Here is a 71,202-nt window from a genome sequence, read left to right as displayed (position 1 = left end):
TCAAATCACTGAAGTTCATGGAGATTATCAGGTGCGAGAATCTCTCGTCGTTTGGTGGGCTCGGCTCCCTTCGATCCCTTATTGTGCTGAAAATCAGCACCTGCAGTAAGCTCACAGAAGTTGGCTTGTCTCTAACTCCACACGCATCTGCTCCTTCTGCTGCTGATTCTGCTGCTGGTATAGAAGAGGTGAATCTGGTGGTGCCTGCCAGCTCCCTGCAGATCGACTACCTTGAAGTTGATCTCCCATACGTATTGAACATTGAGCCTCTCAAGAGCCTCTGCCACACCAAAGGATTGGTCATTAGAGATGGAATGCAGATGGAGAGCTTACCTGAACAATGGCTCCTGCAGAACCACAAAGAACTCCGATCACTGAAGGTGTTGAGTGCCAATTCCTTGGAGTCTCTGCCGCTAGGTATGCGAGACCTGAGCTCTCTCAACTTCTTGCTTCTATCAGGTGTTGAGAAACTCCGATCACTTCCGGACCTGCCCTCCTCCCTGCAGTGGCTTCATGTTATGGGCTGCTGTCCAGAGTTGGAGACACAGATTAGAGTAAAGGACATCCCTGAATGGAATAAGATCTCCCACATCCCCAAGGTGCACATAGCCGCTGTCAAGACTGTCCAGTCTCCTCACATTTTTCATGGTATATATGCATCTCTCTGATCCACATAAACAGTTGCTTTACACGTGAATGTTCAAATGTGCTATGAGGTTTTCAAATTACTTTATCCCTGTACTAACTTCAACTCAACAGTCTTGCTTCTTTTTAGTTTTGATTGTTTTCTATTCAAATTCTGCATAGTACTATCTTGTGCATGAGAGACTAAAAAGGCCTGAGATTTATCTTTTTTTTAAAGAAAATTATCTAAGCTTTGTTTCTCTTTCAGAAGAATAAAGCCGTATTCTTTGGAAGGTAATATTATCTGAAAACTTTGCATCTGTAATACTCTATAAAATAGAATTCCGAGAGGAAGTAGGTTTCTTTGTATTAAGAAGAAAGTAGGAAACAAATTTGAGTTAAAGAGAACTCGACCTAGATGGTGGGGTTGTACACACCCACCCTACCACCAACTGCTCCTCATAAGCTATTTCCTAGACTACAGTGTTTACCTTAAGTTCAAATATTTTAATTTTTCATTGATTATTTGTCAAATTTGTTCAACACTGTTACTATCTAATGACTGAATAGCACTCTATGTAGGTGGTTATTACTTCATGTACGGCAAAGAATGCAGCGAAGAGGCTATTTATGGACGAAGCCATCAATAATCATTGAAGCATAAGCATGTTTTACTCCATCTAATTCAAATCTTCTACTGTTTTGCTTGCCATTGTCTTCACTCGATTCTTCTTGTGCGATATCTCTAATAGCTTTAATTCTTCACTGTATTAGCCACGTATGGTGTCATGCCCCAGTTTTGGGGTGCTTTTGTGCGAATGTATTGGGTTGTTGCTTTTGGTGTTTTTTTAATTCCCCTGATATACTCGAGGAGGGGCGACGTAATTGCTAAACTCTATTCCGTTGATTTTTTTGAAAAAAAAAAACGAGCTACTGATTCATTTATGCTCCTGAGTCCTGACAGAACATTGACGACAGTGTTTGCCGTCTTCGCCAGCACTCAAAGATGAAGTCATAGCAGAATAGCTTGCTCACCCAGTGGTGCTCAGTGATTTTCTTTTTCAGCTATATTATTTTGTTTGAGCTATTGGGAGATTGATCGAAGTTTTGTTCAGCTTGAATCCACTCATAGTTACCCTTTTATTCACTAGAAAGCCCAAACGTTCCCACAGATCATAACATAACTTTCTTTTCTTTCGATTGTCTTGTGATCTGTGACTGTCCATGGTCTGGTGGTTGTATTCCTGTTGATGTATATTCATGTAAAAGTAGAGGGTTGTATATGCAATAGTGCTATAAACGGAAGAGATGAAGGCGTGATGTGTAAGCCACCAAGAACGAGGTTGCCATCGGGACATCGAGGTTGCGTGGCGCCACCAAGAACAAGGAGCCAGAGGCCACGACGGCCTCGAGCCGTGCCACCGCCGCCTCGAACCGCTCCACGAGCGCCGTCTCCATCGACTTGGGTCTCGATTTCTCTCTCTTCTCCTCTCTGTGCGTGCGCTTTCATCTATCTCCCTCGTCTATGCATGCACTTCCTTGTTTCCCAAAGCATGGCACCACGCAGAGGAGTGCGGGGCAGTGGTCACGCCTGTGGGTGGTGGTGCCCAAGCAACGACAAGTGGGATACGGGCTTCAGCGGTGCTAGGTGGGCGCCGGGCTGCGGTGGCGCTTAGAAGAGGCCGGAGGTAGCAAGGGCTATCGTACGAGGACGCAACCGAGGTTGCCGAGCTCTTTAGGTGGAAAGACGGGTCTTTGGCGGCGACAGCCATGGGGAGGTGGTTAAGTTGTTTGACTGCGGCTTGTTCTCCTTTGGGTGACTGCGGAGGCCTTTCGGGGAAGGAAGCCTAGTCCAGTGAAGATGGCGACTCTGGAGGAAATAGAAGCAAAGAGGAAGAAGAAAGAGGCTATAATTAGTGTTGATGATCCATTGATCACAAAAAGTGAGATGAGATGTATGATTCAGGAGCTCATGGGGATATGCATGATTGACCCTAGGACATTGTTGGGACAATCTGAACTGAAGCTAGAGCTTACGCCAAATGAGATGAAACTAGAGGTAAGCAAGAATTACTTGAGCTGGGCTAAAAGAGGGGGATTGTGTTGAGCTTGCTGACAAGCTTAGCAGTGAATGGAGGGTGTGGCACACTACAGATTCTGTCATAGTGGCATGGCTACTAGCATCTATGTTTCCATCTATTGGCAATATGGTGGAAGCAATGGGGAGTGTGGCAAAGGTAAGGAAGACACTGAGGAACATGTACTCAAGGACAGGGAATGTGATGATGTTGGTGGAAATTCAGGGCAAGGTGGATGAAGAAAAGCAGGAAGGGAGACCAGTTGGACAATATGCAAGTGAATTGCAGTACTTGTAGGGAGAGTTGGATCACTATGCTCCACTCCAGATGGAGACTCCGAACGATGCATAGACTGTATGGAAATGGGTAGAGGATAGAAGGGTCACTCATTTCTTGAAGAACCTTGACCCTCTGTTTGAGAGCAGGAGAGCTGCTTTCTATCATCAGAATAGTCTTCCTACAATGGAAGGTGCCATTTCAACCATGGTTTAGGAGGAAAGCAGATTTCATGTCATGAGTAATAACAATCATGTGAAATCAGCTTATACCACAACTGATGATAGGGAGTGTTATAACTGTGAAGAGAAAAGGCAGTTGAGCTACAACTGCCCTAAACCGAGGAACCATATTGATGGTAGGGCTAGGACTTGTGGAGACCGTGGTGGTAGCCGAGGAGGTCGGGGCGATATCCGTGGAGGTCGAGGTAGAGGTTGTGGTGGATCCAGTGCCAATGTGGTGTTACAGAGGATGCTCCATTAGTCACCTTGACAGGAGAGCAGACCATGCAATGTTTGCAATGGCAAAAGGGAAAAGCCTCTAAGAGCTCCACCAATACTTCCTCACAAGATTCTGTGGTAACTCCTGCCACTCACTTTGGTAACATTGCCAACTATACCCGTGCGGGCAAAGGTACTTAGGCACAAGCACTTGCATCATATCACCCTCATTTAAACTAGATCGTAGACTCAGGTGCATCTAGGCATGTGACAGGTTCATATGACACTCTCACGTCCTACACACCCTACACACATTTAGAAACTATTCAAACAACAGATGAAACCTCTCAACCCATTAAAGGTGTAGGATATGTAGAATGCTTATCCTCTATTCTTTATGTTCCATCATTTCTAGTCAATCTCCTTTATGTAAGCTCCATTATTGATCAATTCAAATGCACAGTCTTATTTGATGAGGACTCTTGTATCTTTCAGGAGAAGAGAACTGGGAAGAGGATTGGGATTAGAGTTAGGCATAATGGATTATGGTACATTGGCCGAGAAGATGCAGCTCTGGCAGTGGAAGAAGGAAAAGAGCAAGATATTTTGTTGCACTATCGTAGACTAGGATATCCATCTTTTGAGAGTTTGGGTAGGATGTATCCCGAAATGTTCAATAAGATAGATAGGAGGAAACTTGTGTGATGCTTGTGAGTTTGGCAAGCATGCACGGTCTACGTATGGAACTATTGGTCTAAGAAGTTGTGAACCCTTCATGCTAATACATTCTGATGTTTGGGATCTATGCCATGTTACTTCCGTTAATGGCTCAAGGTGATTTGTTATATATTGTCGATGATTGGTAAACCGCCGATCTTACGAATTTATAGAATAGATAGGAGATGACTCGAGTAGATGAATCAAAGGAACACATAGATAAGGTTTTTAGACAAGTTCGGGTCTCCTTTAGGATAATAACCCTATATCTTGTTTATCTTGTATTGATCTAAGACTGTTACAAGGGGGTGCGTGGCTAGTCTAGATAGATCCAACCTAGTCGAATGTCTTGTAATCTTCTAGCCTCTAATGACTTGTCCACCATAGGGTCCCCAATCTACGTATATATAGGCGGCATCGTATATCATCTAGAACCTTCCTTCTTGTTCTTAAAGATAAACTTCACTATTTATGAGATACCCTGGGTACCTACGGATAGCTTCCATTTATCTAAGGATCCCTTTTCCAGAGATATAGATATGCCCCGAGAATTATTGGAAACCTTAGGGTGTCCAGATATAGTAATTCTCCAGTAGTCATCGTCATATTTATTGACTGTTTTACACGCATGACTTGGATTTACATGATGAAACATAAGAGTGAAGTGATCAAATGCTTCCAAGATTTTCACAAGATGGTGACCACCCAGTTTAATGCAAATGTTCGAAATCGGTGGTCTGATAATGGGACGGAGTATGCCAATCATGAGTTTGAAACATACTTGCCCTGGGACTCCCTCATAGAATAGAGTTGCTGAAAGAAAGAATAGATATTTGTTGGAGGTAGCATGCTCTCTTATGTTTCAAGTGAATGTGCGAAGTATTTGTGGAGTGAGGCGGTGATGGCGGGACATACCTCATCAATTGTATGTCGTTAAGAGTTCTGGGTATGAAATCTCCAACTGAACTCCTATTAAGAAAGAGAGAGTTCAAACTTTCCCCAAAAGTGTTTGGATGTGTATGCTTTGTACAAGATCACCAGCCTCATGTTGGAAAATTGGACCCCCATGCAGTTAAGTGTGTGCTTGTAGGGTATGCATCTAGTCAGAAAGGCTATAAATGTTAGGATCTAATTGGAAAGAGGTTGTTTGTAAGTGTGAATGTAACTTTCTAGGAATGGGAGCCATACTACCAGCATCAAGACGATCTTGCCCAATTCTAAGAGGCATCTCCTGCCACTGAGAGTGACCGTTGAGAGGGTGAGAATGCAGAAGGGGTGATTGGAGGGACTATTCCATGTCCAATTGAGCCAGAAAGGGAAGAGTTAGAGGAGGAACAACCAATTGATGATGACAACAGTGCGACAAGGGAAGAAATAATTGTTGGCACTATCCCATATTGTATGAAGCAAGTTGAGTCCATGGGTCAGGTAGAGGGGAATGATAAAGGTGGTGACAAAGACAAAGAAATCAAGGTGTATCAGAGAAGGTGGTTTGGGAAACAGGGGAGAAATCAACCAATTAGGTTAAGGAAGGGATGGAGGACTCAATTCAGCTTGATATACAATCCCAACCCAATGTACCAGGTGCTCCAGTCCCAACTCTCTCCCCAGAACTCTCTCATCAAGCTCCTCTACAAGTGGTAATAATTCCCTTCCTCCCCTTGAACATGCAGATTTATCACTTGCTTTACAACGTGAACGTAGAACTTGTAGGACACCTGCTCATTATGGTTTCAAGCATAGTGGTATAGCCAATTTCATGTCATACTCTCATATCTCACCTACATACAAAGTATTCATTGCATCTCTACAGATAGTGCATGTTCCAAGTGATTGGTGGGTTGCAAAGTAGGATTCAAGGTGGAAGCAGGCAATGAAGGAGGAGCTTCTTGCACTTCAAAAAAAGACATGGGAGCTTGTCTCCCTGCCAGCAAGTAAGCGAGCAGTTGGGTGCAAGTGGTGTTTACTGTGAAACAAACTCCTGAAGGGAAGGTAGAGAGGTATAAGGCAAGATTGGTTGCTAAAAGTTTTAGTCAGACATATGGAATTGATTATGATGAAACCTTCGCACCAGTGGTAAAAATGAGCACAGTGAGGACACTAATTTCTTATGCAGCTAACTTTGGATGGCCTCTTCACCAAATGTCAAGAATGCTTTTCTCCACGGTGACTTGCATGAAAAAGCCTACATGGAGGTGCTTCCTGAGTTCATGAATAGATAAACACATGGGAAAGTATATAGACTCAAGAAGTCTCTGTATGGTTTGAAGCAGTTTCCACAGGCATGGATTGACAAGTTCAAACGCTCAATCTGTGAAGTGGGATATACACAGTGCAATGGTGACCACACTATTTTCTACAAACATAGGGTGATCACTAATCACCATATTAGCAGTTTATGTTGATGACATAGTGATTACTAGAGATGACACTAAAGAGATCAAGTGGTCGAAGGAAAGGCTTGGAAAATCATTTGAATTAAATGATCTTGGACATGTGAGGTACTTCCTTGGAATTGAAATTGCTAGGTCCTCGAAAGGTATAGTTCTCTCTCAGAGGAAATATGTTCTTGATTTGCTTGCTGAAACAGGAATGCTTGGATGTCGTCCTGCAGCTTCACCAGTTGATAAGAATCATAAATTATGTGCTAAGTCCAGTGATTCAGTTGATAAGGAGGCTTATCAAAGGTTAATTGGATGGCTTATCTACCTATGCCACACAAGACATGACACCTCTTATGCAGTGAGCATGGTGAGTCGCTACATGCATGATCCGAGAACCGGACACCTAGAAGCTGTATATCAGATTGTAAGATATTTGAAGAGTTGTCCTGGAAAAGGTCTCTAGTTCAAGCAGAACCAACACTTGATTGTGGAAAGATATTGTGACACTGATTGGGCAAGTAGCATAGATGACAGAAGATCTACCTCAGGGTACTGTATTCTTGTAGGAGGTAATCTTGTGTCATGGAGAAGCAAAATACAAGATGTGGTGGCTAGATCAACAGTAGAAGTTGAATATAGAGCAATAATGTTGAGCCTAAGTGAGATTATATGGATAAAGAGTCTATTATCTGAGCTCAAAGTGTTGAGGGACAAGACGGTTGTATTGCACCATGACAACAGGTCCGCTATCAACATTGCAAATAATCCCGTGCAACATGACCGTACCAAACATATTGAGATTGATAGGTTCTTTATCAAAGAGAAGCTAGATAATGGAATGCTAAGATTGAAGTATGTAAAATCTAGTAGCCAATTAGCTGACTGTCTTACCAAGAGTTTAGCCCTAGTGAGAGCAAGGATATGTGTAACAAGATGGGCATGATCTTATGCTCTTATTATACAGTTGGGTAAATTCCGTGGCCTTTGCTTGCATGGTCGGGCCTCGAGGAGAATCAAGCCTGACGCCGGGGCTGTAGCTGCAGGCAGTGCCATGGGCAGTACGGTCTGATACCGCAAGCTGCAGCAGAACTGCACAGGGGCCAACCAAATTCGGCCGGTGAGGTCCTCGTGTCGGCACGGTCGAGGAAGCACTCCTACAGTCAGGATTGCAGCTATGGCTATGGTCTCGGGGAATATTCTAACCAAGTCCGCTTACTTGATCCAGTTCCAGGGGCTGCTACGAAATTTACAACACAAGCCTCATTTGGGAAGCAATGGCATACAACAAGTGTATTTTTTTCCCTGGACCCTAGTGCAAAACATCGCGCTCACAATATGCTCACAAAAACGACTGCACGTGCCATGGCATACACTTGTTTTTTTGTTCCCCACTAGCCAAACGGGGTTGACAGCGCAAAAGCATCTTCCCCGCCTGCACTCTTCCGCAGATCCTCACGGACTTTTTTTTCAGGCTAAATGGCCTCAAGAATTTTTTTTCAGGGATTAGAAATTCGGATACAGATTGAAATAACTGAGAGCAAATTAGAAGTAAGTTGAAAGCAAGTCAACAACCATCCATGGGCAATGTAGAATTAATTGGATGGCAAATTAGGAACAATTTGGGTTTCAATCAGCCAAATAACAAAGCACATTAAGGGGATTCAAAAAAACAAATCAGGTATATTACTACAGAACTGGGCTTATATACCAGTCTATCACTGCTGGTTCCTCATGGACCGGTAGCGATGAGGCATTACTCCCGGTTTATAAGTTGCGTGTGAAGAATCAACCATCGTAGCTTATGAACCGGCAGTGATAAGGGTCATCACTGCCGGCTGATGGATTGAGCTGGCAGTGATACCCAGCACCCTCGTCACTGTCGACTTAATCTACTTACCGGCAGTGATATATGTACATCACTGCCGATGGATTATATGAGCTGGTAGTGATGTCCTCCTCTTCCCCACCTTCTTCTACCTCGAGCTAACAGAGCCATTTCAGAACTCTCTCACTCACAAAATCTTCTATGGGAACAACCACTTCATCCCTTCTCCCGCATTGATTCTCCCACCACTCAAGCTCAATTTTGGTCAAAAAAGAGGTCTAGATGAGCTCTCTCTAGCTATCCAAACAAAATCCCTTCTTTCCTCTCCATTTGCTCATTTGCCTTTTCTTTATTTTTTAGGACAAGTGAACTCTGGATTTTTCTCCAACAACAAGTAAGCTTCTAGCAGGAGCCTCTTGAGCTCAAGTAAGTTGAAATCCTAAAGGTTAATCCTTTATTTAGTATTTTAACTCAAAATGTTATCTGAAAAACCAAAGTTGATCTTATCCCTTTAGAGACCTAGGCAAATCTTCAAAGTTGATCCTAATGAACAATATGAATAAATTTAGAAGTCTACAATATAGAAACTTTAGGTATGAGTATATTTATTTTTGTTTTCTAATGAATTAGAAAAATTAGCCATGATATTTAGGTATGTAGCAAGATCCAGTTGTATTTTTTATATTTTATTTAATTAGCAACATCCAATATAGAAACTTTAGGTATTCGTGTATTTATTTTTCATTTTTTAGGGTTGAATAATAAAGAAAATTTCTAGGAATGGCACCAACAAGTACTCATCAGAAGCATACGCGAAAGCATACAAAAGGCGGCTCCTTCAACCCGGGCCAATTGCCGGTAAGAGATGGTGAGATAATTTATTTGTTGTTGATCGCAAAATCTTGTAGATATTTTGAATTTAGATTTACAATAATGATATAATTGTAGATGGACAGAAGATGGATGTACGATGCGAGCCGTGTGAGCGCAGAGTAAGAATGGCGTGGAGGGTTTCCTGGGAGCAGCCGCGGTGCACAAGTCAAATACATAGTCTCAATACATGTGTTGTCCGTGCGTTGATTGCGAGAACAAGAAGTAGTTCTCCACCACCTAGTAGATATATTCCCACTTGATGCCAAGGGGCTTTATACCTGGCTATACCCGTTGGACCGAGCATAGTGAAGCTAAGATCGTACAAGAATGGCAATACAGTGGAAGAGAAGATGAAGACATGTGCACCGATATGCCAGTCGTCGAATACATCAGTATGCCGCCTACCGAAGATACGTTGGCCGATGATGATCTAGAGGAGATGTTGGCCGACGCCGACGTTGATGATCTGGAGCAGATGTTGTGCGATGGGGAGGGGAACTTCACTAATGAAAGAGAGTTTCAAAAGTTCCAGCATATGGTAGAGGACTTTAAAACACCGTTGTTCCCAGGCTGCGAGAAGGAGCACACAAAGTTGCGTACCATGCTTTCACTACTCCAATTGAAGGCATGCAATGGGTGGTCTGATACAAGCTTCACAGAGTTGTTATTGTTCTTGAAGAAATTGCTTCCAAAGGAAAATGAGCTGCCAGAAAACACATACCAGACTAAGCAGGTTGTGTGCCCATTAGAGTTGTAAGTACAGAAAATACATGCATGTCCAAACGAGTTCATGTTGTATCGCGGAGATCATATAGACTTGCAAGCGTGTCTCGTCTGTGGTGTAGCACGTTACAAGCGTGACGGTGATGATATCGATGTACATAAGGTCCATGAGCGTAACGAATCACACCCTAAGTGATGGACATACCACATTGGAACTTGTCGATCAGTGTTGTGCTTCATGTAAGTTATAAGAGTAGCTTTAATAGTTTGTGTATCAGCAATTATCTGTGCACAGTTGCTCCACATTAGAAAGTCGTCATCTGCATTTCATGTTTACTAATAATCTCCTCAGGAAAAGAAATTGCAAGTTGCCAACTGCCAAAGGGGGGGAAAGAATTGCTTGGCCCTCTTTCATGTCATATTGTATAGTTTATTGCGTGGATATCTTCCTCTATAAGGACATTGCTTCTCCTCTTTCTCATCTATCCCAACTCAAAAAAACTTCCCACACCTTACCTGATAAGCTGGACCCACCCACAACATCTCAAGAACATTGCAAACATATCTCCTTCCATGCTTCTCCATCACACCCTGACACCCACACTCCTAGCAGGACATGACGGCTCCTGTTAACACACTTGCGTTTGCCGGGAAGGTGATCGAATCAAAAAACCTGATTTGGCCCTGATTCGCCTAACGGGTGCAAAAACGCCCTCGGTCCTGAACCCGACGGGGAATCGAAATCCACACGGGGACCCACGGGTGTGAGGGCGGGAGTCGAGGTGGTGCGCCAGCGTGAGTGATGGCGGGCGAGTGGCTGTCGGGAGGCGGACGCAGGGCGAGCGGCGGTGGGAGGCGGCGGATGCAGGGCGAGAGGCGGCGGGAGGTGACGAGTGCCACGGCGCAGGAGGCGGCAAGCATGGCCATTGGCGCGGGCTTTTCAGGCATCTACCGAGGCCCACAGGTGAGCATCTACCACAGGCCCGACCCTACCCGCAATCAGGACCCAACCTGTGACCTCCACAGGAGAAAATCTAACCTCGGCCCTGTCCCCACCGAGTGTGAAACCCGTGAGGACCTGACCGGTCCTGCCCCGTTGCCGACCCTAGTGGCAACTGCGGCCATTACAGCCTTGGTCAACAGGGCCTTCACCTATCTTGAAGAGTACTGCAAGGCTGAAGGTGTGGATGAGATGAGGGAAATAATATCGTGTGCCTTTCCCAGGATCCAGGCGGTGTTCGATGTTGTCAACCAGGAACACATCAAGGAGGAGAGCAGCGCACTGATTTCATGGCTGTTGCAACTCAGGGATGCCGTTGAGGAGGCTGACGATGTGCTTGATGAGATCGAGTACTATGAGCTCAAGGAGAAAGCCAAGGATCGAAAGGTTAGTGACTGGGGCTCCTCCTTCACTAAGGCTAAGCATAAGACTGTAAAATCTATTAAGCATGCTAGATTTGTGGGCTAGACTATCAAACGTTTGACTCATGCTGGAACTTTTAAGAGGCTGAAGAAAGCTATGAAGGATTTAGACAAGGTAGCAGCAGGTGTTGTGGATTTTTCTCAAACTTGCAGAGCACCTATCAAAAGTCAGGATGTACAAGGGATGAATAAGGATCGCGAGACAGGTTCCATGTTAACTCCAACTCAAGTGTTTGGCCGACACGAGAAGGAATTAGTCACTGGATGGCTGACCGAGACATCAGACCAAAATGCTGATTTTTTTTCTTCAAAAAGACGGCAAGAGCTTTGCCGATTTTATTAGACAAGGAATGAAACAGGAGCTTACAACAACAGTATAGACAAGAACGAGGGATGCTCACAACGGAGCAAGTCGCCCTGGCACAACAGAGGTTTCAGAACAACATCAACGAGAGAATCACAAAAACAACTGGAAGAAGGAAAGAGTAAGGGGGGTGAAGAAGGCCGTCCACCAACTATCTGAGTCCTGCAGCTATCAGATATTGATCAAAATCCTCTTTGATTTTAATGGCCACCTCCCGGGCCGAGCTGCTTGTGTTTTTGAAAATCCTAGCGTTTCTTTCCTTCCAAATGCTCCACCAAAGGGTGATGACAAGCCCATCGAACTAGCTTCTGTGATTTTTGTCCACCTTCCTTGCGGCCGCGCGCCACCAACCGGAAAGGGTGCGAAACTGGTCCATCCCCGGTAAGTGGTTAAGGTGCATCAAGGGAAGGAGGTGCGACCACACCTCTTTTATGAACACACAGTCTTTACAGAGATGAACTGGGGTCTCATTTTCTTGGTCGCAAAGGTTCCAGGCTTGATTATGTGGCCATCCTCTTTTACCCAAATTGTTTGCTGTCAGGATCTTTTTTTGCAGAAGAATCCATGCGAAAGTTTTACACTTTGGTTGAACTTTAGCTTTCCACAGCGCCTTCATGTTGTTTTTCATCATGGATCCATGAAATTGAGCCCTGTATGCACTCCGCGTCGTGTACAGATCACTAGACGTCCAGCGCCAAATGATTTGGTCCAGTACCTCTTGCACAAGGTTGAAATGTTGGATGTGTTCCCAGAGTTCCGTTAGCTGTAATAGCTCCTCTTGCGTGGTGATTTCCTCCAGATAGGATAACCATTGATGATTGTGGAGCCCTTTTTTAACACATAAATTCTTCCTACAAGATTTGGCGAAGATTAAAGGGGCTATATTTCTAGGCGCCCTCCCATTAATCCAACTGGAGTTCCAGAAGTAAGCTTTCTCTCCATTTCTCACTGAAACTATTGTAGATGCATGGCAAAGGGCATGGTCTGCCTGATCACATGGCAAAGAAAGCCCTTTCCAAGGTCGCTCTTCATCTTGCCATAGAAACCAGAGCCAACGAAGGCGCAAGGCCCTTGCAAATCTCTCTAGATCGACAATACCTAAACCTCCATTCTCTTTCGGTTTGGTTACAGTCGCCCAATTCACTAGGCAGTGGCCTCCGCAGACCTTGTCGGGTTCATCACCCTTCCATAAGAAACTCCGTCGAATGCGATCAATCTTCTTTTGGAGCCATTTTTGGAGAGGAAGAACAGTAAGATGATAAGTTGTTTGTGATGAGAGAACAGTTTTGACTAGAGTCTCCCTTCCTGTGATCGAGAAGAACCTCCCTTGCCAGCCCGGTAGCTTGCTTCTGACCTTATCGATAAGCGGTTGAACATCAACTTTTCGTAACCGTCTTGTATGAAGAGGGAGTCCCAGATACTTACAAGGGAAAGATCCGATTTTCCCTGGGAAATCAACTGTGATATCGACCATATTGATGTCGTCGCAACGGATTGGGAAAAATTCCGTTTTCGCAAGATTTGTTATGAGCCCTGAGCATTTGGCAAAAGTGTCCAAGATCATGCGGAGGGCATGGAGCTCCACTCTATCAGGGTTGGCAAGGATCGCAGCGTCGTCTGCATAAAGGGAGCAGCGTAGATGAGTTGCTCTCGGAAGGATAGGTTTGAGGATGTTGTTTCTAGCTGCCGTGGTGATTAGTCTGTGCAAGGGGTCAGTAGCCAGGATAAAAAGCATTGGCGACAAAGGATCACCTTGCCGAAGGACTCTGGGATGCCGAAAAGCAGGGCCTGGAATCCCATTTAGCAAAACCCGTGAGGAGGAAGTCGCCAGAATTGCCGAGACCCAGTTCCTCCACCTCTGACCGAAACCGAGCACTTGTAAGACTTCAAGCAGGAAAGGCCAGCTAAGGAAGTCAAAAGCTTTGGAAATATCCAGTTTGACGAAGAGCGCCGGCCGTTTCGCTTTGTGAAGCTCTTTGATCACATTCTGAACATACAGAAAGTTGTCATGTATGCAACGTCTCTTTATAAACGCACTTTGGCATTTGGGAACCAAATCATGGAGATGGGGCGCAAGTCTGTTTGCAAGCATCTTCGTGATGATTTTGGATATGCTGCTAATGAGACTTATTGGTCTGTAATCAGAAACCAATTGGGCTCCTTCTTTTTTGGGAAGCAACATGATATGCGCCTCGTTGATCAGGTTCAGTTTGTCCGGGCCCAATCGATGGAAGCTGTTTAAAGCTTGTACAAGGTCCTCCTTTATAATTTCCCAGTAGTTCTTGAAAAATAGCCCAATGAAACCATCGGGACCCGGTGCCTTTTCTGGGTGCAACTCATTGATGGTACTGTGAATTTCATCCTCGTTGAAAGGATCCTCCAAATCCGACAAATCATACGGTTCGTAGTTCAAAGCTTCCCAGTTGATGGCAAGTTCCCGTGGTATGTTTGTGCCTAGGTGGTCAGTGAAGTGTTTATGCAATAAAATCTCTTACACTGCTGGGTGGCCGCCATGACATCACTGGATGCTAAGGTTGAGATGAATTTCTTTCTCCTCCTCGCATGTGCCGAAATGTGGAAGAACTTTGTGTTGGCGTCCGACAATTTTATCCTCGTCAATCTTGCTCGCTGTCTCGCATAAGATTTTTGCAGGACAGCAAGGCCGGTCACCCTTTGTTTAAGCCACCTACGAAGGTCTCTTTCGTCCTGAGAAAGCAACAGGCCCTCTTGTGCAGTATCTAGTCTGAGGATTACCTCACGTGCTATTTGCAGACGTAAATTTAAATCCCCAACGTTCTGTTTCCTCCAGCACTTGAGCGCTTTCGCTATCCTGCTTAGTTTGACATGAATTTTGAGGATGTCATCAGAGACAAGGACCGGTTGTTGCCAGGCATTTTGGACAGCTTCCTGGAACCCAGGCATAGACACCCAGAATGATTCCATGCGGAAACCTATGTATTTGTGCACCAGAGCTTCTCCATTGAGGAACAGTGGACAATGGTCCGATCCATCTGAGGACAGTGCCGAGAGGTGTGCAGCAGGGAAGAGAAGGTCCCAATCGGTAGTGCAGAAGAAGCGATCGATTCTTGTCATGGTGGGCTACGCATGTTCATTGCTCCATGTATACTTACGCCCGTGGAGCTTCAATTCTTTGAGATTGAGGTCATCAATCGTTCTTTTGAAAAGTCTCATCATGTTGAGGCTGAGTCTATTGTTATTCTTATCCTGAGCCTGATAAATGAGGTTGAAGTCACCGTTAAGCAACCAATGGGACTTCATTAAAGGCCGAAGGGTGCTGATCTCCTTTAAGAATTGAGATTTTTGATCTTGCCCTTGAGGCCCATAAACGGTGGTTATGGACCAACTCTTATCTTCCGCTAGCAGATTGATGGTGGCCGACACAGTATGTTCTGTTGTGTGGGTCTCTGAAATTGTAAAGTAATTTTCATGACATGCCAATAAAATGCCTCCGCTCGCCCCTTCCGATGGCAATGCTGCAAAGGATTTGATGAAATTTGGGCCAAGAGTTTCTAGCACAAGAGCTTCTGTCCAAGACTGAATTTTGGTTTCTTGGAGACATATGATAGTTGCTTTGGTGGACGTCACCAAGTTTCACATGAGCAATTCGTCGACACCCACTTCAATCACAGCGTTTGTGACGCAACGATGCTCCCATTACGATGGATATTAGCATATCTTTGTATTTTATACTTTAGTATATATAATCCAGTGATATCTATCTTATCTCTAGGAGAGGCTTCTTGCCCTCCAAACCTTGTATTATATATAATCCGTCCTCAAGGCACAAGCAATACATCCATTACATTACACCAATTTCTCTCGTTTACGCTAAAGAAATGTATTAGGACAGTGAGAGCTAAACTGAAACTAGCAAATCACAAAGACTGGTTCTTTGATAGGATTGGTTTTGCAAGTTTTTTATGTTGTAGTTTTGCTAAGTGACTAGTTCTGATGAAGTCAGTGTATCTGTGATGGTTTACAAATTCTACAGTTTTGATTATTTCTTCAGGTAGGAGGATAGTTATAGCTAGACAATGTCTTTTCCTAACCTGTTCTTGTTGTGTTGCATTTTGTTTGGTTTGATGAGGTCATATTATCAGTTATTTAAAATTATTTTTAGAGTCGTAAGCATAGTCACCAAATCACTGAACTCCTCAAATCTGTTTATAATATGTGCATATCATGCATGATCGGATTGACCTAGCTCTAATCGGTGAACTAGTATATATGTTAGTTATTTTTTTAATGTTTTTCTTCTTGTCTTGTCACTTCTTTGATCCAGTATTGCAAAAAAAATTAAATAATACGGTTAATTCGCTGAATGAACCTTTCTGAAACATTCTTCCATTCTGGATTATTGTATCTTGTTTGAAAAAAAAAGCATTAAGGACAACAGCCATTTGGACTAACTTATGTCGAACCATTTGTAGGTGAAGGTTGACGTGCAGCTTACACTGGACTTGTTCTGCTCCGGGTGGTTGGTCATTGTTTTATTTTGATTATTATTTATTCTTCGAATTGTTTCTTAATGACACAGTAAGAAAACTTTCTCAAGAAGACTTAGTGTTGCTGACAGCTACATACATGTTTTGGGTGCTATGGATTTTGCCATAGCTGAAGTATGCTCTATGCTGCAACAGCCATGCATTGGCCTGGTCCAAATTTAATTAGGCATGTGTGACGCAATTTGTCTCATACTTAGGGTTAATTCGTGGTTGTTGCGTTGTATTATTTGGTTGACAAGTTAAATGAATCCTTATCAAATCTGGAAATATTTTGTTGTTATTGCTAAAAGAATCACTCTTCAAGGATACGTTATTGTTAGGGTTCAAAATCATGGTGGAAACAACTAACAAGTCAGTTACCGCCTTTTAGAAGAACACTGTGGATACCTATATTTGTAGTTTTGACTAGTTTTCGGTGACAGTTTAGTGTATTTCGAAATAATTCAACTCTATTTTTCAAGGTTGATTGAACATCAAGATTTGAGAAAACACAAGAGAAAAGAGAAGCGAAAGAGTACATTACTTGAAATCACCGGGGAACTACATGGCTGGTCCATTGTGGCCGCTTAGTGGATTCTGAGTCTTTTTTCGCAACGAGTAAAATGAAACTTTGGTTATTATACAAATATGGAAATTTAAATTTGCTATTAGAAGTTACTGCACTCACAAACAGAGCCTTAAACAGTGATGGAGATTGAAAACGACATGCATGGTAGAAGTCATTTAACAAAAGATAAGGCAAATGACTAAGTTGCAGGTAATTCAGGGTCTCCAAACAAGTGAGTTATTACTTGTTGCAGGTAGCTTTCCTTGTTCACGGTTGCACCACAAAGAAATTAAGATTTATTTAACAGTAACTGATTGAGTTGCACATATGAAAGGTACAGATGCATCACTGCATGGAAGCGTGGAACAGCTTGTCTTTTAAGTCGTATTTTGACCGGCCCAGTAAAGTCTGATGTTATATGCATGACCAATTAATGGAAAAAAATTGTACATAATAGCTGATACTATTACATGATAAGAACAAGACAGAATCTATAGTCATTGATTATGTACAAAAGAATATTAAGTAAATTTTATTGATTATCATTGTCCATTTATGACACCAACCGGCAGTGTTTCATCAATGCCGATTTTAGGAAACAACCGGCAGTGATAACAGAAGTATCATTGTTGGTCAATAACAGCACTGTCTGTTCGTAAAAAAAAAAAGGCAGTTTAGCACGTATCACTGCCGGTTCTTAACGGCTCAATAATTGATCGATTTTTGGAGCTTGTGAAACAATAGTGATATCTTATCGCTGACGGTTATTTTTAAATTGACGGTGAAAAGAAGGTACGGATGACCCTTTCTATAATAGTGTCGGTAAAGTTCGATGTTATAAAACCAATTAATGGGGAAAAAAATTGTACATAATAGCTGATACTATTAACATGATAAGAATAAGATAGAATCTATAGTCGTTGATTATGTACAGAACAATATTAAGTAAATTTCATAAAACCAGGCTGCATTTCAAAGAATCACACATTCATTTGTTTAACACTTCAAAAAACACACTTTTAAACATTTACGTCATAGCCACAAATGCATACAAATGAAATTAAGGGAAGTACATCCATTGAGCAGCATGAAGGGAAGTAACTAAATCCCGTGGTACAGGAGCATGCCAACGATAGAAAACAGACAGGCCACATCAGGACGGCACCTGGTAAAGAGCGAAAGTCACCAGCAGGTCAGGCAAGGTAGACAACCTCTTCTGCACGCCTGTCTACCGGCGGGGCGGGCGGGCGGGCGTCGTTGAAGAACGATTCTACCCTTGCTGCCATGCCATGCAGGCCGTACTTGTAATATTTTTCACACCTGTGCCACTTCGGCCGGTCCGGTACGAGTTTGGCTCGGCACGGCACGGCTCAACTACAGCACGATTCGAATAGCTCGGCTACTATAACGGATCATGCTATGTCGGTCTGCGTGTCTCCTCTCGACCCATGGTACAGCCCGTCGTCACCATACCGTGCCGGGCCGGTCCGTGCACGATTGCGATCCGATGGCATGGTCGACCCGACGGGCACGACAGGCACGGCGGGCACGGGTGGCCCAACGGCACACGGGCGGCCCGTCGGCACAGCCGACCCGATAAAATAAAAAATAGATAAAAATATAGAAAATAGATTAAAAAAAATAGCTACAAAATTAAAAAAAATATAGAAAATTAAAAAAATAGAAATAGAAAATAGTCGGATCCATACATACCGAGCCGGATCATGCCTAACTAGATCGTGCCCATACCGTCCCAGGCTAGGTCATGCCCGTACCGGCCTGACTCAACCAAAACGTGTCGGCCCAAGCATGGCTCGTGGCCTCCTGCCATGCCGATCTGACCCGTCTCAACTCAGACCGTACCGAGCCTGATTCGTACCTACAGTATCGTGTTTCGAACTGATCCAGTAGACACGACTTATTTAGATATTTTATAAGTAACAAAACTGAGGTTTTACTTCCTTCCGCCCTCCATACCATACCATGGATTTGTTTAATTACCGTTGATTTTATTTCACACCTGAATTGCTACAGATTTTTTGGGTACAACTATTTTTGGGTCGAGATTGCAGTTTTCAATGTGTTTGTTGTGTACGCTATTGTGCTATTGTCACGTAATTCCTAGATTTCATCTTCTCACAATGCTACCATCTCAAAAGATTACTGACTTTCGATCGTCGTCAGGAAATTTGAACCCCGAGCGCCCCGCACCTCTTTTAATTTAAAAGATGGGCGATTGTGGTTGTTTATAGGAGTATTAGTCGAGATTTTACAATTATTTGCTAGGGGACATGATTTCTTAAATTCGATTCTTTTTACCATGCTTCCAACCCCATTTGTTCAAGTCTCTTTTCATTTATTTGTTGCCAGGATCAATTTCTTCAAGTTGCAAACAAGAAACAAATAATTTACTTACTACTCGTTAGAAAGATCAACTTCCTCTTCTTTCACCACCGATTTTTTATTTTTCGATAATATAAACTTTATTGATCTTTATCATTATATCGAGCTGATACAATCGTATAAGAGTTCACTCCTGATCTCTATATAGCTCGATGCACATAGCTAAAAAGAAAAAATGAGACAGAAATACAGAAACAGACTTGAAACAGAGTAAAATAATCCGATGCAAGGACTATGGTAGAGGAAAATCGATTCCTTTCCAAAGTAGAACTCCATGACCATCACTCGAAATGCATGCACATCACTACTGCTCCTATCACTACAGTACAGATTACATACGAAACTAGTACATACAAGTATAAATAATCTTTAAAGAATTATTATTTTATTATTATTAAAGATAATAATATATCTGTACCGCTATAGCGACCAACAAAAAGTTGCCATCGCAATCGGTAATTTAGCTTTCCATTGTTTAAGACTACAAACCTAATCGATTTGTCATATTTTCACGGTGCTACTACAACAAAAACAATGAGTACAATATGCTGCGAACAAAACCACGTTTTAAATCGACTTGTCATATTTTTATGGTACTACTACAATAAAAACAATGAGTACAATATTGGTGTGAAAAAACCACGTTTTATATGTATCCCATAGACAAAAATCAAAAAGAAAGACATCACCTACTTTGACCGGTCAACCTGACGACCCCTTCCTCCCGCCTCCCCCGTCACCTTTATATCTAGAGCCAAACTCGTTGAAGCAAGCCATATCAAAGAAACCGTACCAAGTTCTCCTCCCGCCGCCGGTGCCGACGTCTCGGTTGACCGGCCGAAGATGCTTCAGTGCTCCGTCGTCGTCGCCTTCGCTCGCCTCGCGCACGTGCTCAGCAGGGCGCTCAAGTCCCTCTGCTCCCCGACGTCGGCCGCGATGACCACGGTGATCCCACCCGCCTGGCTGCCCCCGGGCAGGAGCAAGAAGGTGGACCCGGTCGCACTCGTCGACGACAAGCCGGGCAGAAAGGACCAGCTGCAGCTCCTGGCGCTGCCTCCTGCTCTTCCGGCGTTCAATGGGGAGAGTACAGCCGAGGAGAAGAAGACGGCGAAGGCGGCGAGGGGCAGGCCGCCCAGGCTGGTCATACCGCCGCAGCCGGCCTGCGCTGCTGCGGTCGACCCGTTCGGCGAGGCGGCCGGCCGGGAGACGGACGTGGCGACGGAGGTGGAGGTGCAGGGGGAGGGCTTCTGCCTGGCGAGCAGGAGAGGGGTCAGGCACGCCATGGAGGATGGGTACGAGGTGATAACTGACAACAACATTGGTGGAGGAGGCTCCCAACTGGTAATTAAACAAAAAAAATTATTTGTCTGCTCCACATTATGCACCTGTTTAAATCATGACAAATTTACATTATGCACCTGTTTAAATCATGACAAATTTAATTAGGAGATTTTTAGACGAATCAAACTTAGATGACTCTAAAGAGAATCGTTCTCCAAATGAAAATCGATGCAAATAATAGAGGAATGCTGATACTAAGAAAGAACAAAGGCAGTATGAATGCTACATTAATTTTTTTATGGTAAAAATGTTCTTGAGTAGTGTTTCTCCGATTTCGTAAGAACTAAACTGCATAAACCTTGAAATATCATTTTTACAAAGGAGTGGTGATTGTTTGCAAAATAAATTAAACTATATTAATGTGTATAAAAATGTTATCTTTCTGGCGAATTCAACCTGTGCACAAAAAAAAAAATCAATTTTCCAAAACGATATTTTCCGAAAGGATATTGCTACAAATAAAAATAAATGTTGAAAAAAGCATTTGAATTTAAAATTTTGTTAGATGACGTATTTTAAACTAATTAACTAGTTAGTGTGAAACAAAATGCATGGGGTTTTTCTGTCACAGACCACGAACATTTCTATTTCTTGCAGAACAGAACATACGAAGTATTAAGAATAACCAAGTAAAAATTCCATTATATTATCCTAGTTAAAAGTATGAAAAGATTAATTAGAAACAAAGTAAGTTTACACGCTACGTATATAACATAGAAAGGATCCTGGTAAAAGAAAAGTATTTTTTAATGAACCGACAGGAGAGTTTTGCCAATTATATTAGAAAATTAGGAAACCCGACAGATTATTTTAGAAAGGAAGAGAAGGAACAAAACAGCAGCCGTAGCCGGACAAGACAGGACTACTCTCTCCTAGGTAGGCAAATGTTGATCAAAATGTACGATACATACGTGACCTGGAAATGGCGTCGTCGACCCACATGCAACGCACCCCTGATTCTAACAAATTTGTACAAGAAGCAAACCCAGTCAATTGCTTAGCGAGGAATTAAATTTCCAAATGTAGAACATTTTTTTTTCATAAGAACAAAATAAGAACGTTTTGGTCCTAGTCAACAGCAGCATTAAGATATAGAGCGCACGCAAAATTTCGTCGGTTTATGCATGTAACTTGTATTCAAAACACAGGACACAAACAAACCATGCATTTCAACGTCGTTTGATTTGATTGTTTTATCGATCGCAGGCGTTCTATGGTGTGTACGACGGGCACGGCGGCCGGGCAGCCGTGGACTTGGTCGCCGACAAGCTCGGAAAGAACGTCATCGCCGCGCTCGCCGCCTCGAGCCGGCAACAATCGGAGCCGTCATCGTCGTCGTCGTCGTCGATGCAGCAGGGCGAGGAAGATGAGGAGGAGCAGCAGGTCAATGCGGTCATGGCGGCGATCAGATCGGCGTACCTGACCACGGACAGCGAGTTGTTGAGCCAGGTACGTACGTACACATCATCATCGTGCTCATCCGTAGCTTAGCTAGCTTCCAATGGAAAAAGAAACTACTCTTGTTTGACCAGGTCTTTGCATTGCATGCATGCATGGGGGCTTTGAACGATTCAAACCTTAAGCTTCCCTTTGGTTGCCGTTATTAGTTGGAAAAAGCAACGACGTTGATCATATCGATGGCGAGATAGCTATAGCTTTGGTAGCTACGTATCCATAGATAGATCGATGATCTTCTTTCTTCTTTCTAGTGGTGCTTCTTTCTTCTTTCTAGTGGTGCATGCATGTAATCTCGATTCGATGGTGACTGAATAATCGTGGTCTTCCCTTGCCGTGCTGCTTCTGGTGTGTACGTTTTATGGTCATGAAATAACACACAAATGAGCAAATTAAATCTTAGAAAGGCGCACGCATGCTAGCCCAATGTGTATGTTTTATGGTTAAAAATCAGCAGCCTGTAATTAAGCACACTTTAGAGCACGTCAGTCTTAAATTGGTACCACTGTTACGTTTAATTACCAACGTATATTAACTAATCATCCGCTTCTGCGCATGTACGTCGTATGTAGGGTATACGTGGTGGCGCATGTGCTGCGACGGCGCTGGTGAAGGACGGCGAGCTCTACGTCGCCAACGTGGGCGACTGCCGCGCCGTCCTCGGCAGCTGCCACGGCGGCGTCGCCACTGCCCTGACGACCGACCACACCGCCGGCCGTGAGGACGAGCGCCGCAGAATTGAGAGCTCGGTAAGTGATCATCAAGACGTAGCAAGAACTAATGCGCCGCTTGTGGTCCGTAAAAACTTGCTGCAGTCACGGGCCGCGCCATGACTATCGAGCTAGTAGTACTGATCGGTGTGCGTATATTTGCATGAGCAAGGGAGGGTACGTGAGCCGCGGCAGCAGCGGCGTGTGGCGCGTGCAGGACTGCCTGGCCGTGTCACGCGCGTTCGGCGACGTGTCCATGAAGCCCTGGGTCACCTGCGAGCCGGAGGTCTCGCGCCGCCGCCTCACGCCGGACTGCCGCTTCCTCCTCGTCGCGTCCGACGGCCTCTGGGACAAGGTGTCCAGCCAGGAGGCGGTCGACGTCATCTCCGCGGCCTGGACAGGCACGCCCGTGGGCTCGTGCAAGGACCTGGTCGCCATGGCCAAGAGCAGGGGGAGCCGAGACGACATCACCGTCATGGTCGTGGATCTGCAGCGATTCCTGCGATAGAGACGCGCAGCCAGACATCGATCGGTCGATCAATGAAAGTTTCGTCATCAAATGTTAGTTTATCTCTTTCAAATTTTTTCACTTTGATGATTTGAGTACTGTAAATGATCTTGAATAGAGATTGTACGATAGGGCTGCCTTCCGAAGAGATTAATTGGATTGGACTTATCGGAAAGTGCAGAAGATTAGCGCGACATGTAAAATAGTATTGATGAGCTTTTGATCAAACGAGCTACTCTCCCCGGTCACAAAACATACACAAAAACATTTTGGACAAGCTTCTAGTCAAACTTATGTAGCTTTGATTATCAATATCTTTCAAAATATACAAACTGGAAACATGGAAATTATGAGCAGATTTGACTTGAAATGCACTTTCATAATATAATAACTTCATTGGATTTGTTAAACGTATCCCAATAGAAAATAGTAGTTAAATGAATTATATTATGTACTTATTTCGCTTTTTATTTGAAGTACTAAAACAAGACGAATGATAGCTTTTGTGTTAGCTAGCGATGATACCTGGTGTAGCTTTTTGTAGATGTTGTCGTGAAAATTGCGATTTAAAATCTTTGTGAATAGAGTCAGTACTACTCTTTGTTTTGTATGACAGAATTATGAAGGGCTAGAAATGAGGATGTTGTACATTATATTGTCCGTAGGCAGTGGCGGATCCACTCTTCTATCATCCTGTCAAGAATACATGCTTCTTCTTCTAGAGGCTGTTGGAAGCAATATAATTCTAATGTATATACTTCTAACATAGTATCATTCGATCCCTGCTCAGCATTCATGTGTGCAACTTCTTCTAGTTCATGAGCATGCACGTCTAATTTGGTCTCATTAAAACCACCACAATGCCAAACTGATCAAACTTTGTATGATAAGTATGTAGCATATAAAGATCAATATTGTGTGGCAATTGGCCTACAAAAGTATACGGTCTTAATACTGAGCAGGGTTAGTATGTGTATCTTCTGAGGGGTAGAATAAAAGACAAATCACAGGTACAAGGACGAACATAGATCTTTGAACATGTCTCAGGAATCAGATTGTAAGCTGTCTTCACAGCAGAGATCGATCTTTCTTCAATGTTTTTCTTCATAACAGGATGAATCGACAGGTCCATACTGGAGGAGTATGCATTGGCCTCAAATCGATCTTTCTCATGTTTGATTCGCTATACAAAACCGAAGTAAGCATGCCAACAGACCACTATATATTTCAGAGGAACAACAATTTCTTTTCTACAACAGAACATACATATGGAGGGGAGAAAAAAAAAATACAAGATCGACTTTGTACAATGTAGGTTCACTCTTGGCGGGCAACGCTCTCATCTTTGGTCATTGTGGCCGTGCATGGCTCTGGAGAAACGTTGCTCGATTTACTCGGCACAGATGCTTGTCACAGCGTTCTTATTGCCTCCACCAAGATCTGTAGATCAATGTCCTGCAGGACGATGCCATGGCATGGGAAGGCCTCGCTGCAATGGATCTTGGGGACCTTGCCTTTTCCTGCAACTCCGCGATGCGCAAACCGTGTCTTTTGGGATGCCTCGGTGTTTTCGGCGTGCCCGTCGCCGGTGGCCCTGTAGCTGTCGAAGAAGCTTTCACAGGGGCAACCACTGACGCTGGATGCATTATCCCGTTGTCCGATCCGTCCGACAATAGAGTTGAATGCAGTCTCCATAGTGGTTCCAGCCTGGTTGGATGAAATTGCAGCGGGGTACTCAACTGACAGTGTTACTCAGACAATTCTAACCAAGCTGAGCATCATTGAATCGGCAATGAGAAATTTTCAACTGAAGGATGGTGTGCTGAGGTACCAAGGGCGTGTCTGGGTAGGAAATAACCCAACTGTGCAAAGGATGATCATGGCGGCCTTACACTCCAGGGCAATCGGCGTTCACTCAGGGTTTCAGGTAACTTATGCTCGAATTCGGAGATTGTTTGCTTGACCTGGGATGAAACAGTGTATTCAAGAATCTGTTGCCGCGTGCTCGGTTTGTCTTCAGTCCAAGGCCGAACATGTAAAATATCCGGGACTTTTGCAACCTTTACCGGTGCCAGAGGGAGCTTGGCAAGTTGTTTCTCTGGACTTCATCGAGGGTCTACCCCGCTCTTCAGGATTTGATTGCATTTTGGTTGTGATGGATAAGCTGACAAAATATGCCTATTTCTTGGCTTTGGCGCACCCAGTCTTGGCTTTTCTTTTTTCGAAAGGGCAGCAGGAGATCTGCTGATGTTTTCATAGACAGGAAACAGCAAAAAAGAACAGGACGCTGCACAACATCCCGCCTCCCCCACCTCTCGCCACCCTAAAAAAAACAAAACAAACCCGATACAAAAGAGAGGTGGCGAGCTACAGGGAGGCACTAAAAGCACAGGAGAGTAACAACAAAGCTACAAGAAGAAAACACACAGTCCCCCAATTACTCCACAGAAACTCCTTCCTGCTCCCTCCAAGCAATTCTCCTAGCTTCAATGGAGTCTCTGATCATGTTGGCCAGTGTCTGCGCAAGCAATGTCTGGTGTTGGACTTCTGTTTCTTTCCTTCCAAATGTGCCACCAAAAATAGATCACAATGCCATTGAAGTCTCTTTTTTGGTTGTGATCAATGAGGCTGTTGGAGCGGTGCCACCATGCGCGAATCGTGTGAAAGGAATCCAACTGAGGAAGATGATTCAGCGCAAACCAATTGCATAAGGGTTGCCAAATTTCTCTAGTGAAAGAGCACTCTTTACAAAGGTGAATTGCCGTCTCCTCTTGATCACATAGACGGCATATTGTAGAGTCCCCCCAACCACGTTTTGCCAAGTTATCACCCGTAAGAATTTTATTTTGGAGTAGAATCCATGAGAAGTTTTTGCACTTGGGCTCTGCATTTGCTTTCCAAAGATTTGTCATGTTGTATTTTTTGATCTTGCCTACAAACTGAATGATATATGCACTCTTCGAGCTGTATTCCCCATTCTCAGTCCATCTCCACCTGATTGAATCTTGAGTCCCTTCGTTGATGCTAAAGCCCTGCAAGTTCTCCCAAAGAAGGGTCAATTGATGTAACTCTGATTCCATTTCAACATGACCGATCCAATTAATCCAACTATGATTTGGAAGAGCTTTATACACCAACTGATTTTTCCTTCTTGATTTTTCAAAAATGCTCGGTGTAATGTTCTTCGATGCTTGCCCATTAATCCAGTTGGAATGCCAAAAAAGGGTTTTCTTGCCGTCTCCAATGGTTACGATGGTTGAAGCGTTGAAAAGTTCCTTATCTGCCTTCTCACAGGGAAACTTCAAATGGGACCAAGGTCTATCACTTTCTTTCCAACTGTACCAAAGCCAACGGAGCCGAAGAGCGCGAGCAAATTTTTGTAACTCAAGAGTGCCGAGCCTACCTAAGGATTTGGGCAAACATACTGTGTCCCAATTGACTGAACAGTGGCCACCAGAAACTTTCTCCGGTACCTCTCCTCTCCATAGAAAAGCTCTTCTAACGGGGAATACGGTGAGGAAATAAATTGGTTGAGACGACATTACTGTTTTCACAAGAGTTTCTCTGCCTGCCAAAGATAGGAATTTACCCTTCCATCCCGGAAGCCTACTTCCGATCTTGTCAATTATTGGTTGCATTTCTGTTCTTTTCAGCTTTCTAGTATGAAGAGGCAGACCCAAATATCGACAGGGGAAGGTGCTGATTTTGCCCGGGAAATTTTGAAGTAAGGAGCCAATATGATCACTCTCACAATGAATTGGGTAAATCTCTGTTTTCTGCATGTTTGTTGTCAACCCTGAGCATCTTTCGAACACTGAAAGGATGGTGCATAGCGCCGTGAGATCGGATAGGTCAGGGCGAGCAAAAATGGCCGCATCATCTTCATATAAGGAGCATCTCAAATTTGCTCCCCGTGGTAACACCAGCTTTATGATATTTTCCTATGCTGCCATCTCAATTAAACGTTGCAAAGGATCAATGGCTATAATGAAGAGCATCGGCGAAAGGGGATCTCCTTGGCGAAGGCCTCTAGCATGACGAAATTGCTAACCCAGCTGCCCATTTAGGAAAACTCGAGATGTGGAAGTCCTTAAGAGTTGTGCAATCCAATATCTCCATCTCTGTCCAAAGCCGACTGCTTGCATCACATCCAACAAGTAAGCCCAATTTATTGAGTCAAAAGCCTTCGAGATGTCGAGCTTAATGAACAATGCCGGTGTTTTTGATCTTTGAAGTTCCCGGGTTACGCTTCGGACATAAATGAAGTTGTCATGAATACATCTTTTTTTTATGAACGCACTTTGACTTGGAGAAACAATGTCTTTGAGCCTCTTTCCCAAACGGTTTGCTAAGAGTTTCGTTATGATTTTGGAGACGTTGTTGGTCAGGCTTATTGGACGATAATCTGTTACCCTCTCGGCGTCACCTTTCTTTGGCAACAACAGGATGAAAGCCTCGTTTGAGAGCGCGGGATCTTGTCCATTCAAATTGTAGAAACTCTGAATTGCTTCCACCACATCTTCTTTAATGATATTCTAGGCTGATTTATAGAAGATCCCCATAAATCCATCCGGCCCTGGTGATTTCTCATTTGGCATCTTCTTAATACCTTGTTCAATTTCTTCTTCCGTAAAAGGAAGTTCTAAATCCGAAAGCTCTGTTGGAAGATAACCAATCTGTTCCCAGTTGAGGCTCTTCTCTCTCGGCTTTATAGTACCCAACTGACCTTTGAAAAATCTTAACAGCTCAACTTTTTTGTCTTCGACACCTACCGCCACACCTTGCTCCGTTTGTAAACATTGTATGAATTGTTTTTTCCTCTGAGAATTTGCTTTGATTTGGAAAAACTTTGAGTTCGTGTCACCCTTCCAAAGCCACGTCAGTCTAGAGTGTTGGCTCAAACGAGAACGCTCAATTGATGCAAGGCCCAGAACTTTTTTCTTAAGGTGCCTTCTAAAATCCCTCTCTTCTAGGGTAAGCTCTCTCTGCTCCTGGGCCACGTCCAATCTGAAAATGACTTCTTTTGCAATGGCTAAGCGCAGTTTAGTATTGCCAATTGATCTTCGTGCTCAAATCTTGAGAGCCTTGGCTGTTCTGTTGAGCTTCACCCATAGTCGAAGCAGCGGGTTAATGATGTTGAGCAGTTGCTCCCAGGCGTTCTGGACCGTTTCCAAGTAATTTGGCATTTTGGTCCAGAAAGATTCAAAACGGAACCCTGAATACCTCTCAGAATTTTCTTCACCATGGATAAGTAAGGCACAGTGGTCCAAAACCATCGATGATACCGCATCAAGAAGTGCCCGAGGGAAAAGGAGGTCCCATTCTGGAGTGACAAAGCAGTGATCAATGTGGGTTAAAGTAGGGTTCTCTTGTTCATTGCTCCATGTGTAGCGCCTCCCATGGAGCGGCAGCTCTTTAACCTGCAAATCGTCTAAAGTACGTTTAAAACTTCCCATAAGACGCTGGTTCAGTCTACCGTTGTTCTTATCCTCGACTCTGTATATCAGATTAAAGTCGCCTAATAAGAGTCATTCAGCGTGCACCTGTTGTTTGATACCTTTCATATCCTCCAGGAACTCCAACTTTTGCTCTTCAGTTTGTGGCCCATACACAGTGGTGATCGACCAGGATACTTTCTCGTTGAGCATCGTAATGTCAGCCGAAATCGTGCACTCAGTTGTAAAGATATTGCTCATAGAGAAGAAGTTGGCAGAGCAAGCAAGGATGATACCGGCACTAGCACCAATCGATGGCCAGAAAGCAAAATGTTACGCAAACTCCGCACCCAGCGTTTCAACGACGTCTTGTTGAGACCAAACCTGCAACTTGGTTTCTTGTAAGCAAACAATCTTAGCTCCTGAGGATGCCACCATATTGTGCACCGCCGATCTTCTAGCAGGGCAATTCAAACCTCGGACGTTCCAACACAAGATGTTGCAATTAAATTGAGCCATAAGGATAACACAGCATACTACTTGGATTCTGAATGGAATAGCGAGCTGATACAAAACAAGACAAAGTTGACCGCTGACAGCAAGGCGCACTACTCTGTTGCGATCTTCGTCTCCGCTGGGACTCACCATTTGTCCACTTGAAGCCCTTGTGATTGACAGGAAGTCTTCTGTTGTCGGAAGCTACTGCAGCTCGGTTGAACATCAACCAGTTGGGGTAAATCCCCAGACACCAGACTGCTACACTAAGGAAAAGTTGAATTTGAACAATGCTAGGGCTCCCAAACAGAAGAGGAGGTACACCGATAACAACACATACCATCACTAACAGAAAGCTAGGACTACAATCTATTGCCTGATAGACGAGGCAACTTCTTCCTGACAGCACTTTCTTCATCAAACCGTGGTCTCTCCTGTAGGAGCCGCCTTCCTTGATTTCTTCTGCTTGAGATGATTCCACTTCTCGACCAGCAGGTTGACCACCTCCATCACCGATTTGGTGAGAGGTTGCTCGAAGCGCTGTAAATAGCGAACAGATAAGGATTTTTTAAACGAACTCGGAGGTGATAGCTCTGCTAGCTTCTTAGCTAGCACTTCTTGTGCAAGTTGTTCTGAGGTTTTACCCTTTGTGCATTTGTTGGCGACTCTCTTGCTACGTCGAGGGGACGGTGATGTGCCTTGTGAAGCTGTACAGCGAGGGGGACTGGAAACTGGGGGCACTAGACATAGGGGAGTAACAGGTGACCCAGCTACTGATTCAACGAAAACTTTCAAATTTGGTACCTCAATGTTGATGTTCGTAGCAGCAGTGTTGCTTCCTAACTCTGCGGCCTGACTTCCATCTTGGTTTGAGTTGTTTGTAGGTGCCGCCAAATCGGTGAAATTCTGGATTTCTTCCACGACCTCGGGAGTCAGCAGGTCCATCGCCTCCCGCTGCGAGGGGAGATCTTCATTCCATTGGTCTTCTTGCTGAGGTAGTCCCGCAGGTGTACCTGACTTGAACAGATTAGTCGATTGGTCCCAGGACATCCCGAAGTAGTCCGCCGCCGGCGTGGTGGAGTCTGATGGAGGTGCAGATATGGGCACCGGTCGCTGGGCTAAAGAGGCATGGGGACCTGCAAAAACTGAGGTAGCAGCCAATTCGTCGAACATAGGGTCACCAGCCTTGAGAAGAGGACAAGGAGGCAAACTGGAAGAAGTCAGAGCAGCCAACTAGTCACCTTCTTGATCGGGGAACCGCAGAGTCTTGCGTGAAGGTGTGCAAACAGTGGCTATAGGTGACGTGAATGAGACCCTCCTGCCCCATTGCTGCTTCTGAACGCCATGGTGACAAAAATGGATCGGGCTTCTCGGAGGGGATCTTGAGCGATGATGCACTGCGTTGTTGCCCTGACGCCTGTATCTTCCACGATGATCACCCCATTGAACTGCACTTCCCTCATCTCGACAAGGTCGTGAGAGCCGAGACCAGAGAGAGCAGCTCTGATGTCTGCTTGTGCTGCGCCGAATGGTGGATGTACGACCGGTCGAGGTGCAGATGAAGACAGCTCGTCTTCATCATCGTAGTAACCTGCGAAATATATTAGATATACTATGAAATATATTGAATACGGCAATTTAGTGTCGTCCATTACCTAAGAGGCATGCAAGCGGTGAGGGTGTCGGCACTAGGCATGGTCTAGATGGCAGCGTCGAGACATGTAGGTGCACCTAATATTTGTTTGAAATCAATGTATCAGTAACAAAAGAATATCTCTAACTGTCGTACGTATGAAATATGTGTACCTATTGTGTCCGGGCATATAGGGTGTGGTCCAGGTGGCCGTGTGGGTGTCGGTCCCAGTGGACGGTGTTGCACATCAGACCGCCTGGACGACTCTGCGTGGACCCTACTCGACCTAGCAGGAGCACCGGCGACGTCTGCGGTGAATCGGCAAGAGGTAAGCTTCAGGGCCCGCGTGGTCTTGTCGAAAACCCACTTGACAAACCCCGCTACATCCATCGCACTAAGCTGCACCCCTTGACTGAGGTGGTCCATGGTTCCAATCGTGTCCCTATAGATATCGTAAATGATATCGGCCTGTTAAAACAAATAAGAAATGAGAATTTCAGTTTATAGTCGTTCTTATGGGATTATATGATAAATAAATGAGATGTTAATTACACATACCGCTAATGCAGCATCCTCATCCCAATAGCCTGGGTAGGCCTCCGTAGTTGACACGACATGGTGCCGGACAGCCTCTGGGGTATAGGTGACCCGTGTACATGTATGCGAGATGTACCATTGTAGGTACTTCTCGAAGCTCGGCTCGGCGAAAGGACGAGGCTCCTCGACGGCATCCTCAAGGGCATGGGACCACGCTGAGACGTATGGCGTCAAGCGACCTGCCCAGAGGTTGCCACCTGGCTATCCCTTTTGTGTATACATGCAAGTCAACCACGTTAAATAGACTATCAATGAGAAGAATGATATGGATTATTTATTTGATTTTAGTTACCTATGGATGTGGCCTGGAACCGTGCGAAAGTTAGCGAGGGGGAAAGCCTGGAAGCATCAGAACTGCCTCATGATACGATGGGGTGAGTACTCCTCGACGTAGATGTCGAATACGAGCGGCTTCTTCATAAGCCAATACTCCTCGTCACGGCTACACAACAAAGACAGACCAAAAGGCGCACGAGCTTGGATGAACAAGTGGTTGTAGGCGGTCCAGACCACATCGTCTAGACGAAGACGATCGAACTGCGACCTAAAGAGCTCGTACACGCTATGAGTCTGCTCGTGTGCCTAGTGCAGCTATGGAGAAACATAGTAAGAAACCAGAACTAAAACATGTGACAAGTGAAACATTAATATATTTCGTATGTACCCGGCGTCGACACCACAGCGAGCCCATGGTGGGCCCGTCCTCCTCAAGCTCGTCGTACCATTCCTCAGAGTACGAGGACTGATCCACAATGGGCCGGCTATCGCGAACCGCTCATAAGACCACAGCTACACCAGTATTAGGCACCCAGCAAATGTGGCTAGTGGCTCCTTCATGCACACGTTACACAAGGCTCGATACGTCGCAGCAAGGACAGCAGAGGCCCAGCTCAACTAGGGGACATCATCAGGCTCTGCATCTGTGATCTACCTTGGGTACGGAACAAGAGTCATCGACATCAGGTGGCCTTGGCCACTAGTGAACATAACCCAGCCGAACAACCAAAATAGGTAGGTCTCCAAGTGCCTCGAGACCGAGTACAAGCTGACCTTCAGGTGCATAAATGCAGGCTACAAGTAATGCAAATGATGATGAGTAAAATATCTTAAAAATCGTAAAGTAATTGGAAAGGTAAATTGTAAGGTAAATTACAGATAAAAACAGTAGAACTTCACCGCGCTACCTCCCTTTTCTCTTCCTCTCCTCTTCCTTTCTTTTTTTTTCAGATTAAAATCAACCTTTTTAAAAAAAAATAGCCTTTATATAGAGATAGAGAGGAGAGGAGGACAGGGGCAACCCCTAACCACCCCCTACCCGCCTTCTGAGAGGACGGTTAGAACGATAAGCGCTGGGTAAACTCCACCCGTCCTCAGAGGGTGGTAAAGAGTGACAGTGCCATCGTAGCATCCTTACCGCCCTCTAAAAAGACTGCAACCCTTTCTGACAGTAGACGCCTATTTCTACCAATATTGCCATCAAAAATCTATTTATTTAAATATTTAATAAAAAAATATTAAAAAAAAACTCCGTCTAACGAGCCAGCCAGCTACGTCCCGTATCTGCTGGGCCTCTTAAGACCCAACTGAATCAACACTTAGATCCGATTAACAGTCAGTTATAGCAACATACGGTACATATATCCACATGACATTCTCCATAACACCAAAACTTTGCAAATCAGTTGATATTCCTTACCCACGGCAACATGCTACAGTAAGATTGAACACTTCACAAGATTGTAAAAATACATGCATTTGCGAGCGTAGGGGCAGTTAGTAATAAGAACTTCTCTGCTATTTTCTTTCCTCATTCAGCGGCTTCAGCAGCTGCTATCTCTGAATCCAAGTGAGAGATGAACTGCTGGCTTACATGCTTGGCGACAGATATCATATCAAATATGACGCTTGGATCCAGCCCTGTACCTCCCCTCTTGGTTACCCCACATATGTGACCGTGCCGATTAACCGATACTGACACCGCAGAACTCATCTGGGATTCTTCCTCTGAGGTAGCATCAACAATGTATTGCCGACCCACCTGGCATAAGAAACAAGCACTTCATAAATCAGAAACAATGAAAATTTTAACATGGGAGCAAATCATAGTATTGAAGCTACTCAATAGTTTAAATCATAGTCTGCAGATCTTTTTTATGTTTTTTGCGAGAAATGGTCAGCAGATAGACTATAAGGGGAAAAAATGGAATGATGCTGATTGGCAAAAAGAAAAAGAAAAAGAAATGAACCGCTGACTGGCAATGAAAGACAACTTTCCAAGCCATCCTTCCTAAGAAGTTATTTTACTGTGAAGCTAGAACATTTCTAAACGATTTAATATGATCATCATGCAATCAATAAAGCATATGTCTAGTCAACGCCAAAGAATAAAGAGTTCACAGAAGAAACGCATTACCTTGGTTAGTGTAACAATAACAGGCACACTGGAGGTGTCGAATTGCAGAAATTCCTCATCACTTACATCAACCTCAGGTTCCTCATTAGATGCAGCACTAAGAGAAACATTAACTTTTGGAATACCTGTATCACTCAAAGCAACCTGCAGGTACACAGAATGTTAGCACCCTATAAATGTACAAATTGTACTGTCTTTATTGTGTCAACTAATGCACTGGCTATTAGGCAGTATAACAAAGCCACCAAGCATAACAAGTAAATATGACAGTAATGTAAGAATACAAGAAAGTGCTAAAAAAATAACGAGTAGAAATTGTCTCAGCAACAACTCAAGTTTGGCCAAACAGGTGCCAGAATCACCCTGATGCGTCCAAGCTCTACAAATTAACTCCAATTTATGCCTGGTTTATTTATTCCAATCATGCTTTGCAATTTTCATTAAGAAAAGCACTTTATTTCAAGTAGTATCATCTGAAAATATGCCAAGGAATGTCCCTTGACCAGGCTCTTATTAGACATAAAAGTGGCTTTGCTTCCAGAATAAATCTGTCAGTAAATTTTTGGGGAGTAGTAATTTAATCATTCTATACGACTCATGGGTATTGTTCAGCTATGTTAGCATAGATTAAAAAAAAAGAATATTATTGTATAAAAAAGTAAAACAAAAAAGGATAGGAGAAAAGGTAGTTAAATCTAAGGAAATATTTGTATTACACCCCTCAACTCTCCTGGAAAGTCTAACTTTCACCCTTAACTAGAACCAGACATTGAACCCCTCTAACTTTCAAAGCTGTAAGAGATCAGAGAACCTATGTAAGAATCTAGAAATAACAAAATGGGAATTAATAAATTATGGTCTGTTTTATTACGCAGTTTTTTAGGCTTAGTCGTGACTTGATCCATGTCAGCAAACAAATAACCCTGCATTCGAGTCAGGAGATCATTTGTCATAGTTGAGGGTGAAAGTTGGACTTTTTGGATAGCTGAGGCCATAAGATAGAGAGATGGTGCATGCAGGATGCAGGTTGATTCCCTGTGAAGGAAAATATCAGCTTAACAGCTGCACAGCATTCAATACGCCTGCTGGCTATCTGTTCATAGTTTGTCCTGCACACTATATATATTCGACCAGGTTCGCTAATCAATATGGCTGACAGTAATCTTACTACCAGGTGGTCCTATTTTCCTATTTCTATTCAAGAACTAAATCGACAAATGGAAAAATACTATAGCTCGGTCCACAATGGCAGGTTAACATCAGAATGTATAAAAACAGTTTTCCTTCATTTGATTTGAGACAGTCTTTTAAGTTTGTCAGTTGTGGGATGAAATTATTTGAACCCATGGATAACATTTTTTTATTATGTTAGATTACAATTTTGTTTAAGTTCCTGGGTTTTTTGCAATATGTATATAGCAGGTTGTAAAGAATACCAGTGCATATTTATATTCGTCATTTATGGAAAAAAAAAATATAATAGCATCGAATATTTTGGTTTAACCTAAACTGTGCATGGATACCCATCAAAATTCCTAAAGCGACCATTGCTGTTGCGAACTTGCGATTAACAAAACCCCTCAACTCCAAATCGCCATGCCACTCCTAAACTCGTATACAGTAGGGTGCTGGCTATCTCCTTTTCCTCTGGCGATGCTGACATGGGCCAAATATTAAGACATGATATATGCACGCAAGATACCAGGCTAGTTCATCTCAGTTCGCATATAGTAGGCTGCATAGAATCTCGGTCATGACCTAGGGCTGCGAGATGAGAACCACAAGCTGTGACAGGATTTCAAATTACTTATTGTTCTATCGGTGCCTTTGGAACAATCAGTTAAAAAAATTACCATCAAGAGAATGGTACTCATACTTGAAGTAGGGATATATTCTAACCAATATGGCTCGTTGGATTGGACAGGATAGGTGGTTTATGGTAATTAATGTGTAACATGGAAGGACCTTTATTTAATGACACAGAGAGAGTATAAAGAAAATTATGGCATTAGTTCCTTTTTTGAACATTCTAAGCTGGAATATTTCAATCTCTGATGCAATGATAATTGTCTATGAGGAAACTGATGCCGCTTTTCCACCAATACATTTGCTGAGGGGAAACTCTAGGCTCCATTAAAACAGTTGCAAGAAAAGATGTAATTGAAAACTGCAAGAAATAAGCAATACAAATAAAAAATCACCTTTATTGCAGCAGCTAGTGTGTCGAGCAAATTACCGTCTGAACTGACAACAAGTCCATCAATGTACAGATCCCAGCAGACCTTTCCCTCAACAACAATTAGGGATGACAGATCAATTGCAGCGCCTGAAATATGATTTGATGCATTGTAGTCAATTAAACGGCAAAAAAATACTGTTGGCAAGAAATTGAACTGAAAGAAAACTATATACAAGCAAATAGGCACATAACATAATGAGAATCAATTTCTTATTAAAGATTTATTGACTATATGAAAGAATATGACCCAAGAAACAGAGCTGCAATTGGTGAACACACTAATCTCTAAATAAAATCTTCCAATAACCTGGAAATTTAAACAACAGTCACAGCTGTTGCAGGTCAGCAGCTACAACGCACTTAAATCACCTTTATATGAAATGTAGGATGACTGGCAGAAACAATGGCGTGCATTTATTTTTTGTCTACATCCTCCACAGCACTTATACAACATGAAGTACTACACCTCCAATCAAATAGGCACGATAATGACAATAGATGGTGATGATATGTGATGCCGTTTTGGTTGCTGTATGTAAGTAAGTTTGCTTAAGACTGGTACCGTACATCCAAATTCCAAAGTACAATTCAGTGATTCACTGGCTAGCAAAAGCTTAACCTAATGAAGTTACGACTAATTAATTGTACTTTCAATTGTAACGACATGAATAATGGTGCCCTCCATGTTCAGATAGTAGTTATAACAGCTGACAGAGAAGAAACAATGAAGATATTAGGAGTATAAACCTAAAGGAGATACGTGTGCACTGAGACCATGTCAAAAGCTTCTTCAAACACAGGGATTATAGGGAGAGCAATACAGTTATATGTTACCTGCACCACTTTTACCACCTAGCAAGCATCTTTGCAGGGCAACAGATAGCTCAGCAGACAATTCTTCAGATCCCCTACCCTAGAAAAATCCAAATGATGCAAATAAGATAATCATACAAAAGTAAAAACTACAGAACTTTCAAACAGAATGAAGTCTGAAAAGGAAAAAAAGTTATACAAAATGCAGGGTTTCAATAATGGTAATGAAATATATATTACTTTCTAGCAACGTTTTTTTAGCAAATGCTATTCAATGTACAAATCAAATTACTGTTGTAAAGGCCACTAATAATGAAATATCAAATAGCTTTATATATTATTGTCGGAAAAATAATTTCAGATATGCTTCCTCAAATTAGTCCCAGTGACCTCTTTCCTATTCATAGTTAACAAGTTTGTTGTTTCTTCGTATTCAATTTCACAGCATTAGCATTCAATCATAAAATTTCAGCAAAGCCTACATGCATATCTACTTAAAAGATTTAGAATTTTTTTAATTAAACTCCCTAACTACATTGCCATAGATTGGACACATAAAAATAATAATTTAACAGACTATTGGTTATTTTCAGTTTGATCCAATCACGACAAATCACCAACCTCAAACATAGGCTCAGCAGTTGGACTACAGTCAACAAAAATGGAAACTTTTCCTTTGTCAGGGTGAAGAATACTTGGTTTCCCCAATTCAGCCTGCAGGTGACAATTCATTGTAAACAAAGAAAGTCAAATAAACTGACACGGCGAAATAGGTACAATATACTGTCTAACAAGTTCTTTGTTTTTTTTTTTTTGGGGGGGGGGGGGGTCAAGTGTAAGCACTATTAGTATTAACAGATAGACCAACATATTACATACTCTAGCATAATGTTTATTGTCATTTGGAAGTACTTTACAGACCGGTTCAACAAAACTAGCAATGTGATTTTGGGGTTCATAACTTCACAATACAAGATTAACTTAGAAGTATTAACTTCGCAGCACAGGTATCTAATGCTTAATAATAATCAATAATTGATAACCTTAATTTCTTAGGAAAATAATAGTTGTTTTGGTAGGAATTTTAAAGCAAAATTTCAGTAGAAGATTTCTTACAAAGGATTGAACTTATCATGCGAAAATATTTGCCCCTTTCTGGCAAAAAAGTGCAAGAACTCGTACCTTGACACTAGCGATGATTTCAGTGGCCCCCAATCTGACACGCGCCGAACCATTCGCCTATAACAACCAACAATCCAAACTAACACGAGTCCACAGAGCATTCCAAAAAGAAAAGAAAAAAGCATGCGAATGCTACTAAACGAGAAGAAACCCTGAAACCTGTGGGATGACTCCGGTCTCGACGGAGAGGGCCCGGAACTGCAGCCGCCTACGGCCATCGGTACGAATGTCCTGCGCAATGCCGCCGCGGATGAAATGCTTCTCCCCTTCCGAGAGCCCTACCATCGTCCTGGGCACAGCAAAATAGAAACAAACACAACGGGCCTCAGAGGCATCTCGTCGAACACCTTGAGCGCGGCTACCAACACAAAACGGAGCAGAGAAAGAAAAGCTGATGTGCTGCGAGTAGGAGATGCGACCGTCGGGTAGCAGAAAACTCGCCATATATGCATTTCGAAACACTTGTAAAGCTGACATCGAAACACTTGTGCACGACACAGTACAACTGCAGAATACCTCTGTTTTCTAGCCCTGGACGGCGATGAGAAGGCGCGGCGGAGTCCTCGCCGGCGCGTTGAACGGCGGGCACCTGGACGGCGGCCGGGCGAGGTGGCTCCTAGACGGCGAGCCGGCGCTGGACAGGCGAGGTGGCGGCGGCGGCTGTGACTCAAGCTTGAGCTTTGAGCGAGCCTGCCTTTACAAATGTAGCGAAAGTTTTGGGCTGGGCTGCCTGCATGTGGGCGGCCTGCCCAAAATGTTAATGAGCCAGCTCTCGTTTCTGCGAACTTTTTTATTTATTTTTTTTAATCAAAAAATTTCAAATATATATACACCCGACCGAGTCTAGATTTGTAATTTCTCAAAATAAATGTATATTTTTACAATATTTTGATTTAAAAATAAAAAATCCATTTCTGCTTGACTAAAAAGGCACAGCCGTTTTTTTCTTTCTTTTCTTTGTTGCTTACTTTTTTTCCTTGCAGGTTGCTGATTCATCGGGAATCTTTGCTCAGGTTACATTAACACTTTTGACAACTATATGTACACGGTAATACGGCAATATTTGTAACATTATAGTATGCGAGACGGTATGTTACTCCATGATGCTTTCTATTATTAGGTAACGCTAAACCTATTTTATTTGTATAGCAGGAACTCTAACACTCACCGAAGGAGATAAGCACCTAATATTCGAGCCCGACCGTGGGGGATTATGGCAGTGAAAGGACAATGATATCGTTTAGAAGAGGTAAATAGACGTTTTAACAAAATTTTGACTCCTTTTACTATTTGATCTAAACTTGCAACGAAAATAAATTAATGAATTTTTCACAATTAAAAAATCTAAATATATTAAGCTCAACTAGTGCACAATCACCATAAATACGTGTTAAAATTACAATCCTATGGTATGATAAAAATTATTTAAATCTAGTAAGATATATGACAAAACTCTAATCGAAAGCTCTAAAATTACTGTTCATCCGAAATGTGTCCGAAATTACTGTTGAAGTTCCGGGTTCAACTTCCGAGTTCGGATAGAGAAATAGCTCAAAACTGAAATTAAAGTACTCCTAATGAGTACTATCTCAAACCAAATGAAGTCGTGTGTTCCAAAAGATGATTTTAAGTAGATCAACGGAGAACCTACAATCAATTTCATACGAATAAGTAGATCGAGCAATATGCACAAATAGTGAACAAGAACTCAAGAATAAGGAAACAAAAAAGCAGACATGCAATTTGTTTTCCGAAGTTCAGACACCTCCCCTAGAGGTTCCTACGTCAACGTTGAGAGGCTCGGTCACACTTGAGCCAGATCTCTCTCAACCATTTTCCTCTCTAAGTTCGGTCACACTTGAGCTTGCCTTTTCACTCTTGATTTCTGCTCTTGCGGAGACAAAATTAAAGCCTTCACAAACTTCCCGCGATATACCACAACCTTAGATACTCACTGGCGATGCCTAGCCGCCTAGTAGCTCTAAGCTCCAAGAGTAGCAAACGCGACAACAAACTTCTTGCTGACGACTTGAGTGCTCAAGAATAGAGTTTAGCTCACTTACACTCAAGCTTCCAATCTCTCAAACTAACTCACTTTTCTTCTTAAATCTCACACTGAATCAGAGTTGGAAGGAGTTCTTTTGGCTTTAGAAAGTTTTCCTTTTGTACCCCCAAATAGCAAATGAAGAGAGGGGTGAGAGAGTATTTATACCTAACCCCTAAAAACTAGCCATTATGCAACTTTTAGCTTAACTCAGAACTTCCGGGTTTAACGCAGAACTTACGGGTTACTCGAGTTAGACCCACCCGAGACCCCTGTTCGGATCAAGTTGGAAACCTCTTAACTGACCATAGAATCCGGAACTTCCAAGTTTAATCTGAAACTTCCAGATTGAAACTTCAAACCAAAACCGAGAACCCTAACCCGGATTTCATCCGAAACTTCCGGCAATCCAGAACTTCCAAATTTAACTTGAAACTTCTGAGTTCAGCACAGCAGACACTCTGAAAAAGACAATAACTTTTGATCCCGATATCCGATTTAGACGATTTTAGACTCTACGGAAAGCTTATTTAGAGGGCTACACATCTCTACTGAATTCATGATCTCAAACACATTGAATAAAAACTAAGAACACTCTGAAACTCGATTTGAACACTTCCACACTTTCCACACCGGACTCCTAAAGTGAACTCTCACTTTGGGTTGGTTAAAAACTCTTGAGCACTGAGATACGATAATTAGTTTGGCATACCTATACTCAAATTCAAATGTAAAACTCATTTGAACCAAATTGAGCATTTGAATACCTTCAAGTATCACTTCCTTCTTTCAAACTTAGAGGGTTAACAACTTTTATATCATCTTCACTCCATCTCTTCTTGATTCTTCATGTGATTGATATGAATCATCCATAGCTTCTCATGACCTCGCACGGTATTGGCGCAATACCTTCACTAGCTATTCACCACCGTTTTGTTTCTTCGACGTCAAGCCATTTGCTTACCCTTCACCACCAGATGATCCACCACAGCCGAATCTTGCTTGCTCTTCATCGTCTTGCCATAGAAAACTATTTTGTATCCGACATCTCCAATAAATTCACTTTTATCATATATGGAGTCCAATCTTATTCTTTATTCTTAGCATATATGATTTTAATTCAACTTATGCCTTCTTATAGATCCTAACCCTAACTCACTCTCAAGCACAAAGCACATGGGTTAGTTCATAAAACTTAATTGACAACATTATACCTTAAGTTACTTGATCTACACAGGTAATTTAGCCTTCATACTTCAAACTTCTTCTTCTTCTTATGAGCATCACTAAGATCTCAATGATTTTGGTGTAATTTTTTGAACTCATGACACTTCTGAACTAATTCATGCTTCATCATTTATACATCTCCTAGAAAATAACCTAATAACAATTCTCAACATCATTATTATTCTATATGTATTGTCATTGACTTACCCGAGTATCACTTAGAATTCATTCATCTTGATGCATTTTTCTTCTCCATACATCACCTATAGAACAACCTACTAACAATTCTCAACATAATTGTTAGTCTATATCTATTGTCATTAATTACCAAAACCACATATAAAGGCTAGATGCACTTTCAGGCGGCGGCTGATCTGTGCACGCCCGACGGCGGCGCTAGCGACACGGTGCAAACGGTTACAATCGACCTGAGTGGCAGAGGAGGAAGGAAGGGAGAAGAGTAGACGGGAAGAAAAAGATGACAAGTGGGGCCGAAGCGCAAGAGAGATTAAAATAATATATGAGGTCGACGCCACATCATCTGTCACATAACACGCGAAAGCCACCTCTGAAACCATCCCCGAGGGTGATTTGAATGGTATTGAATACTTTGGACTGAGAGGGGGCGAATACTACCTGGTTTTATATTTAATGGGGTTTAGTATATGAACCTTAATACTAAATTAAGTAGACCCGTTCCTTCAAATATTACTGAGTACCGCACAAGACTTAGATGTTGGCTGAAACAAATGATCTAGTTGGGGTAAACAAGTGAAATCCCAAACATACCCAAATATTCATCCTCTGTATTTCTGGCATTGTTCTCTCTTTCCTCATGCTATTTAAAACCTTCCGTTGCTAGCACCCATGGCTCGAGATCCTGGCGGATGCTTCCAAACCCTAACATCAGTTTTGTCTCTTCTTTTGCTTCCAATGTGACAATTGTTCACTCAGTGTAAAAGGGTATTTGATTCTGCAAAGGTACTCCACTAACTTCAGTCAAAAATACTTAATATTTTGGATATAACACGATTTTTTATACATATTTTTATCACTATTTTAAACTAAAATATACTTATATAATTCAATAAATTTATAATATTTTAAAAGTATTTTAAAGACAAATACACACATCAAATTTTCTTATTTTGAATCTAAATATTTTAAAAATTATTGATAATCAAAATTTTAAAAGTTAACCGAACCTTATCTAAAATATTATATATTTGTGACCGGAGCTTAACTAGTATCGATTCGGGGCATAGATACCCAAAGCCTTAGATTTTAATTAGACTTTAATGTATCTATGTACTTGCTACTTACTTTACCCTCCTGGCTATATAAAGGCAAAAAAACAATCGCTCTCAGATAAGAATACACAAGAACTGGACAGGCAACCAACATCCCTGCCATGTTGCTTCAAAAAAGGATCATCGCTGTCATGTGGCACCGCACGGAGGGCTACTTGAGAGCACGCCACACACTATCGGTGCTGTTCATCTGGGCCAATCAAGTAATTATTGACCAACCCTAACTTGGACCTGAGAGGAAAAAAAATCGGCATCTTGCAAGAGAGAGAATCTTCCCTGCCGCGTACTTGGAATATCTGCTCTGTCTTGAAAAAAAATATATCCCCATCCAATCGTGAGGAATGTAACTCATTAGTTATGCACATATATCTAATCTCATATGTATATTTCTCTCATGTGATATTTATCTATTAATTAATTTTTTTATCAATTCATAATTTTTTTACATATTCTTATAGCACAAGTCCTAACACAAATAAAGAGTAGTGACAAACCATATGTGTGCATCCACATATGAAAATTTTCCTCCCATTCAATCCTGGTCTTTTGATTGGTCGGCTTTATGATTTGAGCCTGCCAATCAGCAATTCGCTGCTTATCAAAATTATTTTCTCGTAAAAGAAGAAGAATTCAATGGCGGTAGATGTGTTTACGTTGTTCGCTATGTTCTTTCTCCCTAAAGAAACTAAAGTCCTTGTCACAAATGTTCCAATTGCGACTGGATAGACTTCTACCATGCCACGTTGTCATATCTCGATTTGGCGCACTGAAACCTGGAATGATGCCATAAAAAAACTGTAATTAAATTATCCATTGCATAACTTTTGGTTGAAATACTAGGAAGGCTTCTTTTTTCTTTAAGAATATAGGTGTGTGTGTGTGTATATATATATATATATATGTGTGTGTGTGTGTATGTATGTATGTATGTATGTATGTATGTATGTATGTATGTATATGGGGGTAGTGTTATTCTACAACTAGGACATAATCCACCCAACCGGAACCTCTCCACTCCAATCCGACCAAACCTCACCCGATAAAACCCAACATGTGTACCCACCTCCAACCCCCGCCACGCGAGCCCGAGCGTCGCCCTCGGCCACCTCGGGCCTGACCGTCGCGCCGCGCCCCTGGCCACCAGCGCCCCAACTATCGCACCCCACCCCCGGCCGCCACAGCCTCAGCCCTCCTCTATCTGCATCAGCTACTGACAACTACTGACACTACTGAACAAACAACTGACAACTACTGACAACTACTGACCAAAACTACTGAAAAAACTACTAACAACTACTAACACTACTAACACACTACTGAATAATTTACTATGAATTGAAGCTACTGACACTATTGAATAGCGACAACTACAAACACTACTAAATAGTTTTTCAATGATTTGAACTACTGACATACTGAAAAACTACTGAACATTACTTAGTGGGAACTACTAAACAAAACTACTGACATACTGAAGCATCCGAATTGTAAAAATTACTAAAGATTTACTGAACGACAACTACTACTTAAACACTACCGAATACTACTGAGCAGGAACTACTGAATACTACTGAGCACTGCGGCACACGACAAGCGACAAGTGAGGACACGCCAGGTGGTGCAAGGTGTGCGCACTGGGCTAAAAGTGCATTTAGGCCCCTAAGTGGGTTTTGGTGATAATGATAAAATAATTAAAGAACTAATGAGTTTTATAAAGTATGAACATATGTAATTCAATCAAGTGAGATTTTGACACATGGTGATCCCCCAAAAAGGAAAAAGGAAAGCGCCACATGGATCGTATAATTTTAAATTCATTTATATTTTGAGATTGAGTTTAGGATGCCGTACTACTAAGGGGATACAAAATTTACTTGTTATCCCAGTGCGCGCTTATTATCATAGGTGCTATGTATTGCGCTTTTACAAACTGCTTATGATAGTTAATCCTATAAGACACTTGTCATGCCTGTAATATCATCATCCAGAACACATATCACCCTAGGATTAACTGTTGTTATCTATATTAATGACAGACGACGCCTTGATATCTAGCATGCTTACGATTGAATACATCTCCTCGAAGATGTCGCTTTTAAAACACATCTCCTTGGAAATAAGATTTACTGTTACCAATGATAAATCATATATCATAAATCCTTGATAGTTGTGAATTCCGTGGAAGTTGTGAAATCCTTGATGGCGTGTGGGATATGGTGGATGGTGTGTAAAATTAGGGGAAAACTAATTTGGCGAGGGCAGGTGGAGTGGTACTCTGGATGAGTATGCTCCTGAGGGTTTGAGAGTTGCCTCTGTGGTATTCATTACCAGAAGATACCTGCCATGTCCGCTTAAAGACCGAGTCATTTCGCCACCATCCTTAAGCAACCCCCGTGCAACCATGAGTCTTAAATGGGTATGACTTGACTTTTCTTCACTGGATTGGGTTGGACATCATACTAGGAGGCTGGGAGCAGCGAGAGGCCAAGTATCCATCTGCCCCTCTGTTCAAATATTTCGAGATATGGCATAGCCAATCTAGTATTCGGTTCAAGGACTCTTGGACTTGGGGTGTATTGTAGAAAAGCCTAGCAGGAAAGGTGTTTAAAACGTCTCGGTATGATTCACTCCTCCACCTGCAACGGATGGAGGCAAAGAATATCGCATGGGTAAAGCTGTACAACCTCTGCAGAGTGTAAAACTATTTGAATAGCCGTGTCCACGGTCATAGACTTGCGATGGCAAAACCTTTTTGACTAAATTCTGAGTGTGTGTCTTGAGGAGTGAGTGTGTGGACTAAATATCCATGTGATGAAGTTGCTGGCTCAATCTGTCAGAATCTGTGTGATAATAGAGGTACACAAGATGTGACAAAAGTGACTACGGAGTATGGTGTAGCCCCTCCAAGGATCGAAAAACCCCCAGATATAGCTCGTTACCTAGTTTTAAACTATTTAAAATATTTTGAAGTCAATCATAGTTGATACAATTAGATGACTGCATAAACTGCTTTACGTTTAAATCTAAACTGTAAAAGCCTTATCCTTGAATAACCCCATTTATGCATCTGTCAACACCTTGAAGTAGTATAGGGCTTGTTGAGTACCTTTCGTACTCACTTTTACTATCATTCAGGTAAGGAAGCCGATGCCGACTTCACCGAAGGTGAAACCGATGATGAAGAATAATCTTATAAGTTGCGTTCGTACCCTAGTTGCTTGTGGCTTGTGCTTTTGCTTTTCGCTGTGTTTTGTTGGCTCTCGGTCAAGTTTGTAATATACAATATGGTTTGTAAACCTTTTATACTCGAAACCATAATATTTATGTACGAAGTTTGACTATGATACTACTACTGTTATGTTGTACGTATCAGCTACTTGATATAAGAACTGATACAGGAGATACATGAGATCCCAGGTTTGGGGTCTTACACTTATGTTGTAAAGATGTGCAAATGGAGTGTCCGTATTTTTTAGGATAGTCCGCACTTTTGCGAAGTTTGGGTTAACTAAGGGTGTGCGGAAGGTCTGTATTTTTGCGGAGTCTCCGCATTCTGACAGTTGTAACGACTAGTTTTTGGGAGTTAGATATAAATACTCATCATTTCTTCCTTTGGCTGACTGCTGCTTTACTCGAAAAGGTGAACAACTTTAGAGCCAAAAGCACTCTCTCCCACCTTGCTTTAGATTGAGATTTGCAAAGTTTTGAGAGTTGGATTGGGGGAGAGATCTAGTGCTAGAGAGAAAACTACAATATTTGAGCACTCGTTTTCTTCATCAAATCTGTGATTTCGTGTTTGTTACTCTTGCTGGTTCGTCCACCTAGACGGCTAGACGTTGCCCGTCGAGCTCCCAATCTTGTGGTGAGCCCCGGGACACTTGTTTTACCCCTACGAATTGAATAAGTAACCCTAACTTTTATCTTTGTAATCGATTGGGTGAGGAAATGGTTAGAAGAGACCCGGCTCTTTGTGAGTTCCTCAACGGGGACATAGGCACTTTTTTTAAGAGTGGTCGAACTTCGGTGAGTAAAGCATTATGTCTCACTTGTCAATCTCTTATGATTTGTTACATAATCTTGTATCCGTTGATTCTTAGGGCTTCGACCTGATTTATCTCTTTGTAAGGTTTGAGCTGCAGGTATATGAAGAAAAATGTTGGAACACATCCTCTGGTGCTTGGTAACTCTTGGACTTGATTCACGTTGTTGTTGCATAGGTACATTTTCGAGTTCTCCTAGAAATATTCGGAGTATCCGTATATTTCTGCGGAACCTCCGCATATTTGCGGAGAGTCCGCAAAAATCTACGGAGAATCTGTATTTTGCTGATCCATTGCGTTTTAGTTTGTAAAATTCTCAGGTTCCGCCTATTCACTCCCCTCTAGGCGATATCAGATTCTTTTCATGGGCGGATAGCGCACTGCTGGTGCGGGCATGTGCTCCCAAGGCCCGCGCAAGCTGGGCGCAACCACGTGCGTGGGGGGGGGGGGACACACGGATCGCGCGAGCACGCTTGCTACGGCTAGCGCAGTCTGGAGCGCAACTAGGCGAACACGCGTTTGGCGCAGCTGGGTGGGCTGGGCTGAGCCGGAATGTAGAATAGTATTCTACACCCAAATATATAATAGCATATATATATATATGTATGTATATACACATATACACATATATACTTACGGATTTTTTCTAAGAATTCAAGAGCTTTCATTTTTTATCGTAGACGCAAGGATTGCGGAAGTTTGTATAAATTCATAACTTTGTAACTTGGGATGTGCTTTCCCATGAAACGCATACGCATGTGCATTGCAAACAAATGAGATTCAAAGAATCTAACACGGATGCCAAGGAACAAATTAAGGTACGTAGAAAATCAATAATATTACGAATGAAACTCAACACATACACATGAATGAACTCTTTGCAGTTCAATAATGAACCATGCCATATCATTATTCATGCATTTGGCGGCCATTGCCTACATATATCTACATGCATAGTCCAATCACAGAAAGCAAATAGGATGCCGTGCATTTGTGAACTAATTATCTAAAAGAAGAAAGCGACTCCCTACAATCCCCAACTGCTAACATACACACACTGTATATGTGACAAATACATTCTCTTCAATGAATGATTAGTCCATTATGTAGCCATCAACTTTGAAAGCATTTTTTAAAAGAAGAAAAAAAAGGACATTTTTTAGTTGATTAGTCCAATTAGTTAAGCTCAACTGAAACATCATTTTATCACAAACCCAAACCAACAAGATTACAAGAATATGTACATCGATACATCCATCCATTTGCAAGCTACAAATGAAACCACAAGACTTGCAAAGTAAGCACAAGGAAGCAAACAAGTAAGCTAGGAAGCCAACAGGTCCTCCATGGCCGGCAGCAAGGCCACCTACCCGCTCCTCCTCCTACTGGCCACCGTCGCCGTGGTCGCCGCGGAGTCGTCGGTGGGCGGCAACGGCACGTCGTCGCCGACAGCGTACGAGATGCTGGAGCGGTACGACTTACCGCGGGGCATCCTGCCGGAGGGCGTGGAGGGGTACGTGCTCCGCCCGGACGGCACCTTCGAGGTGTACTTCCCGCGTGCCTGCGAGTTTCTGCTGTCGCACAAGTGGCTGGTCCGCTACGACGCGCGCGTCTCCGGCTCCGCCGCGGCGGGCTCGCTGACGGCGCTGGAGGGGATATCGGTGAAGGTGCTGTTCCTGTGGCTCTCCGTCGGCGAGGTCGACCGCGCCGGGGACCGGCTCAGCTTCTACATCGGCCCCGTCGCGACGTCGTTCCCGCTCGGCGACTTCGCCGAGAGCCCGCGCTGCCGCGGCTACGACCGCGCCGGCGTCGCGGCAGCGTCGTCGTGATGACGAGCTTCTTGCTGGTGATTGCTAGTAATCAGTAGGTGTGTTTCTTTGATGCTTTAGCTGGCTATACATGTGCATCGAGTACAAGCTGGTGATTAGATATTGCTGTTACGGGAAATTTGAGTAAATTATTTGGTAATCTCCTTGTCCTTGGTGCAGCTTCATCTTTTGAGCAATGATCTATGCGCGCCTTTTCTTGATTTCTGATCGTGTGATCAGTTAGCTACTGAGTAGTAGTTTGCAGTAATAGTATAGCTGTCTCTGGATTCTGATTGTTACTAAAAGACGGCCTCACCTATCTACTCCGGCGACCGACGGCGGAGGCCGACGATGAGCAAAGGTGGTGCTTGCCCTCATCGTCCCCCTCCACGTCCTATCCAACGCCTCAAAGCTCGAAGATAGAACACCATGGCGCGACGGCGGTAATCCAGTGCATACGTCGCCGACGTCAACGGCGGCGCCCTGTACCCGGTGGCCACTGAATAGTCTCCTAAAACAATATCCACGTCACCTTGAGCAGGATTGATGTACACCTTTGTGTGAAAGTAGTAGAATGTGTGCTGAATTAGACCCTCTTCTTTTATTTTGCGAGGTTTGTTTCTTGTCATGGATAACCTCCGGCGAAACAAATAATAATAATTTCCATGAATTTCTTCTGTCACAAAGATTCCCATGGAGGAGAGTAGTTGATGACTAGCCAAATCATACACATTTGTTTAGATAGCTCATGGTTTGTATAGAGAATATAAGGTTAGTTTAGATAATATGCATATTGTTAAAATAGGCTTCCTTTTAGCAATAAGATAGGATAGGGATTCAGCGCAGAAACAGAAGCAGTAGGTAGTATCTCCAACCAATTCACATCAACTACCATGTTTTCTTATCACAATTCACAGAAACAGAAGCAGTAGCTGTTACCGTATTTTCTTATCACAATTCACATCCCTGCGGAAGTTGCAGTTACATTTCCTGCTGAAAAGGGTCTCCATCTAAAACCACTGCATGCAAACCGAATCAGGCATTGAAGTCACGGTGACTTCAATCCCCCGCGAGCCGTTCAATCCCACATAGATGGATAAGATTTTGGAGCTACAGTGAAATCGCAACAGTAGATCTACAACTGTGTGAGCAGTACTCGGCTGCAAAATATTGTAGCCCTCTCATGTATTACTGTACACCTCTAACTTCACCCTTGCAAGCCACCAAAGAAAATTGTTTACAATGCCAAACGAGATCATTTATCATCACACAATCAAACGAACTAACCCGATACGGGACAAAATATGAACCCATCCACTAGAATTAAAAAAAAGTTTATCCATAAACAACAAACTCTACCGTGGTAAAACAATACCCCGAACAGCAGTCACAAAATAAAAACGTTCATCTTCGTAAAGAAAAGAGAGAGTATACGTTGCCTGACTTGGTTGTTGGAAACATAAATGAAATTTCTTGATATTTTGCCTATAGAAAACCCACCCACCTAATGGGTCTTCGGAGACTGTTATTCCAGCACGTGTGAAACCATGTGTCGTAGGAGAAAATACTGTTATCACATGTAGCATTGCAGTACTCACAACTTCAAACTGACACAAGTTACACTATGCCCAGAAAAAGGCAACCAAGTTTCATGCGAAAGGCTGGCAGGCCTGATGTGATGTACACAATGGCAAACTAATTGTGGGGGAAACAATAAGTGTCCTACTATCGTGCAACAAAGAAACACACCAAGATATAGACTACAAGAAAACAGATTGCAGCATTGTTTCGATTACACTGCAAATATAGAAGATTAGACTAAAACATGCATCTATTATTCATAGCCGTACAATGGACCTACAAACTGATCTAAACTTGCACCAACAATTAATAGCATGTTATCTGACTCTGCTCTTGGTATACTGCTTTTAGCCACTCTTTCAAGGCTTTGCATGTAAGGGCGCCACAGACTCTGCAAGAAAATGATTCACATAACATATCGGCTGATCTTGAACACCAGGAGTGGCCAGAGAACTACCCAGAACCAGAAAACTCCAAATATTTGATGTCGATACAATCAGTCTATCTGACAATTGGAATTTAAAACAATCAGGCCAATTCTATCACATCATATTACGACGACCCATAAAGTTCCAAAAACGGTTTCATAAAAAATTTAGGTACAGAACACTAAGGTATCCAAAGTCCTTGAGGCAATGATCGAGACCATGAGAATGAAGAAGTACAGAATTTGGATAAGGATGAAGTATTATACAGAAAAGGTAAGTAACAACATACAATTTCTTTTACTCCAATGATTTGAGCAGCCGGAATAAACCAGCTGCTTCCCTTATCCGTGAAAATTCAATACAGAATGCTTGTACCTCAATGAAAAGATCTTTAACTGCACGCAAAGAAACATGCACCAATTATCTGACTTGTCCCCTCGAAAAAAAAGGGGGAAAACTTGTGGCACAGCATTTAAACAAATTACAAGTATGCAATCAAACAAGAAAGGAAACAAATAGCTTTGCAAAATACAAATTGCAGCCAACCAGCAATCGACAGTCCATATATTGCTTCTTTCACTATGTGAAATCAAAAGCATATTTCATTCAAACACTTATTATTTTATGAATAACAATGCCTAAATGTAACTCTATTATCACGAAACTATATAATCAGTTTTACATTCATGGCTATTGTCACACGGCACCTCTGGACCCAAGAAACCCATATTGTTCAGAATTTCAGACCATTTGCAATATATCCACAATAAGGGAGCAACAAAAATCAAATCAAGTAAACCACTTAAGAAAAAGGCTAAAGAAGTATTAAAGTCGCATACGCATAGGTTTCCAAATCCGTGTAGACAGCTTGGGGTGTTCTAACCATGTACAGATCAACAAGTATCTTAAAGAACATTTGCATTTTCGAAATGCTGCTGGCAATGACAGGCTAGATCAGTCAAGTAGCCTACATAAGTGTGCGCACAAAAAATAGCACACAGGTGGTAAAGTACAAAAGTCAAGGTGTGCAATCAAATATGTACTGGAAGCAGAAAGCAGGGGTACAAAATCGTGATCTTCAACAGTCAATATTTTGGATCATGAGGTCAGAAATTGAAATATTTTAGCAACAGTATGCAGGCACAAAAAAATGTTTTTGTTAAGCACACAAGTGAATAACAATATACTCACCGTTTATAATCTTGTTTCGAATGAGAGACTGCAGGAAAACACAAACTAGTCTCACCAGTCTGTTTTGCATGTACTTATCCTGCACACAAAAAGGATCATTTCTGATAAAAATTCACCAAGCAACATGATGAGAAGTCCCAAATTAGCCGATAAGGAAAACGCAGAACGCAGTAATTAAATAAGCGAAACATAATATTTATAAAAAAGCTCAACCACAGGGAGAAGGCATCCCCTAGCTTTGTCTTAAGAGAGGGGAGTACCGAACCCTTTAGGAGGTACTCACACGACCTGCAAGCACCTGGGTTCGAGCTTCGGTGGGCAGTCTCTCAACTAAAGGCTCTACCAACCGAGCTATAATGTAAGCATAATGTTTATAAAAGCACCAGGAATTCTTTTGCAACAATGTAAAACATGTAACAGCGCAGCAATCACACATACATCACTAACAAGAGCTGCCCAGCTAACTATAAATGCATTACATTGTTCACAGAATAGTAGCAGTAACTCACTTATTCCCACGGGCATTGTAATCTAAACCTAATTGAACAAAAACACATAAAGTAGAGGTCTCGCATTCCCATGGGAAATGCAGTGAAGGTTAAGTTGCCTCCACTGGAACATCACAAAGTATTAAAATTCGAATTATTCAACCATCAACTTGAATTAAGATGTAATGTAAGCCAAAATGCTGGTCAATGCTCCTCTGTCATCAATTTCAATTTGGATGAATCAAAAGAACAACAAACCTTAATGTTTTGACATGAATGGATACAATTTGATATGTACTCATGGACAAAAACTTTTGGGAGATCGACAGCAGTAGTAAGCCTGTTTACAACTTCCATAGAATGCAGGCTCATTTCCATATGCACAAGAACATCAAAGTAACTACCAAGAAGAAACAAAAGGATCAGTAATCAAATAAAGGCAAGAAGTAGGCTGCCAATCATGATTAACAGAACATATAACAAAGAAAAGAGACATACCCAGAAATGTCAGGAGAGTGTATTAGCTTCGAAAGAACCTCAACAGCAATGAGTGGATTATGTTCAACAAGGTCCTGAAACCATGCATAAATTCTGACTTCTGAGACCAAAGACATGAAATATGTGAGAAACTCGACATTTGTAAATAGTATACGTACTGGAAGCTTCTGTGGAGTCATCCCGCAGTGATAAACTAATTTAGGATCCTTTGCCAATTCTATTATGACTTGCTGTGAGAAGCTGTGAACGAATTAGGCTTGTACGGTAGGAAAATATCTTATGCACAAATGAATATGTGAGAAAAGAAGGTGCCAAAAGCCTAGGTGCCATAAATTTATCCAGCACTGAAGCTAAAGAAATTATAGATTTCACAAGGAAGAAAGATAGGGAAAAAAATGGCATCTAATATACTAGATATGGTGCATATCAATTTACTGAAACACTCATTGTTATCTAGCAGAAATATTAGAATGTAGCAGTGAACCTCCTGTTGGGCAGGTGCAAGTGGACCTTTTAAGGCTCTTGCAATCAAATCTCGGATAGCAGCCCCTCGACTCGTGTCAGCACACATGCTATAATCCCATAATAGCTCGTGGTTATTGTCAGGGTTCAGCCATTGTAGCTGTATGTTCAGCACAACTGAAGTTACATTTAGAAACAAAACTGGTATGAAAATGCAACATTTGACTTGAGTATTTTACCTCCCCGTCAAGTACAGGAAGTCTTGGGGGTGTGGGCCGAATCCACTGAGGACCCAACCTTCCCATCGATTTTTCTTGGAGTAAACCAGCAAGAGCGGAATCTCTATCATCAGAAGCAGATTTTTGTTTGCTTCCAGGTGATGATATCGCAGACCTTGTAAGATTACAAAAAACAATAAGGAAAGGAGAAGAAGAAATAGGACAAATGAACTCCAAGCAACTACACAGTAACTCCAGGAGCGGGAGGGGAGGGGGCAGCTAAGCCCACATACTCTGATGAATTCGCACAACTTGTAGGTACATCTGGATCCGGTATGGCACATCTAACAGTAGCAGCTCTGAAACTACTAATCTGGGGCTGAGCCTGTACACTATTACTGCAGTATTGCTTCTCAAGTTGTTCCTGTGTCAATAAGACCTATACAAACAGATGAATCCCGAGTTAAGAGGCTGTATAAGAAAAACTGTATGAATATTGCATTCAATCAGTTCCATTACTTAATCAAAATTTAGCAGCCTTTTACTAATTAAACAGCCTACCTGAGATGCCGAAACAGACCCATTGATGTAATCTACAGCTGACTGTTTCAGGACCTGAGAAACAAAGACCACTGCCACATAAATATGAAACTTATGAAATTTGACAGAAGGGATACACAATCACCCTCCATCAGCAGATGTATGTCAGCATAGGAAATGATAATATAATGCCTACGAAATCTCCATCATGCGCCCCACCAAATTTTGCATTACTCAAGTTTATAAAGTCACAGAAATAGTAAAGACCTCGTTATTGTTTCCACTGGCTGAAGTCAACAAAAGTTGGGCAAATGCCCGTTCTGATTTCTCTGACGTTTCATCACCAGCTGCCTGTGGATAATCAAATCAAAACACATAAAACTAAGACTTCAGGCATGAAGTCCAATGTCCAAAAGATGCAGGAATAAATGGATCTCAGGAAGTATTGAATCGTGTTGTTCATCCTGTGTTGCGATCATGTGCCAAGAATAAGAACATCCATTGACTGATAGAACCATCGAGGCAAAGATCATTGCCATAGAAACTAGCGAAACAAGTTGCAATGCACAGCTTTCCAAAATGGCGCCAAGTGATGAAAGAAAGTACTCAATTATGTTTCTGTGCCGCAATAAAGAAAAGTTTAGCATATCTCAGTTGAAAGTGGCATAGAGGCAAGGATGCAGCTGCTGTAAAAAGTAATCAATCAAGCTGCAAACAATAGCTGTTCAGCAGGGTGCCAACAGATGAAAAGTAGTTGAGGAATATCTGATTGATACGATTAGAAACCTACACAAAATGTGTACACTAGGGAACCCTTATTCTTCAGTCTTTAAAACATAGTAGCACTGCTACAGAATTGCCGTACAGACAATATTGACTGAGCCGATTTATTTAAAGTGGTTAGATCTTATTAAAGCACGGGTTACATCTACTATTCACAGGCCAATAAGAGCTTGTTTCACAGCCCTTCAAGGTCCAGCTGACTGGATTTAGCTAAAGCTAGCAAACCAAATGAGACCCTGTGTAACTGAAAACTTTAACTTCCTTAGTTTACAATAACAGCATATTCCAGTGATAGAGACCAGCGTTAACATAAAATCCACATCTGTCATGTGGACTCTAGTTTGTCAAATGGGCAGCAGAAATTGCAAGGATACAGTTGTATTTGTGCTAGAATCTAAAGGAAGACCTTGACCGAATGGGAGCTGAAGATCTTGTCGATGAGAAACGGTGTACAATACAAAGCAGCATTTTTCAAGAAAGAGTTCTCCATCAGAATAACTTCAACCAAACTTAAACCTCTGATCCACATAACTATCTCCCAAAAGGAGAAAAACATCACATGCTAACTTCATTACTGGATCAGAAACTATAGCGAATACTGGTAGTCCAGCGATGTATTTTGGTACTAGTGACGTAGATGTGCGAATTGAGACAAAGTAAATTATCAATAATCCATGCTCTATAAATCATTAAGCATATGAAAATATATGGAAAATTTCACACATTTTGATGTTTAAGTATGCTAAATCAAAAAAAGAGGGATTCTTCTATGATTATCCAAATCACAAAAATTGAAAAAAGGTTTAGAGCTTACATTTAACAACATAGGAACATATGGATTTGCTAGCTGCGAGGAATAGCTCTGATGAAGAATTGCAAATGCAATTAAACGACCAGTAGGATGGAGCATCTTCTTGTCCTAGTCAAAGGACAGCATTATCAATGTCTAAGCATCAGTCCTGTAAAAAGCAAATCTATAGCTAGAATCTCAAAGAAGAAGCAGAGAGCCCCCCCCCCCCCCCAGGAAAGACTCGTAGATAAAGGTAGATGAATAATATATCCCTAAACATTTGCAACTGCAAGGTGCAAATAGGATAATAGGATGTTATTAAGGGGAATGCCTTAAAAAAGGCCAAGTACAATTGTCACAGCATATTTGGATCAGAAGTCTCGAGGCCATTGTTTCCTAACAGACAGCGTACCAGACATGGGGCCGTTGTCAATACATGAAAGTTTCTGCAGCACATCCCAAAACTTGCAGCACCGTAGCAACCCACTAAAGCTGCTGTAGCATGCACCACATGGTGGCACAACAATACAACTCTTATTGCAACATTCTACCATTTCACCCCCAAATAATTTTGTCACTACAATCAGCGCAGTACAGTTAGGGGAAATTTGGCATTGTTTTAAAGAAAATAATTGTTGCTCTCAAAACTAGTGAGTTTTGAACGGGTGAGAACAATAAAGTAACAATCCTGGATTTTCCCCCCGGGGGGGTGGGGGGGTGGGGGCTAAAGAACTGAAGAAGACTCATGCATCGCCTAAATAGGAGATGAAGTTGTTTAATGTAATGTTTCTTCAACGGTGTAAGGTCTTTTCACATCATACAATTGAAGATTTTCATGTCACATGAACCATTAGCAACACGTTCAATAGGGTGACCCATTTCATCAATAAGAAAGAGAAGTAGCTATGTGAAGTTAGCAGTGTAAGCTGATTTGATCCATACGGATCTAACTAAGAGCTAGCAATGTTCATCGTGCTACACGTACAAATAGTTGAGACCAAGTTCTGAATGAGTTTTGATCTGATGGCATCCCACAAATGACAGACTATGCAAACAGATCAGACAAAGAAGAATCAGTATTGGTGTTCGCCTGAGTTAACCATGAAGCCCAACCCTAAACCTCAGTGATTCAAGATCATCGAAGAGACTAAGCGGCTCAGCAACGAATTCAAGATCGAGTATGGAATCTGTATAAAATTTTAACAAGTACAAATCCATACAGAAACACAAAGAAACTTGAAGCCATACACAAAGAAACCTGATGAAGCTAACAACACGAAGCCATACAGAAACACAAAGAAACTTGAAGCCATACACAAAGAAACCTGGTGAAGCTAACAACACGAAGGCATACAGAAACACAAAGAAACTTGAAGCCCCTATCTAGAAAAAACCAAAGCAATGCCCCTAAATCTACAATATCCCCGGGACCCCATTCCAGATCAATGAATTCAAAATTCAGAAGGCATCCCCAACAAAACCAACGGACGACGAGCCAATGGCCACCAAAACCCACATATGTGAGCTCGATCAAACAATCCGCCAGTCCAAACCCCAATCAGCAAGCCAAATCGCAAGAATGCAGCAGCACAAGTCATCACGATTCACGACTGGACCCTGGACTAAAGCAACCTCCCAGCCACAGGGACAAGCCAAAACCCACCGAATCTAACTACCCAACACAAACCCTAACCCACCCAACCCAAAACACTCCCCGATCCGTTTCCCGCCGCTGAGGTCCCCGCCCAATCTGAAGAGACGAACCAAGCAAGCAAGCTCGCGAGCCCTCGCGGCGCGAAGGGCTGCAGGAGGTTTGGGAGGGGAGGGGGCGAGCGCGGCTTGCCTCGAGTAGGAAGCACAGCGTGGCGCCGACGCGGAGGCGGCGCTCGCGGGGGAACCGCGCGAGGAAGTCGGCGACGACGTCGGCGAGCGGGCGGGCCGCGGCGGCGAGCAGCGAGAGGAGGTCGGCCCGCTCCTCGGGCCGCAGCGTGAGGACGGGGGCGCACGACGACATGGCCAGCGTCGTCGTGGTGGGGGTCGCGGCGGGGGCAGTGGCCGTCGCCGAGCGAGACGGCGGCGAGATTTTCTTTTTCTTGGTGATTTTGGCTTCGGGTTTTGCCCTTCTCGCGAGGGAATCGGGGGGTCAGTGGGAGGGAGTAGGCGACTCGGGATGTGGATCGGACGGGAGTGGTTTGGCGCATTTCCTTTTCCGATGGTTCTGGACCTGCGGCTCGGTTCGGTTGGGCTATGGATGCAAGTTATATTAATTTTTTATTGGATCGATTCAAAATTTTAAAAAATAAAGTAAAGTTTTACTCTGTCTTAATTAAATTAAGAAAAAAATAAACTAAGAAGGGATATAGAATTACCCATTAGTTATTCACTTATATTCTTAATTGGTCTTGGTCTCGTCTATTTGGTTGCTTCGAGTCACCCATAAGATCATCTACAACTATATTCTTTTTATTTCGTTCCCTTTTCGATTTCTCACTACGTTCTCATTTCATTTATTTTCTCTCATTTCAACGGCTTCTCTTTAAAGGAATTTGTGAAGAGAAAGCAGAGAGAATCCCATCCTGAAGAGAATGACCTTGGGAATCCGTGGAAAAAAATCGTTGAAACGCTGAAGGAAAAGAAAATTCCTTTATGAAGAGATTCTGGATCATGATAGAGATCAGTTGGAGATGATCTAATGAGTTGCAATAAGTACTTGATTCATGAATCATAAAATTCAACATAATGATTGGTGCAAACTTCTTAAATTGGTAGATATGCAGATAGAACTGATTTCCTTTTGGGTTAAAGACTAGACTAGTAGGGAAGAGTCGAGTGTCATGACTTAGACCTGTACTATGTATTTGTCTCTATAAGATACCCGGTATGAGGTGTTTTACAAAACTGCAAGGTTAGGCATGGCCTTCTTTTCTTGAAACAAAATGTTGTATGCGTATTCAAGGACCATTCTCACGAATCTAATCTAAACGTTTGGTTCTTAATCGAACGAGCAGTAAAAGGTGATTGTGGGTTTGTAACCAAAGAAGGGTCACATATGATATGTTATCGAGATGTAATGAACGACTGGATATTTGTATAAGATCTCTTTTAGCTCAATGGGAGAGATTGATTCAATTGCAGGGAATCCACAAAATAGGGTGTGGTACACTTTGGTTGTACATATGCATGTGTGATGCAAATGAAAAGTGTATAGATCTCTTCCTCCAAAAAAATAAAGAAAAATGTCTAAGATGGAAAACTAAAGTGCCATTAGATCTGGCCGAACACTTGCCTAGCTTGGATTGTTCTAATCTATATATAAATCTCATCAAACTCAAGTGGTTCGTAAGATACCTATGTAAAGGTTTAAACTTGGAAGAAGAGCAAAATCAGTCATCAGGTAGCCTGGTGGTGATAGTCGCTAAGCTTAACTGTTATACCAAATTCTCCTACATCCATGTTGAAATGTATTTATATATTGGTGTACGTCCCTTACTTATTTCAGTTTATCCTCGAACAATCATCTTTACAATTCCTTTATAAGCAATGGCCATTTCCATTTACTCCCTAAGAAATATCAAGAACGACTTTCAAACTGAGATAGAAATCAAGAACGACTTTCAAACTGAGATAGAAAGGAAGACCAAGAAAGAAGAGGGTAAGGAAAGGATAAGTGCTAGGAAACATTAAACCGGTGAACACACACCTTACAATGCCATAACATTTGGTGGAATTTGTCAAACCTATCTAAATTACACTTAGCTTAATCGATAAATTAGTAGATTAAAATAAGAGTAATTCCGGCAGCTTTGATATATGCTCAACAAATTCCAAGGTCACAACATATACCATTTACAACATAGTTTTATCATAAGATATGAATATAGTGCAAAAATTTTAACTTTTATTACAGACCTTGTTCATAAGTACCGTGCCTATTTAGAAGCAGAGTTTTCATACGCAGTGGAAAGATATTAATAAAATAAAATACCAGTAGCAACATTGCTCATAAGACACCACCGTGATTAACTTAGATATTCCTTCTCTATTCCTGCCCATCCCCAGCATCGGCAAGATAAAAGTATCCGTACACGAGGTCATTGTACCTGCATCAGCTTAAGGGCAGCACCCCAAGTATGCCACTACACATTCTGGAAATCAATGACGATCTTAGGTCTGAGGATCCTGCTGATATACCATTTGAGATGACAACTGATGTCACATTATAAATAACAATCCCAGTAGTATCTCAAGGTGGGTCTATCCAACATCATGTTCTCTAACATAAATTTTCACATTATTGATTTGGTATTTCTATACCTATGATCTATGAAACGTGATCATCAATCAATACATGCGTTGATTTTATGAATCATCAAAATGATATATATAATCAGGGATCAAATTAGAAGAACATCATGATACACACAAAGAGTTCCACTAATAAGTCACATACTTTCTAATTAGTATAAATGATAGTCATTCTTAGAATAACACATTATTCATAAGTGTATAGACATAGACGTGATACAATCATCTCTATGATTGCCTCTAGGGCATATCACCTTCAACATCTACCGCTCAACTTCTACCGATGATCTATGCAAAGGCTAAGTAATTACCGCATCACTTTTAAGTTGGACCATGACACAAATATACCCAGGTTACAAGGATGGAGTTCATCAATATATCAAGGTAGGGACACATTGTAAAGAACCGTCCAAACAGTATTCTAATTAATCATCAGGAGGATCGTTATTCATAATCACAACCTCAATGATTAACCAGAATACAATTTCGGCAGTCTCGGCATGTGTTTTATGTCCAAGATCAAAACACATGTCTTTCCAACATGTACATCACAACATAGCTTAAGAAAGAGCAAATAATTAAAGATTATATTACAAGTTCTTAAGTATGATCATTTACAATAGTTTGCAACAAAAGAGAAACTATACAGCAGAAGATTAAAACCTTAACAATAACAAAAGAAGAGTGGAGCTATATGCCCTTAGGCTCCACCCTAAAAGCTACACCTCGCCAGAGTACGATACACTACTCTTGCCCACCACCTGCATCAACGGGCACGAAGTAGCTGAACACCGCCTCACCCTCACCAGCAGAACCTGAAAGAGCAACGTGAGTACGAAGGTACTCGCAAGACTTAATCCATATATGGCACATATAAATAGCCTGACTCCAAGGATCATGCATTGAGCTATTAGCAAGAGTAAGGCCGTAGGGTTCAGTAAAACATATGCGGTAAGCAATCTAGACACCTACGTGTGAGCATCTATACTTAAGCGACATACTAGTGTACCATGCAATCCACAACTTGAGCATGTATGTATAGGAATCATAGTATCTCATCAACAATCCGACTATTTTCATCATACCATATCCTTATTCCATATTCGTAAACTCTACGATCGATGCAAATGAACAGAAGCATGCTCATGACCGAGAGCGTGGCATTTTGAAATATTTTTACACCCTGCAGAGGGTACGACTTTACCCACACGACTCGAGGACTATTCGACATGTGCTACTTGAGAAAGTACACACAAGGGGTACTCGTGTCAACCTTTCTCATACCCGGAACCACCACTTGCAATACCCCTATGGCACCAGGGTTACTGCGAGCAAGTCACGGCCATGCTCTGGCTCCTCAACACCTTACTTCTCCTTTTGTTTTTCTGCTACACGTCATAGAGCCTCAAGGCAAGTGTCTGCACAACATATGATAATCGGCTTACCTTACCATTAGATCAGGATGTGGTGAGTACGAAAAAAGCTAGAGCCAACTGCACCGACGGATAACATTAAATGATGCAAAGCGGTCTATGGCATCCAGACTCCTCTCTCGAACTACCCAGATGACTCCTGCTGGCAAAAGATACCCCTAACACCGCCCGCATCTCACCTCAATCTCACATCTCAACCATCATCTTAACCTCATCTTTGTATTTGTGAACAGTGATTAAGCCCTAGGCTCGCGAACAATGGCAGCACCGTCACTCGGCTTCTACCGAGGACCTAAGCATTGCTAAGCATTTCAAATAATCCTTAAAGCTAGACACCAACTATATCATCAAGGCTATAAGGATAAGGATTCATCAATAAATCAAGGTAGAGATAATACATCAACATAGGTTCTATCCCATATCAGACTGACACTGAACTCAACACATGCAAATATACATAAAGCATAATTTATCAATTTAGACTTCATTCAATTTTAACAAAGAGTGCAATATGCTTAGATGCTTGCCTTGCTGCTCCGAGGTCTGTCTGACGCTACACAGAAATCACAAAAATGGTGTGCCTTAGTGTCACCCTCGATCACTCCCGTGTCACTTTCCGATTCTTCGTTCACTAAAAGAACGCATGCAATGATGAGCATGAATGTTGTGCAGAGAAAGATGTTTCACAGTGTATGACAATCGCAGAGATGCAATGCATCGTGTTATGAGACTATAACATTAAACGTTTCCTTAATTAGATTTACTGTTAAACATTTAATAAGTTATGGATTAACTTAAGCTTAAACCAAGCTCAAATAAAATTAGAAAGTTAACTATATTTAACATGAGTATGAGTATTTTTAATGAACAGGGCATAATAAAATAAGATTAACAAAATTATTTTCACCAAATTTGGAGTTACCAATATTTAATTATGGATTAATGAATCTCAAACCTATTTTATTAACCCATAAAATTTGAATACATATTTCATAGCTCACAGTATTTTTAACATGTAGATAAAGATCATACAAACCTAAAAAAAATTGGTTTCATGATTTTTAGAGCTATACATATTTTCCTATGCATTTTAAGTGTTTCAGCTGATTTATCAATGCAACATGGCCGGTGGCTCGGCTCGGGATCGTCGACGGCGCAGCTCGGCCAGCAAGCGTCACCAATGGCACCAACACGATACAGCAGACCCGTTGGTGGCATACGTGGTCGCCGACATAGAAAGGAGGGTGGCCATCGACGGCAAACGGCGACAAGCAATGGCGGCGGCTTGGTCAAGCACGCTGACGGCGAAAACGAGCCGGTCGAGGACCCCTACAGCTCCTACGTGAGCATGCGGATCTAACGGCGCGCCTCTCGACCGACGAACCCGGCTGTGGCTCAACTAGCGACGAGCGTAGGGGCGACGGTGGTGGGCAGCTCACGCGGAACCGCGTGCCGGGGTCGGGCCAAGGACGAAACAACGCGCGAAAAAGCTTTACAGGGGCACGAGGGAGCTCACCGAGCTTTTGGTCGGCCGGGAAGAGCTATGTGGTGGTGGGTCAACGATGAGGTGATGGAAGAAGGTGCCGGCGTTGGGGAAGAAGGTGCAGGTGTGCGAAATCCGGCCGGGAAGAATGGGGTCTCAGAGGGGGAAATGGCCGGGGGTGCTTCGAAGGACTTGCTCCTTGCTTCACACGACTCGGGCTCGAGAGAGCTCCTTGGTGGCACAGTAGATTTGGTGGTGGCGACAGCGCTGTGCTGGCTGCTCTCTGCTCTTCGGTCTACTCAGAAGAACCGACCAGCTTGAGATGAGTGAGGGAGGGAGAGGAGAGACGTGAGGGAGGGGGGGATAAGGGCGGCTGACTGTGCTTAAAGTCAAAGAAGTCGACGTCGACGTTGTGGTTCATCAGTCGGCCTCCACGGTCAATGATTTCAGTGGCAAAGAGGCTATGAGGGCAAGGGGGGTGACAGGTCGGACCCTGTGAACAATGACGGACAAAGCAAAAATATCCACTGCATTTTCTGTGAACCAAATGAAGATCTTCCCACGGTTTAAGAATCTTGGGACAAATTTTGTGTGAAACTATAATTTATGATCAACCCATTTTAATTGGTTTGACCCAAAAAGTCTGAGCCAATTTCAAATGAAATTTCCTCAACAAAGCATGCTTTTCTAATTTTTATGCCTACAAAATAATTCCCAAAAATTAGGGGAAAATCATTAATATTCTTTAGCTGGCATTGACTAATTTATAAATTTGTTTCCAACTCTATGTTGTATGGTGATTTTGTGGGTTGTTTCACAAAGCATCAATTATTATTAAACTTAACCATTTTTGTTTGATCTATATTGCATGTCAAAATTGCTCAAATCTCAATTATGATGCTAATGATACTCAGGATTGCTTAATTACGTGCTTAAAGACTTTAGGCTGTCACAAAACTCCCTCCCTTATAAAGAATCTCATCCCAAGATTCAGGTAGAGTGCAGGAGACTAGGGGCCTTGGGAAAACTCTGAGGTTTCGGAGGGCCTTATTCACATAGACAAGCAAATCCCTCAACAAGGATTTCACAAGAACATAGTGGATGTTGTGTGAGCAATGATGGGGTCATCATCTTTTCTCATCTCAATTCACTGACACGACAAAGTAACAAGTACCACTTATACTCACGAGAGAACAAAGGCGGGGTGGTCTCCTTGGGAACTTAATGGTGATTGTGTACAAATATAAGAAAAACAGAAATACAAGATTCCTATTAAACCACGGGTGGTGTGGGCGGGACGATGGAACTTTCATCTACTTAAAAGCGAATGCATCTCAACATCATGCAAGGTGTTTCGTGACGTCTATATTACTATAGCACCATTTAACCACACTGTGAGGAATAAAAACTAATGTAACGCTCGCAATTTGGAGAAAAACTCGGGATAATCGGCGCGAAGTCGATCCTCACGTTCCCACGTCACTTCGCCTTCGGAGTGATTACTCCATTGAACCTTGAGAAACTTAATTGACTTGTGTCGCATCTTCTGTTCAGCTTCATCAAGAATACGAATCGGATGTTCGCAATAGGAGAGATCCGACTGCAATTCTTGGTTTGCAACTTCAATGACTTCGGTTGGGACTCGAAGGCATTTCTTCAATTGAGACACATGGAAGATGTTGTACACGACGGAGAGGGACGGAGGCAAGTCCAACTGATAGGCCACCTCTCCATGCCGAGCAACGATTTGAAATGGACCAACATAGATAGGTGCTAGCTTCCCTCTGACTTGAAAGCGTCGAACCCCTTTGAGAGGTGATACCTTAAGATAGATGAAATCCCCAATCTCAAACACAAGATCTCATCTACGGCGATCCGCATAGCTCTTTTATCGGGACTGAGCCGTGAGGAGACACTTGCGAATCGTCAGAACATGCTCTTCTGCCTCCTTGACCAAATCTGGGCCGAGAAAAGCCCTTTTGCCGGATTCGAACAAATTCAACGGTGTTCGGCAGCGTCGGCCATACAAAGCTTCAAACGATGACATCTCAATGCTCGCTTGGTAACTGTTGTTGTAGGAGAACTCCGTAAATGGCAAGCAGATTTTCCACTTCTTCCCATATGTGAAGACACAAGCCCTCAACATATCTTCTAAGATTTGATTCACCCTCTCAGTTTGACCGTCGGTCTGAGGATGATATGCAGTGCTATGGAAGAGCTCGGGCCCCATAGCCTCATGAAGGCCCTTCTAGAAATGGAAAGTGAACTGAGTGCCTTGATCGGAAATGATATTCCTCGGAATCCCATGGAGGCAAACAATTCGAGTGAGGTATAGCTCCGCGTACTGCTTGACCGAAAAGGTGGTCTTGATGGGTAAGAAATGAGCGGACTTTGTCAACTAGTCCACAATAATCCAAATTGAGTCATACCCATGAGAGGTCTTTGGTAAACCGGTAATGAAATCTATACTGATCTTCTCCCACTTTCAGGAGGAAATGGGCAAAGGCTGAAGTGTACCAACCAGCTTTAGATGCTCAGCCTTCACTCTTCGGCAGATGTCACACTCAGCTACATATCGAGCGATCTCTCGCTTCATACGAGTCCATCAAAATCTGGGTTTGAGATCCTGGTACATCTTTGTACTCCCTAGGTGAATGGAGAGTAAGGAATCATGAGCTTCATCCAGGATCTTCTTTCTTAACTCTAAAAATTTATGGACCACTAATTCCTTTTCAAACCACAGGACACCCTCATCGTACAGGGTAAAGCACTTGGCTTGCCCCTCCTTGGTCTTATCACGAATCCTTTCTATGCCCTTGTCCTCCTTTTGAGCTTCCTTAATTTGGTCGATGAGAACGGATTTCACCTCCAAGTTGGAAAGGTAACCCTCCGAAACCATCTCAAGTCCAAGTCTTCAAAAATCGTCACAGAGGGTGGAATCCTTGGGTGAGACTATAAGACAATGATAATGAGCCTTTCGGCTCAAGGTATCGGCGACCACATTCGCTTTGCCGGGATGATAATGTACTTCCAGCTCATAATCCTCGATCAGCTCGAGCCATCTTCTCTGTCTCATATTTTAGATCGGCCTGAGTAAAAATGTACTTAAAACTTTGTGATCCGTATAGATACGGCAGAGATTTCCCAATAGATAATAGCGCCAGATCTTCAAGGCATGGACAACTGCCGCAAGCTCTAAATCATGGGTTGTGTAGTTCTCCTAATGGCACTTCAACTGACGTGAGGCGTAAGCAACAACTTGGTCTTCTTGCATGAGGACACATCCGAGGCCTATGCGACAAGCATCGCAATTGATGTCGAAACCCTTATCCACTTCTGGCTGAGCGAGAACAAGAGCGGTAGTAAGTAGTTTCTTCAAGGTTTGGAAAGATGACTCACATTCACTGGACCACTCGAACACGCTGCCTTACTTCAACAGCTCAGTCATGGGCTTGGCAATCTTAGAGAAATTCTCGATGAACCAACGGTAATAGCCCACGAGTCTGAGAAAACTCCAGATGTCGATGACATTTTTGGGCTGAACCTAATTAAGCACATCCTGCACCTTGCTCAGATCAACCGAGGCACCATTCTCTGATAAGACATGACCTAGAAAAGCAACCTCTTTGAGCCAGGACTCACACTTGCTGAACTTGGTATAGAGTTGGTGATCTCGAAGTCGGCCAAGAACAACACAAATGTGCTAAGAATGTTCCCCTTAAGTCTTGGAGTATATAAGAATATCATCAATAAAAACTACAATAAACTTATCAAGTTCTTCCATGAACACGGTGTTCATCAAGTACATGAAGAATGCTGGTGCGTTGGTCACGTCGAAAGACATGATAGTGAACTAATAAAGCCCGTAGCGGGTGGAGAAAGTCATCTTTGGAATATCCTCCGGTCATAACTTTATTTGATGGTATCCTAACCTTAAGTCAATCTTCGAGAAAACTCGGGCACCAGTCAACTGATCGAATAGAATATCGATCCTAGAAAGTGGATACTTATTCTTGACAGTGACCTCATTCAGAGGACGATAATCAACACACATCTGCATAGTATCATCCTTCTTCTTGACAAAGAGCGCCGAACATCCCCAGGGTGAGGAGCTCGAACGAATGAAGCCTTCCACAAGAAACTCTTGAATTTGCTTCTTCAATTCCGCTAACTCGTTCGATGACACCTTATACGACTTCTTCGAAATGGGGCCATTTCAGGCACAAGATCAATATAGAATTCTACTGCTCTATCGAGTGTCATTCCTGGCAGTTCTTCTAGGAAGATATCAGAAAATTCACAAACCATAGGAATATTCAGGAGATCCGTGGCTGTGATAACCTTCAAAGCATATAGGTGGAGACCTCCCTCTCCAAGGTGAAGAGAAACACGTTCATCCCTTGGGGTTTTAAGAGAAACGACTCTCTTGGCACGGTCAAGTCGAGCACTATATTGGGCTAACCAATTCATTCCTAAAATTACGTCCATTACTCTAGTATCCAGCAAAATTAATTTTGCAGAAAACTGAACTCCCTCAATGAGAATCTTGGCCTTAGGAACAACCTGATTGGTTATTAACTTAGTCCCGAGTGCATCGATATGGTAGGCAGAAGGCAGCGTCTCGATAGCTATATTGTGTCTCAAAGCATAATCCTCCTTGATGAATGAATGGGATGCACCAAAATCGAAAAGAACAATTGCATGATGATAATTCACAAGTAGTGTACCGACGAGCACGCTATCGTCCTCCTGAAGCCCTTCGTTGGTGATGTGGCAAACTTGGCCACGCTTGTGGACGTGCGTAGCCTGGGAGGCTTGCAGAGTAGGTTAAGCGGGTGGTGGCCTTGGAGCAATAGCCATGGTTCCCGGCTTCGGGTAGGGGAAATCTCGAGCATAGTGGTTGACACGCCCACAATTGTAGCACGGGCCGCCGAGACCACCTATCACATGGCCTTGAGATGCAGTGGGTCTTGGAGGCTGCCCATGTGGAACGGAGGAAGATGGGCACCGCACTATCCACATCGGCTGTGGAGCACTCGAGGCCGACGTGTAAGATGGTGGAGGCTGACTCTCTGTGTGGGTACGTTGAGAACCCCCGTCCATGGAAGGTGAAGGGACCCTCTTGCGCTTCTTCTTCTCCTGGTGGTTCTTCAGCTTGAACTCCACTGTGAGAGAGGTGATCACCAACTTGTTAAAGTCGGCGAACTCATGTGCAGATAGCCGGTCTTGCATCTTCGAAGTGAGGCCGTTCACAAAGCAGTATTGCTTCTGCTTGTCGGTGTTGACCTCATCTAGCGCATATTGGGCGAGGTGGTTGAACACCTGCACGTCCTCCATGACAGTTCTACCTCCTTGCTTGAGGTCTAGAAACTCTCGCTTTTTGATCTCCATTATCTCCTTGAGGATATGATAATCACGGAATGCCTGGTGGAACTTCGCCCAAGGCACCCGGTGGTTGGCAGGGTGCATGGCCAAGTAGTTGGTCCACCACGCGTCCGCCGCATTCTGAAGTTGATGGGAAGTGAAAAGTGTCTTCTCATGGTCTTCACATCTGAGGTGAGCGAGTTTCTGCTCGATAGTACGAAGCTAGTGGTCGGCATCGAGAGGATCCTCAGCCTGCGTGAAGGTGGGTGGCTGAGTTCGTAAGAAATCAGTGAAGTCATCTCGGTGTCTGGCTCCACCTCCTCCTTGAGGGGCCGTGTTATGCACGAGAGCTTCAAGGAGAGCCGTGTGAGCATGACGATTCTGCTCAATTTGCATGAGCACATCCGCCATGCTCGGTGGTGGAGGCGGCAGAGGATTGTTCTCATTAGAACCCTCAGGAAAATCTCCGAGACTATGGCGTGTTCTCATCCTGTTACAAGGATAAGACGAAGAGTGGAAATTCAAATTCTGACGCAGCCTAAAAGCATTCGCCAGATATCATTTGCATGGACCCTTAATACCGTATATATGGAAACATCCATACAAATGACCAATAGGGAAAATGAATGCATGCTCGATTTCTATTTACCATTTCTTTCTCGAGCATGTCTCTTTGCAACAAACATCATCACATGCGTTTATATAACCAATCAACACCCTTCCCACCAGAAAGAATAAGTAGCGCAAACGGTGCTTGTGCATATTGCCGCACAAGCGACAATTCATACGTTGTTGCCAACGTATTTACTTCCTATACCATCGGCTTACGGGACACCCTATGTAATCGCCACATGGGTAGACGGCTATATCTACCATCGTATTGTGGATGTTCATACGCTATTGCTAACGTATTCACATTCTGTATTATCGTCATACAAAAGATACTAGGCTCCTGCCTCGTACTGGTTGAGCCCCCAATATTTACCGCCATCGGGATGCATTTCTTACCTTTTTCGTCGATGCAACATAAATCATAAATGCATCATAATGTGGAAACAAACAACTTAAGCATTGCTCATATCCATGCTTTACACTTAGAGGTATAATATAGCAAGTTTATACATATTAGCAAGAGAGGCACTAAAGAAACTTTAGTGCGTTGCTTAGTGATGTTGACACACTTACTAAACAATGCTTAGGACGTTGTTTAGGCTATTTAATTAAACCAAGCTCTGATACTACGCTGTGAGGAACCGTCTAAATAATATTCTAATTAATCATCAGGAGGATCATATTCATAATCACAACCTCAATGATTAACCATAATACTATCCCGATAGTCCCGGTACGTGTTTTATGCTCAAGATCGGAGCACATGTCTTTTCAACATGTACACCACAACATAGCTTAAGAAAGAGCGAGTAATTAAAGATTATATTACAAGTTTTTAAGCATCATCATTTACAACATTTGCAACAAAAGAGAAACTACACAACGTAAGATTAAAATCTTAACCACAACAAAAAAGAGTGGAGCTATATGCCCTTATGCTACACCCAAAAAGTTACGTCTCACCATAGTAGGATATACTACTCTTGCCCACCACCTGCATCGGCGGGCACGAAGTAGACAAATACCGTCTCACCCTCACCAACAGAACCTGAAAGAGCAGTGTGAGTACAAAGATACTCGCAAGACTTAATTCATACAGGGCACATATAAATAGCCTGACTCCAAGGATCATGCATTGAGCTATTACCAAGAGTAAGACCACAGGGTTAAGTAAAACATATGCAGTAAGCAACCTGGACACCTACGTGTGAGCATCTATACTTAACCGACATACTAGTGTACCTTGCAATTCACAACTTGAGCATATATGTATAGGAACAATAGTATCTCATCAACAATATCCACTGACCATTTCCATCATACCATATCCTTATCCCACATTCGTAAACACTACGACCGATGCAAAAAAACAAAAGCATACTTATGACTGAGAGCGCAACATTTCGAAATATTTTTTACACCCTGTAGAGGGGTACAACTTACCCACACAACTCGTGGACCATTCAGCTTGTGCTACTCGCGAAAGTATACACAAGGGGTACTCGTGTCAACTTTTCTCATATTCGGAACGACCACTTATAGTGCCCCTAAGTCTCAGCCATGCTCCGGCTCCCCGACACCTTGATTCTCTTTTTATTTCTATCTTACGCGTCATAGAGCCACAAGGTAAGTGTCGACACAGCATATGATAATCGGCTTACCTTACCATTAGATCAGCATGTGGTGAGTACGAAAAGTGCTAAAGCCAATTGTACCGACAAATGGCCTTAAACGATGCAAAGCGGTCTATTGCATTCGGTCCGAACTACCTAGAGGACTCCTCCTTGGCAGAAGATACCCCTAACACCACCCACATCTCGTCTCAATCTCACATCTTAACCTCATTTTTGTATTTATGAATAGTGATTAAGCCTTAGGCTCGCGAACAACGGTAGCACCGTCGCTCGGTTTCTACTGAGGACCTAAGCATTGCTAAGCATTTCGAATAGTCCTTAAGCTTGACACCAACTATATCATCAAGGCTACAAGGATAAGGATTCATCAATAAGTCATGGTAGAGACAATATATCAACATAGGTTCTACCCATATCAGCCTGACACTGGACTCAACACATGCAAACATACATAAAGCATAATTTATCAATTTAGACTCCATTCAATTTGAACAAAGGGTACAGTATGCTTAGATGCTTGCCTTGCTGCTCTGAGGTCTGTCTAACGCTACCTACACAGAATTCGCAGAAGTGGTGTGCCTCGGTGTTACCCTCGATCACTCCCGCGCCACTTTTTGGTTATTCATTCACTAAAAGAATGTATGCAATGATGAGCATAAAATTCTGTGCAGAGGAAGATGCTTTACAGTGCATGACAATCGCGGAGATGCAATTCATCATGGTATCAGAATATAACATCAAACGTTTTCTTAATTAGGTTTGCTGTTAAACATTTAATAAGTTATGGATTAACTTAAGCTTAAACCAAGCTTAAACCAAGCTCAAATCAAATTAGAAATTTAACTATGTTTAACAAGAGTGTGAGTATTTTTAATAAACAGAGCATAATAAAATAAGATTAGAGTTACCGATATTTAATTATGGATTAATGAAGCTCAAA

At 42.6% G+C, this 71,202-nt stretch overlaps 6 protein-coding genes across 9 annotated transcripts in view; 3 read left to right on the top strand and 3 right to left on the bottom strand.

Moving 5' to 3' along the window:
* LOC133904833 (disease resistance protein RGA2-like) overlaps positions 1–1,466 on the top strand; it is a 4,289-nt gene extending 2,823 nt beyond the window's left edge. Inside the window, exons 1-2 of one of the 2 annotated variants that reach the window (XM_062346417.1) lie at positions 1–648; positions 1,207–1,466. The exon at positions 1–648 is cut by the window's left edge and continues 2,823 nt beyond it. In XM_062346417.1, the coding sequence (XP_062202401.1) occupies positions 1–648; positions 1,207–1,274 (716 nt within the window). In that variant the 3' untranslated portion in view covers positions 1,275–1,466. Of the gene's footprint in view, positions 649–1,194 lie in introns of both variants that reach the window. The other variant, XM_062346416.1, reaches the window with a different exon arrangement.
* An 18,525-nt stretch (positions 1,467–19,991) lies between these two features.
* On the top strand, positions 19,992–23,444 carry LOC133904980 (probable protein phosphatase 2C 77). Its single transcript, XM_062346655.1, has 4 exons — positions 19,992–20,543; positions 21,750–21,992; positions 22,571–22,747; positions 22,881–23,444. Exons 1-4 carry the CDS (start codon positions 20,046–20,048, stop codon positions 23,214–23,216), a joined length of 1,254 nt encoding a protein of 417 aa, XP_062202639.1. The 5' UTR covers positions 19,992–20,045; the 3' UTR covers positions 23,217–23,444.
* A 5,692-nt stretch (positions 23,445–29,136) lies between these two features.
* Positions 29,137–30,649, bottom strand: LOC133905301 (uncharacterized). The gene is made up of 2 exons (XM_062347061.1): positions 29,791–30,649; positions 29,137–29,686 (listed from the first exon to the last, which is right to left on the bottom strand). The coding sequence occupies exons 1-2, from the start codon at positions 30,317–30,319 to the stop codon at positions 29,157–29,159; spliced, it is 1,059 nt and encodes a 352-aa protein (XP_062203045.1). The 5' UTR covers positions 30,320–30,649; the 3' UTR covers positions 29,137–29,156.
* Positions 30,650–33,014: 2,365 nt separating this feature from the next.
* Positions 33,015–38,741, bottom strand: LOC133904257 (uncharacterized). Its single transcript, XM_062345715.1, has 8 exons — positions 38,540–38,741; positions 38,183–38,312; positions 38,024–38,080; positions 37,463–37,555; positions 36,863–36,941; positions 35,991–36,115; positions 33,790–33,933; positions 33,015–33,414 (listed from the first exon to the last, which is right to left on the bottom strand). Exons 2-8 carry the CDS (start codon positions 38,306–38,308, stop codon positions 33,184–33,186), a joined length of 855 nt encoding a protein of 284 aa, XP_062201699.1. The 5' UTR covers positions 38,309–38,312; positions 38,540–38,741; the 3' UTR covers positions 33,015–33,183.
* Positions 38,742–47,839: 9,098 nt separating this feature from the next.
* On the top strand, positions 47,840–48,618 carry LOC133905146 (uncharacterized). Its single transcript, XM_062346863.1, has one exon. The coding sequence runs from the start codon at positions 47,991–47,993 to the stop codon at positions 48,471–48,473; it is 483 nt and encodes a 160-aa protein (XP_062202847.1). The 5' UTR covers positions 47,840–47,990; the 3' UTR covers positions 48,474–48,618.
* A 1,481-nt stretch (positions 48,619–50,099) lies between these two features.
* Positions 50,100–57,653, bottom strand: LOC133905144 (uncharacterized). 3 transcript variants are annotated; one of them, XM_062346860.1, is made up of 13 exons: positions 57,275–57,653; positions 55,456–55,560; positions 54,126–54,209; positions 53,880–53,933; positions 53,612–53,757; positions 53,340–53,493; positions 53,123–53,260; positions 52,797–52,868; positions 52,639–52,712; positions 52,399–52,540; positions 51,653–51,731; positions 50,751–50,856; positions 50,100–50,538 (listed from the first exon to the last, which is right to left on the bottom strand). In XM_062346860.1, the coding sequence occupies exons 1-12, from the start codon at positions 57,443–57,445 to the stop codon at positions 50,759–50,761; spliced, it is 1,317 nt and encodes a 438-aa protein (XP_062202844.1). In that variant the 5' UTR covers positions 57,446–57,653; the 3' UTR covers positions 50,100–50,538; positions 50,751–50,758. The 3 variants fall into 3 exon arrangements, with proteins under 3 accessions (XP_062202844.1, XP_062202845.1, XP_062202846.1); XM_062346861.1 differs by having other exon boundaries at positions 50,100–50,424; XM_062346862.1 differs by lacking the exon at positions 50,751–50,856 and having other exon boundaries at positions 50,100–50,424.
* Positions 57,654–71,202: the final 13,549 nt, after the last annotated feature.

Source organism: Phragmites australis, chromosome 22, assembly GCF_958298935.1.
Source record: "Phragmites australis chromosome 22, lpPhrAust1.1, whole genome shotgun sequence".
NCBI classification, from domain to species: domain Eukaryota; kingdom Viridiplantae; phylum Streptophyta; class Magnoliopsida; order Poales; family Poaceae; genus Phragmites; species Phragmites australis.
The sequence above is the reverse complement of the archived record's forward strand: the minus strand, read 5'-3'. Positions and strand labels throughout refer to the sequence as shown.

Excerpts from the sequence above, each read along its gene's own strand:
- LOC133904980 (XM_062346655.1), top strand. The coding sequence starts at position 20,046 with ATGCTTCAGTGCTCCGTCGTCGTCGCCTTCGCTCGCCTCGCGCACGTG. Across the intron at positions 20,544-21,749 it reads GTGGAGGAGGCTCCCAACTG|GCGTTCTATGGTGTGTACGA; the intron begins GTAATTAAACAA and ends TATCGATCGCAG. Across the intron at positions 21,993-22,570 it reads ACAGCGAGTTGTTGAGCCAG|GGTATACGTGGTGGCGCATG; the intron begins GTACGTACGTAC and ends CGTCGTATGTAG.
- LOC133905301 (XM_062347061.1), bottom strand. The coding sequence starts at position 30,319 with ATGTTCGACGAATTGGCTGCTACCTCAGTTTTTGCAGGTCCCCATGCC. Across the intron at positions 29,687-29,790 it reads CGCCAACAAATGCACAAAGG|CGCTTCGAGCAACCTCTCAC; the intron begins GTAAAACCTCAG and ends CGCTATTTACAG.
- LOC133904257 (XM_062345715.1), bottom strand. The coding sequence starts at position 38,308 with ATGGTAGGGCTCTCGGAAGGGGAGAAGCATTTCATCCGCGGCGGCATT. Across the intron at positions 36,942-37,462 it reads CTGCTGAGCCTATGTTTGAG|GGTAGGGGATCTGAAGAATT; the intron begins GTTGGTGATTTG and ends GGATTTTTCTAG. Across the intron at positions 36,116-36,862 it reads AGGTGGTAAAAGTGGTGCAG|GCGCTGCAATTGATCTGTCA; the intron begins GTAACATATAAC and ends ATCATATTTCAG.
- LOC133905146 (XM_062346863.1), top strand. The coding sequence starts at position 47,991 with ATGGCCGGCAGCAAGGCCACCTACCCGCTCCTCCTCCTACTGGCCACC.
- LOC133905144 (XM_062346860.1), bottom strand. The coding sequence starts at position 57,445 with ATGTCGTCGTGCGCCCCCGTCCTCACGCTGCGGCCCGAGGAGCGGGCC. Across the intron at positions 53,934-54,125 it reads CCAGTGGAAACAATAACGAG|GTCCTGAAACAGTCAGCTGT; the intron begins GTCTTTACTATT and ends TTTGTTTCTCAG. Across the intron at positions 53,261-53,339 it reads TTCCTGTACTTGACGGGGAG|CTACAATGGCTGAACCCTGA; the intron begins GTAAAATACTCA and ends CTGAACATACAG.